A 72,089-nucleotide genomic window follows, 5' to 3' on the forward strand; every position below is an offset into this window, starting at 1 on the left:
CATGGTGCCCAGCACATCCCTAGGCTCACAGACAATGCCCCAGGGATGTTTAGGGAATGATCTTGAAGATGACTAAATGTCATGAGGGCACTGGAAGTCTCCCTTCCCTGGCACCAGGTATTTCTTTTTTTTCCTCATTCTCTCCATATCTTTCTGTACTGTCATTTACATTGCTCCTTTGAATTGGCATTTTTTTCCTAGAAAGTCTCAGTTTAGAGACAAATATGTTACTTCAGAAAATACTCAAATTTACATTGTCTTTCTCCTGTTGTTGACTAACCCAAGGGGCCCCAGTTGCTGGGCTTGGAACACTGGCTGCCTGTTGGAGCTTCTACTGTAGGCCCAGCACTGTCCTAGTGGAGGAGGCACCTCACTGTCTTCCCCCAGCACCTGGCCAAGCTGCAGAGTCTGCTGGTGTCCTGTTATGCTTCCACACTGCTCATCAAACTGGAGATTAAATCCATCTGTGGCTACTTTCACTCACATCACAGATAAAATTTCTTTGAAAATTTAAGAAAAGAACTATTGACCAAAGAATATTCTTTTAACATACAAATGCACTTTTGATAATTTCTTAACTTACCACTGAGCCTAATTTCCCAAGGACCTATTTGAATTTCAACTTGTCTCTCATGCATTCTGATAGGGATTACAAGACTGAAAAACAGTCTAAAAGGATAGAGGAGTGAGAGGGTGTGGCATGTGTGTGTGTTGGAGAGAAAAATTAATATTGGAAATCAGAGACTGTTGTCATCCCTCATCTGTGCACAGATTCTCGGTGTCTTCCACAGTGCACAGCATAGAGCCAGTGCTCAGTGATGAGGGTGAATAAGTGAACAAGCCCTCCATTGACCCAGTTCTATGCCAGACACTTTCAAAAACTGCTTTATTGAGATATAATATATATACAAATAACTGCATATATTTAATGTATACAATGTGATATTAGAACATACGCATACATCATTGATACGATCACCACAATCAAGATAGTAAATGTATCTGTCACTTCAAAAGTTTTTTTGTGAGCCTTTCTTTTTTCTTTTTTGTGATAAGAATGCTTAACATAAGGTCTACTCTGTTAAATTTTTAAATGCACAATACTGTAGAGTTAACTTATAGGCACTTATATTGTATAACTGTAACTTTATGCATATATAAAATATACATTTACAAGGGAATATTAATCAGCCTTAAAGAAGAAAATTCTGACATTTGCAACAACACAGATGGATCTGTAAGACTTTATGCTAAGTGAAACAAGTCGGTCACAGAAGAACAAATGCTGCAATGTGCTATAGCTGGAACCTGAGCAACACCATTTTATACAAGACAAAGCTGTTTCCCAAAAATAAGTTGTAACGGCTGCCCCATTCTCCTCACAATGACTGCTAACCTTGGCTTCTGTAAATAAAACTGCTAGCTTGCTCTGCAAAATGCCCACTATGTAAAGCTGCTTACCTTTTCTTATCAGTAACTGCCAGAATTGCTGGCCTTTGCTTACCAGTAATGACCAGAGTAAGCAGCCCAGGCTAATTCCATCTTGGCCCCAGTGACTTGTAATAAGTAACTAAGATCTGTAATTTCCACCACTACCCAGATGATGTGTAAACTAATGCTTATCTTGACTTCTGTAAACCACTTAGGTAACAATCGAAGTGACAACAAGTCTCCTAGCCCTTGAAATGTCTGGAGACTCTCACCCTCATCACTGCCTGGGAGGTGATTTATGGAATCCCTGGTCCTCAGATTGTCTGAATCCCTTCAGCCCTACCCCTGCTCCACACCCTCACCCCGGAGGTGGTTTAAGGGCATAAAAAGGTCTTGTCACTCTCCTTTTGGGGCTATGGGTTGGAGAGACGTGAGTCCTCCATGGCTGCCGGCTATAAAGACCCTGCAATTTGGCATACTTTTGTCTTGTTGCTAATTTTGTACTCGATCCAATATTTCATCTGGAGGCCCCAGCGAGATATATTCTCTTTTTGTTTATCACCAGACAAAAGCCATCTCAGTCTCACCTGGGCGGCCCCTCCCACCTTGGTGGCCTCTAGGGGAGGTGCCCCCTGAGCTGTCCCAGGGCCCCAGAGTGCCACCATGGAGGATAAGTGACCACCTGGCCAACATTCACCCAAAATTCTTCAGGGTCCTAAAAAGCCTCCAGAGGTAAGTTTGGTCTGTAATCTGGTCTGTAATCTGGGAACTAGTTCAAGAGGGGTCTGAGTCAGGGACTAGATGCAGTCATTGCAACTCTGACCAGGCAAGCCTCACTGAGACATCACTTGAGGCTACTGGTGGCTGATGCAGTGGGTGTCAGCCTTATGGTAGCTGGTACAGTGAGTATCAGCATCTGGTAGCTTGTATAGTGGGTACCAGCATTTGATTGTTTTCCTTAAACTCTGTGTGAATGAGAGAGTGAATGTGTATATATGTAGTCCCACAGCTGGAAAGCTATGGGGCTTGTGTGGGCCTTTACCCGTGGTTCCACAGAAGCGTCATAAGGCATAACGGTGATTCCCCCCAGAGCTGTCCTACTCGGACCTCCATCCTGAGGTGACCAGGCCTGGGGATTATATGGGTACACCTTAGACACCCCTGAAACATTCCTCTGGGAACGTGGCTGTGCAGGCAACAGACTGGTCTCCCATCTGGGGGACACCCACCCTTTTTCTGTCACCCTGGTATGTGGTCCTGTCTTGTCTGTACATTTTTTAGTTTTATTAGACTCCTGCTAGCAGACATGCACTGGCTTAGGCCATCTTCCATTGAGGTAGAGGATATCTTACAGTGGTTGATGAACCACTGGATGCAGGGAGCTTTTATTGATTACACCCCAGCAGAAATTACTCTCTTCTCTTTCTCTCTCATCTTTTTCTTCTATCATTGAGGCCTCTTTCTTCCTTCACCATGTGGCAGATAGTCTTAACTCTAATTGTCTTTATTTTCTTCCTTGAATCTAGAGGTGGCCTGTAGATTCTCCCAGCCACCTCCACTGGAGAAGGAATACTTTTGCCCATGCTGGATTTAACCTCATGTCTGGAAGGAAACTGTGCCCCCAACACCTTGGAGGCAGCTTCTTTGGAGTTGTGGGAAATCAAACTGTAGATCAAAACCTACGGGTATTCCTCCTCAGACTGGGCTGGAAAAACACTAACTGTCTGTTCTGCCAAAAGATTATCCAATGCTGTTATGGGCATTTTTTAGCACAACATCACAGGAAGACATTCTGGCATCACCCTAGTTGCTGGCAGGTAGGATGTCACTGCCCAATTGAAACTGCCTGGCAGTACTTCTGAACACTCTACCATGTGTGGTGGGTCCAAAACACACATCCCGTAGACCTCTTGGTCCACCTGTTTTGTCACTTCCCAACCTTTCTGAAGCAACTGGACATTAAAATTTATAAAAGGGAGGATTATGCCCAAGCAGCGCTAAACCTCCATAGTGCTTACTCTCGCCAGTTGTGGTTTGTGGGGAGAGAGACTGCCACCTTACCCTGGCCCTTACCCCCGTCCCTTTTAATAGGACTAGAGACAGACCCACTAATTCAGTTGTCTGGTCCTTGCAGGATCTGGCTGCAGAGGCCCTGCTAAAACCTGCTTTACAAAGGAAAATATTTGAATTGGAGGCTTTCCAAAATTGGCTATACCACAGAAAGAGAAAGACAAGAGTAGCAAGCAAGAGGCCCAAAAGAAGACAGCGAAAATGGGCTCATCACAGTCCTGACCATGCACCCCCCTCTGATGCATGACGACAAATTTTAGAACAGGGTTTTCTGGGCAGCATGGTGCTAAGCTAACCCCACAGAGGCTTCAGACCCTCTGTGAGTTAGAGTGGCCAACCTTTAGGGTAGGCTGGCCAGATACGGGGACATACAACCCCAAGATAACTCAGGCTGTCTGGAACATCGTGACAGGGTCCCCCGGCCACCCCGATCAACTTCCATACATTGATCAATGGCTGAAACTGTTCCAGCACCCTCCTTCTTGGCTGGAAAAAAGCATAAAATGCATTGAACTTAAGGTTATGCTAGCAGGCCCAAAGAAGAGCCCCTGGGCACCCGCTGCTATTCCAGCCACTGCCAAGGACTGAGTTGCCTCCACTGTATTCTTGGCCCTTGGGGACGGGGTCCAGACACCCCTCTCCAGACAGTACTAATGATCAGCCATTGTCTCCCTTCCATACTTGGAGCGGGGCCCCACACCCACCAAAGCTGCTGCCCCTCCAGGAGGCACCTCCCACAGATGGCAGCAGCCGGGGCTGCCCCTTCTTTGTTCATATCCCTTTCTTCTCTAGTGATTTGTATAACTGGAAGGCTCAACACCCTCCATTTTCCAAAAAGCCCCAGGCACTCACAGGACTCCTGGAGTCAGTTTTACAAACCCATTGTCCAACCTGGGACGATTGTCAGCAGCTACTCCTGGTGTTGTTCACCACAGAGGAGAGGAGTAGAATTAGACAAGAAGCCCATAAAGCAATAATTGGGATGGGAGGAGGATCAGTAGAAGACCACCAGGCACAGATTAATGAAATTTTCCCTTCTACCAGGTTTCAATGGGACCCAAACATCTCAGCGGGCCTGCAGGCTTTGAACAATTTTCACCGGTACTTGTTAGAGGGGGTTAGGGGGGCATCCCAAAAACCTACCAACCTCTCCAAGGTAGGGATCATGACCCAAGGTCCACAGGAGTCCCCAGCCACTTTCCTTGAGTGCCTACAGGATGCCTACTGCACCTACACTCCTATTGACACTGAGGCCCCAGAGAATCAGCGGGCCATCAATCTGGCTTTTGTTTCCCAATCTGCCCCAGACATCAAAAGAAAATTGCAAAAATTAGAGGGATTCCAAAGAATAAATTTAACTCAGTTGTTGGAGATTGCCCAAAAAGTCTTTAACAATTGAGACACCTTAGAGGCCAAGCAAGATAAGAGAGTTACTAAGGCAGTGATAGCAGCACTCCAGGAAACCCAAGTTATCTCATGGGGACCAGGAATCCAGCAGAGAGGCCCAGGGGGACAGAGGCCGAAGTTAGGGCACAACTAATGTGCATTCTGCCAACAAAAGGGACACTGGAAAATCAAATGTCCAGAGAGAAGGAGGCAAGGGGTAACACAGGAGAGATAGCCAAGGGCCATTCTCAGCTTAGAAAGCCAGGACTGACAGAGCCCAGGCTTTTATCAACTAAGCCCCCAGGAGCCCAGGGTCACTTTAAAGGTTGGGGGCACACCTGTCAGTTTTTTGGTTGACACAGGAGAAGCCCACTCAGTCCTTACTCAGCCTCTGGGACCACTATCCAGCAGAAGAACAATTATTCAGGGGGCTACAGGAAGAACCGCAACTAGCTTCTGGACCACCAATCGATTCATTGATCTGGGGAATGGCACTGTCACCCACTCATTCTTAGTCATTCCTGAGTGTCTGTACCCACTCCTAGGATGGGACTTACTTCACAAACTGCAAGCAAATATTTCTTTCAGCGAGGGTCAGGCTTGCCTCTCAATTCCTCCTCCCTTAGCCAAAGGGCCACCTCAGCAGATCCTCATCCCCTGTGCTCTGTCAGAAGAATATCTCTTGCAGGAAGCCCTATCCACAGAGGCAGATCAACCACCAATACCAGTCATCCTCCACCAGTTTCAGGAGAATGCACTGGGAGTATGGGCTGAAACAAGTCTCCCAGGTTTGGCAAGTCACCACACCCCAGTCGTGGTCCAACTATGGGCAACGGCAACTCCAGTCCAGGTAAAATATCCTATGAGCTGGGAAGCCAGACAAGGAATTGCTCCACACATCACCAGGCTCTTGAAGGGAGGAAACTTCACTACCTATAAGTCTTCCTGGAATACCCCACTGCTCCCTGAGCTAAAACCAGGCACACAGGACTATCGGCCTGTACAGGACTTAAGGGAGGTAAATAAATGGTGGAAACTGTTCATCCCACAGTCCCAAACCCGCATACCCTCCTGAGTCTATTGCCTCCGGACCACTTCCACTATACTGTCCTGGACCTGAAAGATGCATTCTTCTGTATACCACTGGCCCCAGTCAGTCAGCCCATATTTGCCTTTGAATGGACTGACCCCGATACAGGGGCCTCTGGACAACTCACTTGGATGAGGCTGCTGTAAGGTTTTAAAAATTCCCCTACTCTGTTTGATGAGGCACTGAGCCAAGATCTCACGGCCTTCTGAGCCAAACACCCAGGGTGTACCCTCCTCCAATATGTGGATGTCTTACTCTTGGCCACAAAAACCCAGGAGGATTGTGAGGAGACCACCTTGTACCTACTAAGGACCCTACAGGCTTTGGGCTACTGGGTCTCAGCCAAGAAGGCCCTAATATGCCAGTCGAGAGTCACTTATCTGGGCTATATCATAGAAAAGGGAAACCGGGCGCTGGCACCCAGCCGAGTCCAAGCTGTACTGCAGATACCCACTCCTACCACCAAACGCCAAGTTCAGGAATTCCTCAGAGCAGTAGGGTACTGTAGGCTATGGATTTTGGGATTTGCTGAAATAGCAAAACCCTTGTACTGGAGGGGGCCAGCCTTTGACGTGGACCACAACAGAACAGCAGGCTTTTGACAGACTAAAAGAAGCCTTGACTACGGCCCTGGCCCTGGCCTTGACTGACATCTCTAAGCCCTTCCAGCTATTCGTACATGCAAGACGGGGGGTTGTTAAGGGGGTACTCACCCAGATTCTGGGTCTATGGTCCTGGCCAGTTGCCTACCTCTCTAAAAGATTTGATCCAGTAGCCTCTGGATGGCCAGCTTGCCTAAGGGTGGTGGCAGCCACAGCCCTATTAGTCAAAGAGGCAGACAAGCTGACTTTGGGGCAGGAGTTAAACTTAGTGGCACCCCACGTGGTAGAGTCACTACTCTGTGGAGCTCCGGGAAAATGGGTGTCTAATGCCTGCATAGTCCAATACCAGGCCTTACTTTTGGACCAGCCCTGCATAAAGTTTTCAAAAACCAGTTTTAAACCTCACCACATTGCTACCTGACAGTGAGCCAGAAGAGCCCATACATGACTGCCCACAGAAAATAGATGTTCTCCACGCTGCGTGACCAGATCTCACTGACGTCCCCCTGCAGAACCCAGAAGAGGTACTGTATACAGATGGCAGCAGTTTCATCGTCAATGGAGTCAGGTACACCGGGGCAGCTGTGGTCACCCTAGAGTGGGTTATCTGGGCCCAGGCTCTTCCACATGGAACCTCAGCCCAAAAGGCAGAACTCATAGCTCTGATAAAGGTCTTGGATTGGGCAGAGGGAAAAACTCAACATCTATACAGATAGCTGATATGCCTTTGCTACGGCCCATGTACATGGAGCCATTTATAAAGAAAGAGGGTTACTTACCTCAGAGGGAAAAATCATCAAAAACAAAGAGGAAATCCTAGCTCTACTAGAAGCTATATGGAAGCCCAAGGCAGTGGCATTAATACATGGCAAAGGACACCAGAAGGGAAATTCACCAGAGGCAATGGGAAATAGGGCAGTTGACCTACAAGCCAGACAGGTAGGGGGTCAGTAAAACCTCTGACTCTTCTTGTGACTCTGCTGGCCCCAACCCTGCCCTCTACCCCTACATACTCACCTGATGAAGAAAGCTTTGCTAAGGAACAGGGGGCACGACAAGATTCCACAGGATGGTGGATTCTACCGGACACAAGGATTGTGCTCCCCGAGGCTCTAGGACGGGCTCTAGTTAAGGATGCACACCAGGCCACTCACTTAGGGCAGACAAAACTAACTGAGCTGCTGAGGGCCAGACACTACATTCCACATTTATATGAGATTGTTAGGGAAACTACTACTCGTTGTGATGTATGTGCCAGGGTAAATCCAGGAGGCAGTAGGACTAGTCAGGCAGGAATAAGACTTAGGGATATTAGCCCAGGAGAACACTGGGAGGTAGATTTTACTGAAATAAAGCCCCCAGAATGTAGCTATAAATACCTCCTCGTGTTTGTAGACACTTTCTCTGGAAGGGTCAAGGCTTTTCCTACTAGGTCAGAAACCACACTGGTAGTAACAAAAAGATTGTTACAGGACCTGGTTCCTTGGTTCAGCTTGCCCCTGACTCGGGGATCAGATAATGGCGCTGCATTTACAGCACAGGTTTCTCAGGGCCTGGCGAAGGCCCTGGGCATATCCTGAAAACTACACTATGCCTATCGACCCCAGAATTCAGGGCAGGTTGAAAGGATGAACTGGACCATAAAGTAGACTTTAACAAAATTCATTCTAGAGACCAGTGAAAACTGGGTCAACTTGCTTCCTTTTGTTCTCCTCCATACCCGATATACTCCCTATAAGAAAGGCTTCACTCCTTTTGAAATTATGTTTGGAAGGCCCCCTACCTTATGCCCCAAACTCGCAGACACCATACCTGCTGAAGTCCATAACCATACACTCCTTAAGTCCTTGCAGGCACTCCAGTCTGTTCAGTCCCAGATGCACCCGCTCATCAGGGGAATTCAACCTACCCCAGTGGACCTCACTGACCAGCCACTACACCTCTTCCAGCCCGGGGACAAAGTCCTGGTAAAGAGATTCACCGCCTCTGGCCTAACTCCTCTCTGGAAAGGACCCTACACCATGATCCTGGTCACCCCCATGGCAATCAAGGTGGAAGGACTGACTGCTTGGGTCCACCACTCACACATCAAAACTGCCCCGCTGGACGCATAATGGAGAGTGACCTCAGCTTCAGCAGATTACCTAAAGCTAAGACTTTTGCGCTCCTTGCAGTAACCTTCCTTGCTCCCCTGATTCCTGGTGTAGCCCCTTGGAGGGGAGCCCCCCTGACACCCACCTATTACCGATGGATCCTTACTGAAGGGGCCACTGGTGGATATGTTAGTTCTAAAACCAGAAGGGGATCCACCCTTGTCAATGTAACCCTGGAATATATTCCCAGAGACCCCATAACCTTTTTTCTGGACCTTTGCACCCTCTTGGGAGTGGCTCTCAACCAGGGGGGAACAGGTGTCAGAAGAAAAAGGGCAGGCTTTGCTTGGGGAGGCAGAGTAATGACTCTAGACATAACTAAACCTCAGTGTAATAATATGCGGGCCAAAAAACAGCTTCAAACTATGGGGCTATATCTATGCCCAGGGTCCACCCCACAAAAGAGGTGGAATTGTGGAAACTTAGAGGAGTTCTTCTGCCCCTACTGGGGCTGTGAGACTATCTCCACTATATCAGGATATGCTGCAAACACAGATTCTTTCATTTCTTTCACCCGAGACTCTCCCCCAAACCCCTGCTACACCGGGTCTTGTAACCCACTCAAAATAACAGTTTTATATCCAGATGGGAGATGGGTCACAGGGCATACCTGGAAACTTCGAGTATATATGAGTGGGTGGGACAAGGGAAACATTTTCACCATCTAGCATATACCATTGCCCAGGCTCGACCGCCCAGTGGGACCCCTAGCTGAGGTTCTAAAACCCCCAAAAACCTTCCCCAAGGTCTGAATAGCCTCCACTCCTAGTTCTGCTACCCCTCCTCCCAACCTGCCCTCCACTCCTAGTACTGCTACCCCTATGCCTTACTTATTCATAGAAGCCAATCCGGATGCAGAAGGCTTAAACCTTCTAAAATTATTGTCTTCCACACACCACCTACTTAACCAGACAAACCCAGACCTAGGTGAAGATTGTTGGCTATGCTTAAATCCACAGCCACCGTTTTACATAGGCCTAGCAGCACAACCCGATATGGTCCCCTTAAGTACCTCATGTATTGAAAGGCAGTTCCACATAACCCTAGGGGACCTCGAGGGAGAAGGCAGATGTTTCCACTCCCCTAACTATAATCTCACCAGTTCCCCATACTGAGGTTATTGTAAAAACACCCTCACTTTGAGTTATAACTGGATGGGTTCTTACTACACTGCACCAGACTCTGCCTGGTTCGCCTGCACTTTTGGCCTCACCAGCTGCATTTCCACCTACCAGTTCAGCAGCTCCTCCAGACCCATTCTTTGTACCCCCGTGTATATACTTCCCTGGGTAAATGTTTATAGTGGGCCCCAAGGTAAAACTCTCATAGCGCCCAATACCAACATATGTTGGAAACAGGCCCCCATAATTAAGCCCCTATTGGTGGGACTTGGAATAGCAGGGTCCACAGCTATGAGAAAATCTGCCCTAGTCACTGGAGACCAAAATTTAAAAACCCTATCACACCAAATAGATGCAGATATTACTCATCTGGAAAACTCCATTTCCCAGTTGACAGACCAGGTGGACTCCTTGGCTGACATGATATTACAAAATAGGAGAGGATTAGACCTGTTGTTAAAGGAAGGAGGGCTGTGCGCTGCACTCGGTGAACAATGTTACTTCTATGCAAACAAATCCGGGCTCATTCAGGACAGCCCTACAATGGTTAGGCAAAACTTAGAAACAAGAAAACACCTCAGGGAGGCCTCAGAAAATTGGTACCAAAAACTGTTCTCTTGGTTCCCCTAGCTAACTTCCCTACTCACTGGATTAGCAGGACCCTTGATCCTAATGGTCCTAGGGCTAATATTTAGACCATCCTTTTAAACATGCTCCTCAGATTTATCCAGGAAAGAATAGATTTGGTAAAGTTAATGGTTCTGAGATCCAACTATGGGCCCCTGTACCAAGAAGAGGAAAACAATTAAAGATTTAATACATGTTAAAAGAACAGGGGGGAATGTGCTATAGCTGGAACCTTAGCAATGCTATTTTATATAAGACAAAGCTGTTTTCCAAAAATAAGTTGTAATGGCTGCCCCATTCTCCTCACAATGACTGCTAATCCTGGCTTCTGTGAATAAAACTGCTAGCTTGCTCTGCAAAATGCCCACTATGTAAAGCTGCTTACCTTTTCTTATCAGTAACTGCCAGAATTGCTGGCCTTTGCATACCAGTAATGACCAGAGCGAGCAGCCCAGGCTAATTCCATCTTGGCCCCGGCAACTTGTAATAAGTAACTAAGATCTGTAATTTCCACCACTACCCAGATGATGTGTAAACTAATGCTTATCTTGACTTCTGTAAACCACTTAGGTAACAATCGAAGTGACAACAAGTCTCCTAGCCCTTGGAATGTCTGGAGACCCTCACCCTCATCTCTGCCTGGGAGGTGATTTATGGAATCCCCTGGTCCTCAGATTGTCTGAATTCCTTCAGCCCCACTCCTGCCCCACACCCTCACCCTGGAGGTGGTTTAAGGGCATAAAAAGGTCTTGTCACCCTCCTTTCGGGGCCACGGGTTGGAGAGACATGAGACCTCTGTGGCCGCCGGCAATAAAGACCCTGCAATTTGGCATACTTTTGTCTTGGTGCTAATTTTATACTCGATCCAATACTTCAGCATGATTCCACTTAGATTAAATATTAAAGGTGGTCAAACTTATAGAAGGTGAAAATTAAATGGCGGTTACCAGGGGATGGAGGTTGGGGGAAGTGGGGAATTGTCCTTCAAGGGTATAAAGTTATAGTTACCTAAGATGAATGAGTTCTAGAGATCAGCCAGGCAGTTTTCATTTTTTATAGTATCTATTTTAATTCTCACAGTGTCACTTCAAAGCTTTTATCATTATCCACATTTTATAGTCAAATGCATCAGGGCTTGGAGAGGTTAAAACAGGTGCTGTGGAACAGCTTTGAATTCAGGGAGGTACCTGTTAGTATCTGAATTCTGCTCTATTCCAGATTGTGACCTTGAGCAAATCACTTAACCACCGTATTGCTATTTTCCTAATTGTCAAATGGGGAAATTAATAGACACTTTGCAGGATAATGGTGAGAATTAGGAATCATAAATGCAAAGGCTCAGCAGATGCTAGATAATAATCGGGACTTTTAAGGCCACTCAACCACCAAGTAAAATATCTGGCATTCAAACCAAGTTCACCTGGCTTCAATGCTGAAAGAAGGGCATGGACCTCAGGGATGCCACAATCTGGTTAACAGAGCATTTAAATGTACTTTATAGGGTTCTAGTGAATGAAAATACTTTGCAGAAATTATGAGAGTTGTGTTCATGTGCTGTTTATCTTAGAAGATACTCTAGGTAGGAGCAACTCTTTGTGTTGTGGGGTGGTCTTATATTTGTTTATATTTTTAGTTATTTAAACTATGTATTTTTTTGTACAAGGCGGTTAATTACTTTAAAAATGTATTGTTTTCTAACATATGCATTAGGGAAATTAACTTCCTGTTGGCTATGTCCTGTGTTTGAGCTCTGTGTTTCCTTGGCTTCTCCATTGAAAACCTAGGGTCAAGTAGGTGCAAAATCAGCTGAATATCTTAATTTGAGATAGTGTAGTAATTTTTAAAATAGCATATACATATAAAATATATATATATAAAATAGGTTAAATGATAGAAGAAATAAAGATAATAGAGATAATATATTTTAAACTGCAATATTCACATTACCTGGGTGTGCTTATTTTGTGGAACACAATCAGCAAAAACTTAAATGGATAAATATATTTTCTGAAACAAAGGAATTTACCTAAGATTGAAATTTATGTAAAATGAGTCTCTGGTTTGTGCAAATAAACCCATTTCCTGATATATAGATGTATGTATACACACATACATGAATGTGTATATATACCTATATGTATATATGTTTATACACATGAGTATATGTGCATGTATGTGTGTATATATGTGTATGTATACACTCATATATACACACATGTACATATATATGTGTGTGTGTATATATATATATATATATATATATATATATATATATATTTGGGAGGGAATAAATGACTTTTACCTTGATAAATATAAACCAGTACTCACTGAGGTCTAAAAGAAATTTTCTAGTTTTGCCAGTGACTAAGGTAATTGTTTCTCAGCAAATTTGATTAATATCTGAAATTGAAACGTTACTATCTGAAAATCTTACTTGGTGACTTGTGAGGCAGATCTTTAAAATTGCATGAAACAATAAAGATTCTGGTGTTCAGACAAAAAGCTTGCCAGAGAACTGCATTTTCACCCAAAGCAATCATAGAGAACATCAACACAAGGCAATTTTTAATTATAAAATTCATATATCACGAAATGGGTTTATTTGCACAAACCAGAGGCTAATTTGATACAAATTTTGATCTGTGTAAATTCCTTTGTTTCAGAAAATTTATTTATCCATTTAAGTTTTTGCTGATTGTGTTTCACAAAATGATCATATCCAGGTAATATTAATACTGCAGTTGAAAATGTACTATTATGCCATTTCTTCTATCCCTTAAACTTTAAAAATGATCTTAATGGATAGAAAACCCTACCAAGTAAAATAGAAAAGATTACCAGTTTGAAATAAATTAATGACCTTTTTAGGTAAGAATCCGACTACCAATGCAAATTGAGGGCTTTTACGTGTAACTCATTGTGTTGAGTACAGTACAATAAGAAATAAACATGTTTTCTTTCCTCATGGACTTTTTTTTTTTGAGATGGAGTCTCCCTCACTCTGTTGCCCAGACCGGAGTGCAGTGGTGAGAGCTCAGCTCACTGCTACCTCCGCCTCCTGGGTTGAAGCGATTCTCATCATTCAGCCTCCTGAGTAGCAGGGATTACAGGCATGTGCCATCACACACAGCTAATTTTTGTATTTTCAGTACAGACAGGGTTTTGCCATGTTGGCCATGCTGGTCTCCAACCCCTGACCTCAGGTGATCTGTCTGCCTCCACTTCCCAAGGTGCTGGGATTACAGACTTGAGCCACTGCATCTGGGCTCCTCATGGACTTTAAATCTAGATGAAGAAAGAAGAATTAAATTTACTAAATAAACATACGGCATGTAAAATCAAGGTATTTTTCAGTGCAAGAAGTCATACATAAATTGGATAAATATGATAGATTGATAAATTGTCATATAATTCGGCAATTATTTGACAGACAAGAGGGATACAGAGTGAGATTTTACTGTGACAAGTGTCTTGAAGAGGAAAAATTTGAATGAAGTCTTGAAATATGCCTAGGTTGTAGATAAACTGAGAGGAAGATATTGTTACATTATTTTTTCCCTTAGACAAAGGCTTTTTTTCCTAGCACAAACATATTCTTAACCTTTTATACATATTTTTCTGACTAAATTTTGGCATTATTCTGTTAACAAATTATAATTTCTCTTAAGTATGATTTAAAAATATTTGCCATATACTTTTTAGTATATTTTTAATCTTACTACAAAAGTGATATGTGCCTACTATACAAAAATAATTGTAAAGAAGAATATAAACACCACCTAACTTCTACCATTTACATTTTGGAACTTTTTCTTCTATTTTTTTTTTTTTTTTTCTGATCATTAAAGTAATATACTGGACATGGTGGTTCACATCTGTAATCCCAGCACTTTGGGAGGCCAAGGTGGGTAGATCATAAGGCCAGGAGTTCAAGACCAGCCTGGCAAACATAGTAAACACTCCATCTCTACTATAAATTAGCTGGGCATTGTGGTGGGTGTCTGTAGTCCCAGCTACTTGGGAGACTGAGGCAGAGAATCACTTGAACCTAGGAGGCAGAAGTTGCAGTGAGCTGAGATGGTGCCACTGCACTCCAGCCTGGGTGACACAGTGAGATTCTGTCTAAAAAAACTAAAACAGTAAGAATATATATATTTGGTATAAAACCAATTATGTATGTAATGCACAGAAAGTAAAGATTTCCTGGGATTCTCTGTGATAACCACATTAATATTCCTAGCCTATTAACAATTTTGGAATAAACCTTTCAGAGCATTCAAACTCAGTGCAGCAGATTATGCAATGATAGGGCATGGTGAGGACTGTGGCTTGCTTTTGAATGCACACTGCATCATGGTGCTGAAATTCAAACCTTACTGAACAATGACCAAACAAAATACAATACTGGGCTGTGTTTGGTCCTGCAGTATTCTGTTTGCAGCACCAATTTAGATAAAATGACATTGACATTTCTTTGTAAATACAATTTTTCTGGCTCCATAATTTCTAAGTTTTTATGTTGTGATTTACTGAAATATTTCCGCAATTATTAGGCATTCCTGATTTTCTAAATCTCACAATATGCACAAATCTTTGCCCACCTGGATATACAACAGAAACCTCAACAGCCCCAAACTGAAGTTACCATCATTTCTACTCAAATCCTTTCTTTGCCAGTGTTTTCTGTTTTAGCGTAATACAGTCTAACAGAATATCTGCAAACCCCAGGCTGTCCTCTGTGCTGAGGTGTTTTTCTACAGAGAAGGGTAAGGGGCGATGGTGTCTGTATTTCTTCTGAATCAACCTATAAAGCTGGCCATTTCTGCTGTGTGGTTCCCCGTTCTTTCTCAGCTGCAATGGCTGCTTCCCACACTCCTACTCCATATTCTTTGTCCATCCATCCAATGCCACTCTACAAAACCATTACCGTGTACAGCAGATTTTAAAACACAATCAACACTTAAATATTTAGACATCTCTGTTTTAATGGGACATGGCCTTCCTGCCACAGGGTATTTTTTACCAGTAGATTTTTTTTTTTAGTCCCCATTCACATCTTGGCTCTCTTCCCTCTTTCCAGAACCTGAAAACACTACTCAACCAGGTTGATATAGTTTGGCTCTGTATCTCCCCTCAAGTCTTATGTTGAATTTTAATCCCCAATGTTGGAGGTGGGTCCTGGTGAATGGTGATTGGAACATGGAGGCAAATTTCTCATGAATGGTTTAGCACCGTCTCTCTTGGTACTGTCCCTGAGATAGTGAGTGACTTCTAGTGAGATCTGGTCATTTAAAAGTGCATGGTACCTCTTCCTTCTCTTTCTTGCTCCTGCTTCTGAGATGCAAGATTTGCCTTCTGCCATGATTGTAAGTTTCCTGAGGCCTCCTAAGAAGCTGAAATCACTATACTTTCTGTACAGCCTGCAGAGCATGAGACAATTAAACTTGTTTTCTTATAAATTACTCAGCCTCAGGTATTTCTTTATAGTATTATGAGCACTGACTAACATCTTAAGCAGTGGAGTTCATTTTTCTTGTTGAGTGAGTTCCTCACTCATTCAGACTCATTAAGTGTAAAGAGTCAGATGCTGTACTAGGCTTGAGGGGGGAATTTAGGTAAGACACCCAGCCTTGACTTTCTGGAGCTTGCACCTACCTCCTTCCTCACTCTTGGCTCTGTCCTAGTTGCCATGGCTTTTTAAGTCATCTTCCTCTTTTGGATACAATTATAGCCTTCTAAGTGGACCCTTGTATCCAATCTTGCTGCTCCTCAGATTTTTGCTTCTCATCCTTTCTGCCTTCACTGCTGCAGGAAGAATGATTTAGATATGCAAACCTACCTGGAATCTCTCTTGGTGGATTCCCAAAGCATGCAGGGTCAACATCCACCAAAATTATGTAAGTGACTTTAGAGTGCTCTAGAATCTGCATCTGTCCACTCACCCAATCTTCTGAATGCAATTCTACACTTGTCTCATGCTAAACTGGTTATCTTTCTTTTTAAAAAGTTCATATGAATTTAAGGGGCACAACTGCAATTTTGTTACGTGAATGTATTACAGAGTGGTGAAGTCTTGGCTTATAGTGTATTCCATCACCTGAATAATGTACACTAGCTATTAAGTAATTTATCATAAACTTTCAACTCCTAAACATGCCCTACTCTCTCCCAACTCTGGACAGTCTACTGTGGTACTAGTTGTCTACATTGCCTTCCACCACATCTTCACCTGGCTCAGACCAGTCCTTCAGAATTGAAGCATAAACTTGACTTCCTCAGGCACCTCTTCTATTCAAGGTTACATTCTTCTCTAGGTGTCCCAATTGAAGTTTATAATTTCAGTTTCATAGCACTCTCCACGCTTAAAATTATTTTCTAAAAATATTTGTAGAATACTTTATAGATTGGGAATTTGCCTGGTTTATGGTTTTAAATACTGTATAGACCCTTGTCAAATGCCATCCAAAGAGGTGACCATCACAATCCTGTCAGGAGTGCTGTATTCTTTTTTTTTAATTGTACTTTAGGTTCTGGGGTATATGTGCAGATCATTCAGGGTTATTGAATAGGTACATACATGGCAAAGTGGTTTGCTGCCTCCATCCCCCCCTCATCTGTATCTGGCATTTCTCCCCAAGTTATCCTTCCCCACCATCCCCAGCCCCTGCTGTTCCTCCCCTAGCCCTCCCCTACTGACCCCAGTGTGTGATGCTTCCCTCCCTGTGTCCCTGTATTCTCATTGTTCAACACTCACCTATGAGTGAGAACATACAGTGTTTGATTTTCTGTTCTTGGGTCTGTTTGCTGAGAATGATGGTTTCCAGATTCATCTATGTGCCTACAAAGGATACGAACTCACTGTTTTTTATGGCTGCATAGTATTCCATGGTGTATATGTGCCACATTTTCCCTGTCCAGTCTGTTATCAATGGGCATTTGGGTTGGTTCCAGGTCTTTGCTATTGTAAACAGTGCCGCACCGAACATACGTGTGCATGTGTCTTCATAACAGAACAATTTATAATCCTTTGGGTATATACCCAGTAATGGGTCAAATGGAATTTCTATTTATAGATACTTGATGAATCACCACACTATCTTCCACAATGGTTGAACTAATTTACACTCCCCCCAAAAGTATAAAAGTGCTTCTATTTCTCCATATTCTTTTTAGCATCTGTTGTCTGCTGATTTTGTTAAAATATATTTTATTGCACTTTAGGTTCTGGGGGATATGTGTAGAACATGCAGGATTGTTGCATAGGTACCTACATGGCAATGTGGTTTGCTGCCTCCATCTCCCTATCACCTATATCTGACATATCTCCCCATCTTATTCCTCCCCAACCTCCCTACCCACCAATGTCCCTCCTCTATTCCCCCACAACAGACCCCAGGGTGTGATGCTCCCCTCCCTGTGTTCATATGTTCTCATTGTTCAACACCCACCTATGAGTGAGAACATGTGGTGTTTGATTTTCTGCTCTTGTGTCAGTTTGCTGAGAATGATGGTTTCCAGATTCATCCATGTCCCTAAAAAGGACACAAACTCATCCTTTTTTATGGCTGCATATCATTCCATGGTGTATATGTGCCACATTTTCCCTGTCTAGTATGTCATTGATGGACATTTGGGTTGGCTCCAGGTCTTTGCTATTGTAAACATGAACATATGTGTGCATGTGTCTTTATAATAGAATGATTTATAATCCTTTGGGTATATACTCAGTAATGGGATTGCTGGATCAAATGGTATTTCTGGTTCTAGATCCTTGAGGAATCGCCACATTATCTTCCACAATGGTTAAACTAATTTACATTCCCACAACAATGTAAAAGTGTTCCTATCTCCACATCCTCTCCAGCATCTGTTGCCTCCAGATTTTTAAATGATTGCCATTCTAACTGGCATGAGATGGTATCTCAATGTGGTTTTGTTTTTCATTTTTCTAATGACCAGTGATGATGAACCTTTTTTCATATGCTTCTTGGCCTTATAAATGTCTTCTTTTGAAAAGTGTCTGTTTATGTCCTTTGCCCACTTTTGAATGGGATTGTTTGTTTGTTTTTTTTTCTTGTAAATCTGTTTTAGTTCTTTGTAGATTCTTGATATTAGCCATTTGTCAGATGGGTAGATAGTAAAAATTGTTTCCCATTCTGTTGGTTGCCAGTTCACTCTAATGACTGTTTCTTTTGCTGTACAGAAGCTCTGGAGTTCAATTAGATCCCATTGGTCTATTTTGGCTTTTGTTGCCAGTGCTTTTGGTGTTTTAGTCATGAAGTACCTGCCTATGCCTATGTCATGAATGCTTTTGCCTAGGTTTTCTTTTAGGGTTTTTTTATGATGTTAGGTCTTATGTTTAAGTCTTTAATCCATCTGGAGTTAATTTTAGTGTAAGGTGTCAGGAAGGGGTCCAGTTTCTGCTTTCTGCACATGGCTAGCTAGTTTTCCCAACACCATTTATTAAATAGGGAATCCTTTCCCCATTGCTTGTTTTTGTAAGGTTTGTCAAAGATCAGATGGTTGTAGATGTGTGGTGTTGCCTCGAAGCCTCTGTTCTGTTCCATTGCTCTATATCTCTGTTTTGGTAGCAGTACCATGGTGTTTTGATTACTGTAGCCTTGTAGTATAGTTTAAAGTCAGGTAGCATGATGCTTCCAGCTTGGTTCTTTTTGCTTAGAACTGTCTTGCCTATGGGGGCTCTCTTTTTGTTCCATATGAAGTTTAAGGTAGTTTTTTCCAGTTCTGTGAAGAGGGTTATAGGTAGCTTGATGGGAACAGCATTGAATCTATAAATTACTTTGGGCAATATGGCCATTTTGACAATATTGATTCTTCCTAACCATGAGCATGGAACATTTTTCCATTTGTTTGTGTTTTCTCTTATGTCCTTGAGCAGTGGTTTATAGTTCTCCTTGAAGAGGTCCTTCATGTCCTTTGTCAGTTGTATTCCTAGGTATTTTATTCTCTTTGTAGCAATTATGAATGGCAGTTCATTCTTGATTTGGCTCTCTTTAAGTCTGTTATTGGTGTATAGGAATGCTTGTGATTTGGGCACATTGATTTTGTATCCTGACACTTTGCTGAAGTTGCTTATCAGTTTAAGAAGATTTTGGGCTGAGACAATGGGGTCTTCTAAATATATAATCATTTCTTCTGCAAATAGAGACAATTTGACTTCCTCCTTTCCTAATTGAGTACCCTTTATTTCTTTTTCTTGCTGATTTCTCTGGCTAGAACTTCCAATACTATATTGAATAGGAGTGCTGAGAGAGGGCATCCTTGTCTAGTGCCAGATTTCAAAGGGAATGCTTGCAGTTTTTGCCCATTCAGTATGATATTGGCTGTGGGTTTGTCATAGATGGCTTTTCTTATTTTGAGATACATTCCTTCGATATCTAGTTTGTTGAGAGTTTTTAGCATAAAGGCTGTTGAATTTTGTTGAAGGCCTTCTCTGTGTCTATTGAGATTATCATGTGGTGTTTGTCTTTGGTTCTGTTTATGTGGTGGATTATGTTTATAGACTTGCATATATTGAACCAGCCTTGAATCCCTGGGATGAAGCCTACATGATGGTGATGGATAAGCCTTTTGATATGCTGTTGCAATTGGTTTGCCAGTATTTTATTGAAGATTTTTGCATCTATGTTCATCATGGATATTGGCCTGAGGTTTTCTTTTTTGTTGAGTCTCTGCCGGGTTTTGGTATCAGGGTGATGTTGGTCTCATAAAATGATCTGGGAAGGATTCCCTCTTTTTGGATTGTTTGGAATAGTTTCAGAAGGAGTGGTACCAGCTCCTCTTTGTGTTTCTGGTAGAATTCGGCTATGAACCCATCTGGACCTGGGCTTTTTTTGGTTGTTGGGCTATTAATTGCTTCCTCAACGTCAGCACTTGTTACTAGTTTATTCAGGGTTTCAACTTCTTCCTGTTTTAGGCTTTAGAGGTTTCAAGTGTCCAGGAATTTATCCATTTTTTCTAGGTTTACTGGTTTATGTGCATAGAGTTGTTTGTAGTAATCTCTGTTAGTTTTTATTTCTGTGGAATCAGTGATGATAGCTCCTTTAACATTTTTTTTTGAAAGAAAGAAAGAGAAAGGTGGAGAGAGAACAGGAGTCTTGTTCTATTGCACTGGCTGGAATGCAATATAAAAATAGGAATTAAAACCTCTTTTATGCCAAAAATTGTGCTTAACAGCAGAGACAGGAAGGAATAAGGGAAGAAAATAACAAACAAAAACAGCCAACCAATATTTCATTTAAGTCTGTGAAATGCTATGCAAATGCTGAAGAGTGATTTACTGCCAATTATGTGGTCACTTTCAAAATAGGTGTAATGTGGTACTGAGAAAAATGTATGTTCTGTAGACCTGGGGTGAAGAATTCTATAAATATTTGCTGATTTAATTGTTCCAGGTCTGAGCTCAAATCATAAATGTTCCTGTTAATTTTCTACCTCGTTGATCCGTTGAATATTAACAATGTGGTGTCAAAATCTCCTGCTATTATTATGCGGGAGTCCAAGTCTCTTTATAAGTCACCTTTATCATTTTTAATTGCATCTTCTCCTTTATAATTTTTAAGTGATTCTTCTCTCTTTTCTTTTTTATCAATCTGGTGAGTGGTCTATTTTGTTGGTCTTTCCAAAAACACCAGCTCCTGGATTTATTGATTTTTTTGAAAGGTTTTTTGTTTCTCTGTCTGCTTCAGTTATGCTTTGATCTTACCTATTTCTTGTCTTCTGCTAGCTTTTGAAGGTTTTTGATCTCGCTCCTCTAGTTCTTTCAATTTTGATGATAGGGTGTTGATTTTAGGTCTTTCCTTGCTTCTCATGTGGGCATTTATTGCTATATATTTTCCTCTAGACATTGCTTTAAATGTGTCCCAGAGATTCTGGTATGTTGTGTCTTCATTTTCATTGATTTTGAATAACATCTTTATTTCTGCCTTCATTTCATTGTTTATCCAGTCAACATTCAAGAGCCAGTTGTTAGTTTCCATGAAGATGTGGGGTTCTGAGTTAGTTTGTTGATCCTGAGTTCTAATTTGATTGCACTGTGGTCTGAGAGACTGTTTGTTATGATTTCCATTCTTTTGCATTTGCTGAAAAGTGATTTACTTCCAATTATGTGGTCAATTTTAGAGTAGGTGTGATGTGGTGCTGAGAAGAATGTATATTCTGTGGATTTGGGGTGGAGAGTTCTGTAGATGTCTATTAGGTTTGCTTGGTCCAGATCTGAGTTCAAGTTCTGGCTATTCTTGTTAATATTCTGTCTTGTTGATCTAATATTGGCAGTGGGGTGTTACAGTCTCCCACTGTTTTGTGTGGGCATCCAAGTCTCTTTGTAGGTTATTAAGAACTTGCTTTATGTATCTGGGTGCTCCTGTATTGGGTGTGTATGTTTAGGATCATTAGCTTTTCTTGTTGCATTGATCCTTTTACTATTATGTAGTGTCCTTCTCTGTCTCTTTTGATCTTTGTTGGTTTAAAGCCTATTTTATCAGAGACTAGGATTGTAACTCCTGCTTTTTTTTTTTGTTCTTCATTTGCTTGGTAAATCTTCATCCATCCCTTTATTTTGAGCCTGTGTGTCCTTGCATGTGAGATATGTTTGCATACAGCACACCGATGGGTTTTGAAATTTTTATCCAATTTGCCAGTCTGTGTCTTTTGATTGGGGCATTTAGCCTATTTATGTTTAAGGTTAATATTGTTATGTGTGAATTCAAACCTGCCATTTTGATGCTAGCTGCTTGCTTTGACCATTAGTTGATGCAGTTCCGTCATTGTGTTGATCCTTTTTACCATTTGGTATGTTTTTGGAGTGGCTGGTACTGGTTGTTCCTTTCTGTGTTTAGTGCTTCTTTCAGGAGGTCTTATAAGGCAGGCCTGGTGGTGATGAAATCTCTGAGCAATTGCTTTTTCATAAAGGATTTTTTTTCTCCTTCACTTATGAAGCTTAGTTTGGCTGGATATGAAATTATAGGTTGAAAGTTCTTTTCTTTAAGGATGTTGAATATTGGCCCTCACTCTCTTTTGGCTTGTAGGGTTTCTGCTGAGAGATCCGCTGTGAGTCTGATGGGCATCTTTTTGTGGGTGACCCAACCTTTCTCTCTGGCTGTGCTTTGCATTTGTTTCTTCATTTCAGGTTAATCTGATGATTATGTACCTTGGGGTTGCTCTTCTTGAGGAATATCTCTGTGGTGGTCTCTGTATTTCCTGGACTTGAATATTGGCCTGCTTTGCTAGGTTGGGGAAATTTCTGGATAATATCCTGAAGAGTGTTTTCCAGCTTGGATTCATTCTCTCCATCACATTCAGAAATACGTATTGAACATAGATTAGGTCTTTTCACATAATCCCATATTTCTTGGAGGCTCTGTTCATTTCTTTTTACTCTTTTTCTCTAATCTTCTCATTTTATTTCATTGAGTTGACCTTCAGTCTCTGTTATCCTTTCTTCTGCTTTGTCAATTGGCTATTGAAACTTGTGTATGCTTTGTGAGTTCTTGTGTTGTGTTTTTCAGCTCTATCAGGGCATTTATATTATTCTTTAAGCTGTTTATTCTCATTAGCATTTTGTGAAACCTGTTTTCAATGTTCTTGGTTTGTTTGCATTGGGTAGAACATGTTCCTTTAGCTCAGAGAAGTTTATTATTACCTACCTTCTGAAGCCTGTTTCTGTCAATTCATCAGACTCATTCTGCATCCAGCTTTGCTCCTTTGCTAATGAGTAGCTGTGATCCCTTTTAGGAGGAGAAGCATTGTAGTTTTTGGTGTTTTCATTTTTTTTGCACTGTTTTCTTCCCATCTTTGTGGATTTATCTACCTATGGTCTTTGTAGTTGGTGCCTTTTTTTATTTTTATTTTTTATTGCATTTTAGGTTTTGGGGTACATGGGCAGAGCATGCAATACAGTTGCATAGGTACACACATGGCAGTGTGTTTTGTTTGCTTTCTCCCCTTCACCCACATTTGGCATTTCTCCCCAGCCTATTCCTCCCCACCTCCCCTTCCCACTGGCCCTCCCCTTTTCCCCCCAATAGACCCCAGTGTTTAGTACTCCCCTCTCTGTGTCCATGTGTTCTCATTTTTCATCACCCGCCTATGAGTGAGAATATACGGTGTTTCATTTTCTGTTCTTGTGTCAGGTTGCTGAGAATGATGTTCTCCAGATTCATCCATGTCCCTATAAACGACACGAACTCATCATTTCTGATTGCTGCATAATATTCCATGGTGCATATGTGCCACATTTTCCCAATCCAGTCTATCATCAATGGGCATTTGGGTTGATTCCAGGTCTTTGCTATTGTAAACAGTGCTGCAATGAACATTCGTGTGCATGTGTCCTTATAGTAGAACGATTTATAGTCCTTTGGATATATACCCAGTAATGGGATTGCTGGGTCAAATGGAATTTCTATTTCTAAGGACTTGAGGAACCACCACACTGTCTTCAACAATGGTTGGACTAATTTACACTCCCACCAACAGTGTAAAAGTGTTCCTTTTTCTCCACATCCTCTCCAGCATCTGTTGTCTCCAGATTTTTTAATGATCGCCATTCTAACTGGCGTGAGATGGTATCTCAATGTGGTTTTGATTTGCATCTCTCTGATGACCAGTGACGATGAGCATTTTTTCATATGATTGTTGGCCTCATATATGTCTTCTTTTGTAAACTGTCTGTTCATATCCTTTGTCCACTTTTGAATGGGCTTGTTTGTTTTTTTCCTGTAAATCTGTTTGAGTTCTTTGTAAATTCTGGATATCAGCCCTTTGTCAGATGGGTAAACTGCAAAAATTTTTTCCCATTCTGTTGGTTGCCAATTTACACTACAGACTGTTTCTTTTGCAGTGCAGAAGCTGTGGAGTTTGATTAGGTCCCATTTGTCTATTTTGGCTTTTGTTGCCAATGCTTTTGGTGTTTTGTTCATGAAGTCCTTGCCTACTCCTATGTCCTGGATAGTTTTGCCTAGATTTCCTTCTAAGGTTTTTATGGTGCCAGGTCTTATGTTTAAGTCTTTAATCCATCTGGAGTTAATTTTGGTGTAAGGTGTCAGGAAGGGGTCCAGTTTCTGCTTTCTGCACATGGCTAGCCAGTTTTCCCAGCACGATTTGTTGAACAGGGAATCCTTTCCCCCTTGCTTGTTTTTGTCAGGTTTATCAAAGATTGTATGGTTGTAGCTATGTTGTGTTGCCTCTGTTGCCTCTGATGCCTCTCTTCTGTTCCATTGGTCTATATCTCTGTTTTGGTACCAGTACCATGCTGTTTTGATTACTGTAGCCTTGTAGTATAGTTTGAAATCCGGTAGTGTGATGCCCCCCGCTGTGTTCTTTTTGCTTAGAATTGACTTTGCTATGCGGGCTCTCTTTTGGTTCCATATGAAGTTCATGGTGGTTTTTTCCAGTTCTGTGAAGAAAGTCATTGGTAGCTTGATGGGTATAGCATTGATTCTGTAAATTACTTTGGGCAATATAGCCATTTTTACAATATTAATTCTTCCTACCCATGAACATGGAATGTTTCTCCATCTGTTTGTGTCCTCTCTGATTTCATTGAGTGGTGGTTTGTAGTTCTCCTTGAAGAGGTCCCTTACGTTCCTTGTGAGTTGTATTCCAAGGTATTTTATTCTTTTTGTAGCAATTGTGAATGGCAGTTTGTTCTTGATTTGGCTCTCTTTACGTCTGTTATTGGTGTAGACGAATGCTTGTGATTTTTGCACATTGATTTCATATCCTGAGACTTTGCTGAAGTTGCTTATCAGTTTCAGGAGTTTTTGGGCTGAGGCGATGGGGTCTTCTAGGTATACTATCATGTCGTCTGCAAATAGAGACAGTTTGGCTTCCACCTTTCCTATTTGAATACTCTTTATTTCTTTTTCTTGCCTGATTGCTGTGGCTAGAACTTCCAGTACTATATTGAATAGGAGTGGTGACAGAGGGCATCCTTGTCTAGTGCCATATTTCAAAGGGAATGCTTCCAGTTTTTGCCCATTCAGTATGATATTGGCTGTTGGTTTGTCATAAATAGCTTTTATTACTTTGAGATACGTTCCATTGATACCGAGTTTATTGAGGGTTTTTAGCATAAAGGGCTGTTGAATTTTGTCCAATGCCTTCTCTGCATCAATTGAGATAATCATGTGGTTTTTGTTTTTGGTTCTGTTTATGTGGTGAATTACGTTGATAGACTTGCGTATGTTGAATCAGCCTTGCATCCCCGGGATGAATCCTACTTGATCATGGTGAATAAGTTTTTTGATTTGCTGTTGCATTCGGCTTGCCAATATTTTATTGAAGATTTTTGCATCTATGTTCATCATGGATATTGGCCTGAAGTTTTCTTTTCTTGTTGGGTCTCTGCCGGGTTTTGGTATCAGGATGATATTGGTCTCATAGAATGATTTGGGAAGGATTCCTTCTTTTTGGATTATTTGGAATAGTTTCAGAAGAAATGGTACCATCTCCTCTTTGTGTGTCTGGTAGAATTCGGCTGTGAACCCGTCTGGACCTGGGCTTTTTTTGTGTGGTAGGCTCTTAATTGCTGCCTCGACTTCTGACCTTGTTATTGGTCTATTCATAGTTTCAGCTTCCTCCTGGTTTAGGCTTGGGAGGACAAAGGAGTCCAGGAATTTATCCATTTCTTCCAGGTTTACTAGTTTATGTGCATAGAGTTGTTTGTAATATTCTCTGATGATGGTTTGAATTTCTGTGGAATCTGTGGTGATTTTCCCTTTATCATTTTTTATTGTATCTATTTGGTTGTTCTCTTTTTTCTTTTTAATCAGACTGGCTAGAGGTCTGTCTATTTTGTTGATCTTTTCAAAAAACCAGCTCTTGGATTTATTGATTTTTTTGGAGAGTTTTTTGTGTCTCAATCTCCTTCAATTCAGCTCTGATCTTAGTTATTTCTTGTCTTCTGCTGGGTTTTGAGTTTTTTTGATCTTGCTCCTCTAGCTTTTTCAATTTTGACAATAGGGTGTCAATTTTAGATCTCTCCATTCTCCTCATATGGGCACTTATTGCTATATACTTTCCTCTAGAGACTGCCTTAAATGTGTCCCAGAGATTCTGGCATGTTGTGTCTTCATTCTTATTGGTTTTGAAGAACTTCTTTATTTCTACCTTCATTTCATTGTTTATCCAGTCAACATTCAAGAGCCAGTTGTTCAGTTTCCATGAAGCTGTGTGGTTCTGGGTTGGTTTCTGAATTCTGAGTTCTAACTTGATTGCACTATAGTCTGAGAGGCTTTTTATTATGATTTCAGTTGTTTTGCATTTGCTGAGCAGTGCTTTACTTCCAATTATGTGGTCAATTTTAGAGTAGGTGTGATGTGGTGCTGAGAAGAATGTATATTCTGTGGATTTGGGGTGGAGAGTTCTGTAAATGTCTATCAGGTTTGCTTGCTCCAGGTCTGAGTTCAAGCCCTGGATATCCTTGTTGATTTTCTGTCTGGTTGATCTGTCTAATATTGACAGTGGAGTGTTAAAGTCTCCCACTATTATTGTGTTGGAGTCTAAGTCTCTTTGTAAGTAATTAAGAGCTTGCCTTATGTATCTGGGTGCTCCTGTATTGGGTCCATATATGTTTAGGATCGTTAGCTCTTCTTGTTGTATCGATCCTTTTACCATTACGTAATGGCCTTCTTTGTCTCTTTTGATCTTTTTTGCTTTAAAGTCTATTTTATCAGAGATGAGAATTGCAACTCCTGCTTTTTTTTGCTCTCCATTTGCTTGGTAAATCTTCCTCCATCCCTTTATTTTGAGCCTTTGTGTATCCTTGCATGTGAGATGGGTTTCCTGGATACAGCACACTGATGGGTTTTGGCTTTTTATTCAATTTGCCAGTCTGTTTCTTTTGATTGGTGCATTTAGTCCATTTACATTTAGGGTTAATATTGTTATGTGTGAATTCGATACTGCCATTTTGATGCTAGCTGGCTGTTTTTCCCGTTAGTTGTTGTAGATTCTTCATTATGTTGATGCTCTTTAGCATTTAGTGTGATTTTGGAATGGCTGGTACTGGTTGTTCCTTTCTATGTGTAGTGACTCTTTCAGGAGCTCTTGTAAAGCAGGCCTGGTGGTGACAAAATCTCTGAGTACTTGCTTGTTCGCAAAGGATTTTATTTTTCCTTCACTTCTGAAGCTCAGTTTGGCTGTATATGAAATTCTGGGTTGAAAGTTCTTTTCTTTAAGGATGTTGAATATTTCCCCCCACTCTCTTCTGGCTTGTAGAGTTTCTGCCAAGAGATCTGCTGTGAGTCTGATGGGCTTCCCTTTGTGGGTGACCCAACCTTTCTCCCTGGCTGCCCTTAGTATTTATTTCTTTATTTCAACCTTGTTGAATTGACAATTATGTGCCTTGGGGTTGCTCTTCTTATGGAAGATCTTTGTGGTGTTCTTTGTATTTTCTTCAATTGAGTGTTGGCCTGTCTTGCTACATGGGGGAAATTTTCCTGGATAATGTCCTGAAGAATGTTTTCCAGCTGGGATTCATTCTCTTCATCACATTCTGGTACGCCTATCAAACGTAGGTTAGGTCTCTTCACATAGTCCCACATTTCTTGGAGACTTTGTTCATTCCTTTTTGTGCTTTTTTCTCTGATCTTGGTTTCTCGTTTTATTTCATTGAGTTGATCTTCGACTTCTGATATTCTTTCTTCAGCTTGGTCAATTCTGCTATTGAAACTTTTGCATGCTTTGCAAAGTTCTCGTATTGTGTTTTTCAGCTCCTTTAATTCATTCATATTCCTCTCTAAGGTATCCATTCTTGTTATCATTTCCTCAAATCTTTTTTCAAGGTTCTTAATTTCTTTGCATTGATTTAAAACATGTTCTTTTAGCTCACAAAAGTTTCTCATTATCCACCTTCTGAGTCTAATTCTGTCATTTCGCCACATTCATTCTCCATCCAGCTTTGTTCCCTTGCTGGTGAGAAGTTTTGGTCCTTTCTAGGAGGTGAGGTGTTCTGGTTTTGGGTGTTTTCCTCCTTTTTGCGCTGGTTTCTTCTCATCTTTGTGGATTTATCCACCTGTTGTCTGTGTAGTTGCTGACTTTTCAATTGGGTCTCTGAGTGGATACCCAGATTGATGATGAAGTATTTCTGTTACTTGGTTTTCCTTCTACCAGTCTAGCCTTTCCGCTGTATGACTGCTGAAGTCCACTCCAGGCCCTGCTTGTCTGGGGTGCACCTATAGCAGCTACGGAACAGTGAGGGATGCTACCAGTTTCTTTTTCTGCTATCTTTGTCCCAGAATGATGCCTGCCAAATGTCAGTGTTTTGTATATAGAGGGGTCAGGGAGCTGCTTGAAGAGACAGTCTGTACTTTGTAGGAGCTCAAGTGCTGAGCTGTGAGCTCTGTTGTTCATTCAGGGCTGTTAGGCTGCTATGTTTAATTCTGCTGCAACATAACTCATAAAAAAACACATTTTTCTCAGATGCTCTGTTTGGAGGGGGGGTTTGGGGCTTTTCTTTTGAGTGTCCGCCTCGCTGTCCTGCCCAGCTAGGAGGCAGTCTAGTCACTATTTGCCTGCCGAGGCTCCGCCCTGCTGGTGTGAGGTTTGCCCTGTTGCTGCAGGCTCTGCCCTTCTGCTGTGGTCTCTGCCCTGTTGCCATGGGCTACGCCTTGTGGTGGAGTCTCTCTGTTGTACCGGGTTGCCTCGGCAACGGCAGGCTGTGTCAGCAATGGGCGTGTACCTCAGTAGGGGCTGATTGCCTCGGTTATGGCGGACGCCCCTCCCCCATGGAGCTGCGCTTTAAGAAAACCTCCTCACCGGGAGCGTTTGGAATTGCTGTTTTGTTTGTCGCACTGCGCTACCCCAAACGCTGTGTCCCTGGGATTTCCTGGGCCCGGCTCACTGCCCAAGTCCCATTCAGTCTCAAGTTCAGCCCTCTCAGGTCTCAGTTTGCTGGTTCAGCAGGGCACCCGTAACAGTGCGCTTTTGTATGGAGTGCTGTGGAGCACCTCTGCACTCCAGCATGGGCCGGAGCCGCACCGGCTGCCGACTACACCAGCGAAGACCTCTGCCTGGTGTCCTGCGTCTCTTTTATACCTGGGAATTTCTCCGTTCTGTGGGCAACTAAGATCCGTCTGGAAATGCGTCCCCAACTCACCCTCTCCGTGCATCCAGCAAGAGCTTCAATCCTGGGTTGTTCTCACAGTGCCAGCTTGAGTCCTCTAGTTGGTGACTTTCAGATGGAGTCTCTGAGCATACATCCTTTTTGTTGATGATGAAGTTATTTCTTTCTGTTTTTTAGTTTTCCTTCCAACAGTCAGGCCCCTCTGCTGTAGGACTGCTGGAGGTCTACTCCAGACTCTTCTTGCCTGAGGATCACCTGTGGCAGCTGCTGAACAGTAAGGGTTGCTGCCAGTTTCTTCTTCTGTTATATTAGTTCCAGAAGGATACCTGCCAGATGTCAGCCTGAGGTTTCCTTTATTAGGTGTCTTTTTTGATATATGGGGGTCAGAGAATTGCTTGAGGAGATAGTTTGACCCATATAGGAGCTCAGGTGCTGAGCTGTGAGCTCCATTGTTCCATTCAGAGCTGCTGGGCAGGTACATTTAAGTCTGCTGCAGCGGAACTCATGATCACCTTTTTCCCCAGGTGCTCTGTTCTGGGAAGATGGGGCTTTATTTATAAGTTCCTGACATGCTGCTGCCTTTCTTCAGAGATACCCTGCCCAGGTAGGAGGTAGCCTAGTGACAGTCTGCCAGCAGAGGTGTTGTTGAGCTGCAGTGGGCTCTGCTGAGCTGCAGTGGGCTCTGCCCAGCTGCTGTGCAAACTTCCTTGTGGTTTTGTTTATAGAGATATAGTTAGAACTACCTGGGTAACTGCATTCTGCCTCAGTAATGGCAGTCTGCCTCTGTAGTGGCGGACTGCCTCAGAAGTGGCGGACTCCCTTGGTAGTAGCAGAGTGCCTAGGTAGTGGTGGAGTGCCTCCATAGTGGCAGACTGCCTCGGTAATGGCAGATGCCCTTTCCCCCACTGAGCTGGACTGTCCAGGGTTCACCTGTGCTTGCTGTGAAACTCTCAATCCAGAGGGTTTCAGATTGCCGGTCTCTGTATGGGTGGGACCTGCCGAGCCAGAACACCTGGCTCCCTGTTTCAGCCATCTTTTTTTTAGTTGAATGGGTGGCTCTGTTTCCCAGGCATTCCAGGCACCAGTTGAAATGGCCGCTCAGATTTGTGTGAGTTTTCGTGCGGAGACCTACTGTGCTGGCTGAAACAGCTGTGCCGGAAACTCATGGTGCTTTTCTATCTGGGAAACTCCTGGTCTGTGGGTAATAATAACTCATTTGGAAATATGGTGATCACTCACCCTCTGAGTTGTTCTTCCTGGGAACTGCACTTCAGAGCTGTTCCTATTTGGCCATCTTGGATCCAGCTCTGTCTCCTGATTTTTTTAATGATCGCCATTCTACTCGGCATGAGATGATATCTGACTGTGGCTTTGATTTGCATTTCTCTAATGACCTTGATGAGCATTTTTTGATATGTTTATTGGCTTCAAAAATGTCTTCTTTTGAAAAGTGTCTGTTCATATCCTTCACCCACTTTTGAATGGGTTTGTTTGTTTTCTTTCTGGTAAATCTGTTTTAGTTCTTTGGATTCTGGATATTAGCCCTTTGTCAGATGGGTAGATTGCAAAAATTGTTTCCCATTCTGTTGTCAGTTCACTTTAATGATTGTTTCTTTCTTTCTTTTTTTTTTTGATAGCAGAGGACATAATTTTATTTTATTTATTTATTTTTAAATTTTTTATTTTTTACTGCATTTTAGGTTTTGGGGTACATGTGCAGAACATGTAAGATAGTTGTATAGGTACACACATGGCAGTGTGTTTTGCTGCCTTCCGCCCCCTCACCCACATTTGGCATTTCTCCCCAAGCTATCCCTCCCCAGCTCCCCCCGCCGCTGTCCCTCCCCTATTCCCCCCAATAGACCCCAGTGTGTAGTACTCCCTTCCTGTGTCCATGTGTTCTCAATGACTGTTTCTTTTGCTGTAAAGAAGCTCTGAAGTTTAATTAGATCCCATTCATCTATTTTGGCTTTTGTTGCCAATGCTTTTGGTGTTTTAGTCATGAAGTCACTGCCTGTGCCTATGTTCTGAATGGTTTTACCTAGGTTTTCTTCTAAGGTTTTTATGATGTTAGGTCTTATGTTTAAATCTTTAATCCATCTGGAGTTAATTTTAGTGTAAGGTGTCAGGAATGGGTCAAGTTTCTGCTTTCTGCATATTGCTGGACAGTTTCCCAACACCATTTATTAAACAAGGAATCCTTTGCTCATTGCTTGTTTTTGTCAGGTTTGTCAAAGATCAGATGATTGTAGACTGGAATGATAAATTCTTAGGAGGATTTTTAAAAACTTACATTTGGGCTCAAGATATCCCTAGATAATCTGTCTCTTGATTTATATTAAAAGCTCTTCTTCTTGCCACATTTGATGTGTATGAGAAGATTTAATATATAGATGTGTTTTATAATATGTTTTTAGAAAGGCAGTTTTTTTCTCTGAAGGAAGCTATGGCTTGTCAGTATAGCAAGTCAAAATGAAGCATACGTTTTATTTAACACACATCATGTTTGTTAAAAATCTTTGAAGTTATTTTTTAACAGATATAATTTGTTCTTCATAATCATTGTAAAAATAGCATTTAATAGCTTTTTTCTATAACATTTTATGGTGCTATTCTGCTTCCATAAATATAATCATCAAAGACTGCTTAATGTAACTTTATTACACTATTGCTGAATGTTTAGTTTTTTATTATATGTGATGCTGAGATAAACATCTTCATGAATATAGATATTGACAAATTTATATTCTTGATTTCCTAAAAGTGAGATTGAGAGTTTAAAGTCCATAGCTATTTTCATTTCTCTTGAGTTATTTTGTCAAATGACTTTCCTAAAAGAAGTGATATAGCATCATTGTGGCTAAAAGCTTGGACCAATAAATGAGATAGTGCAGGTCTAAACCCTGCTCCATCAACTTTTTACCCATATGTCCCTAGGCAAGTTACTGACCTTGTCTCACTTTCCTTACCTGTAGGATGAGAAGATCAAGATAACTGAAAAAAAAAGTTTTGGAGGATAAAGTCTTGGTATGTGAAAAGTACTTAGAAAATTCTTAGCATGGCACTACTAATGTACAGGAATGTGAATTTTATTGATTTTGTACTAAATTCAATTTTATTTGAAACAACTTTTTTTTTTTTTGAGATGGAGTTTTGCTCTGTTGCCCATGCTGGAGTGCAGTGGTGCAAACTCAGCTCACTGCAACCTCTGCCTCCTGGGTTCAAGCAATTCTCCTGCCTCAGCCTCCTGAGTAGCTGGGAGTACAGGCATGCATCTCCACACCCAGCTAATTTTTGTATCTTTAGTTGAGACAGGGTTTCACCATGTTGGCCAGGCTGGTCTCAAACTCCTGACCTCTTGATCAATCTACCTTGACTTTCTGAAGTCCTGGGATTATAGGTGTGAGCCACCATGCCCTGCCAAAAAAACTTTTTAAATAGAAAATAATAATACCTCTTTTGATTTATGTTTTTCTAAATTATTTTTTCCTCTCAAAGTTTTTCTGAACCTTACTTGTATGAAGATCAGTTTCTCAACAGGGAGTAGAGAGTGCAGAATTTCTAAAACCCTATTTGCAAGTAAGTTGAAAGCAAATCGTACCTTTCTAGCCAACTGTTTGTGGAGTAATGTCTAGGGAAACTGTTGGTAGCTTAGACTTCAATGTCTTCTAGATCAAAGAGAGATCTTGGAAACAATATGAGAAAATTAAGAAATGAATGTTGCTTTATTTTGGTTTTCATATCTGCTCTTCTCTCATGGATTTGCACTTTTACTGTATTGTCATTTTTGTGTGCATTTAGCTTTTTTTTTCCACAAGATAATTCAAAATTAAAGATCCTATAGGGTAGCAATAGAATCACAGTATTTGGTAGTGGAATGTGATAGCTGTTTCAGAATAGTCTGAACTAATGGGCTATCATGAGATAGAGTCAGAAGAAGAATGGGTGAGATCAGAGGTCAGTGAAGGGTGAGGAGATGCGGGACAATTTTTGCTACAAGAGCTCCTCTGGTCATCAGTAAATAGGGAAAAATGATGTTATGTCTTAGTTCATTTGTGTTGCTCTAACAAACTACCTGACATTGGGTAATTTTTAAAGAACAAAATTTATTTCCTCACAGTTCTAGAGGCTGGGAAGTCCAAGATCAAGATGGCAGCAGGTTTGGTGCCTGGTGGGAGCCTGTTCTATGCTTCTAAGATGATACCATTTTTACTGTGTTCTCAAATGGCAGAAGGGCAAAAGGGAAAAAAGGGCCTTGCTACTTCCCTCCACTTCTTTTTAAGTCCCTTTTTCCATCCATAATGGGGGAAAATCTCATGACCTAATCATCCTCTAAAGGCGCCATGTCTTAATGCTGTTGCCTTGGGGATTACATTTCAACATAAATTTTGGAAGGACACAAACATTCAAACCATAGCATGTTACCACTGAAAGGTTTTCAGAAGTTGAAAGCAGTCTATAAGGTGATTGTCATAGAAAAGGACTCAAATAAGAACCAAAAAAAGCCCGATACATCCAAGATAAAGATAAAGAATGAATAGTGTATCATAGATTTACATTAATAGAATGGCAGTGTTATGAGTTAGTTTCAAATTGTTGTTCAAAGTCTTGTGTAAATTTTATATGAAATGCTCTGATCTGTACCTTATGAAACATACCAATCTGGAAACAACTTATGAGGCAGTTTGCAAGTTTTATGTTACAAAATATTTATTAAGGTAATCTAGATAAATTTTATCTTCTATGGCATAAATAACAAAGATTTCTAAAGGAGAGATGTTTCAGGTTTCCTGAGGTTAAATGGAAAATTAGCTCTGTTATTGAAAACTTAAAGTTTTCACTGCCAAACCAAGATGTTTGCAGAGCTGTTCTTTTCTTTTTAATCTTCTGTCATATCAAAGAAAAAGCAAGAGTTGCTAGGAGCCGGTAACCAGTGGATGCTAGACAGAAAACCAAAGTTAATGTGGGAGCTTAGAACAGAGGGGCAAGTTAGGAATCAGAGCAGAAAGGCATGTATTTGGTAGAAGACATGCTTTAAGGGTCACAGCAGATAGTAGGGCAGTGATGAAAGAGATTACACATTATCAACTGTTGTCCATCACAACACAATAGATGACAAATTCAGGGCAGGCAAGCCAGTTACAAAAGGAATCAATGGTTCAGTTGTCACAGGACATCCTGATCCTACGTCTAGTTTCTGATCAGCTGAAGGGTCTTACACACTTTCTGCTGATCCTAGGGAAAGCTCAAGTGCAGATAGACCTTTTCTCGGGATATAATTTGAACATTGTGAGATGGTTATTGAAACAGGGGAGCCTTCTCCTAAAGTCAGTGTTGCGGCAGATGACCTAGCAGGGGCATTTTGAAAAGGAATAGTGTAAGTCCTTGAGTTGAAAAGCTGGGACCAAGGCCTGCAACTGCCATGCACCAGCTGTGTGACTTGGAGATCAATTGTTTTGAGTCTCAGTTGCCCAGTTTACAAAATTGGGATAATATATACACACGTGGTATTTTTGAGGGTAGTATAGGCTGAAATGTTTTATACTAATGTGTTGTAAATAGTTGCTTACAATGCCCGAACTCTGGATTTTAGTGAACAGAGGCTTAAGTTATTTGATGTTAGGTTTTATTCAAGCTATATGTAATCACTAATTCATCAGGTTTAAATGAAGAAAATAAGGTACAGTGAGGGAAAGCTGCCACATATAAGAACAATGTCCAGAGGTTTGTAATGAAAGATTGAGATTCAAGTTCTGACTGTCACTTACTAGATTAAGACGTGTGGACTTAAACCAGTTCCTTAATCTGTGAGACTCAACTTTTCATCTGCAAATAAGGATAAATATAAATGCTTTAAACATGTGTTGATGGGCTTTACCAAGGATGGATTTACCAAGGAGTTATGATGACCCATCTGTCTTAAGCAGAATGATGCTGTATGTGAATTTCTACAAACGTAGGTGAGTGATAAATTGCGAGTAGATTAACTAGTTCGCAAGTGTGTAGGTCTTCATCAGCACCAGAAATATTTGAATATTTAGCTACAAAGAGCAGATGGTACACTTAACTCTTTCTTGGCTGGGAGTATAATCCATTCAGCTCTATCCTCTGGGATATTATTCTGCTGCAAGAAACCCCATAAGTCCTGCAATGAAGTGTGATTTTGATAAACTACTAATTTTTACTATGTTAAAAATCAAACCCCTATATGCTGAGTCATGCCTCTTAACATATCATAGAGGGGAATTTCTGAAGACTACATATTTGCTAGGGTCAACCTAGGATTTGCCCTGCTCTTGATTTAAATAAATGAGAAGGAGAGCTGATATCACAACAGGCAGCAGGAGACTTTTTGCTTCTGTGGAGTTTAGAGTATGCAGTTCCAATCTATTTTTTCATTCTTTATTTATTTCCCTTATTCAGTTTCCTGGTGGGATTCATAGGTTTGTTCTTGCTCATTCCCTGAGGGTTTACATTCTTTTGGTTGAGAGCATTTTTATTTCTTTAGGAGCATCTCTTTTGTTTTATATAACCTCAAATGATATTTCCACCTCTCTTCTGATCTGTTGCATTTTTAAAGGAAGGAAATGTTGTGCTAAAGCTAAAGAGACTTTGAAGCAGCAGGGCATTTATAATTTATGCTGAGGAGGGGTTGACAAGGCCTTCTCTGGGACCAATAGATTTTAATGCTTTTGAAAAGCTCAGATTTTCAGAAGGGAATTGCATAAATGTTCTTTCAGATTTGTAAGCTAGATCAATTTGCTTAGATATTTTTAGATAGTAGCACTTTATAAATATCTTTCATTTCTAACATCAAAATAAAATTGAAAGTGGGAGCATGTCACTTTGACTTCTTTTCCTCTATTAGTGGAAATCAGAGAGGCAACTGCAGTGTAGACAGGGCTGGTTGCAACTCCTGGCAGAGTCGGTGCCAAACCCCATGTCTATCCATGCCTGTTTAAGGGCTCTTAGCAGAGAAAGGCAGCACAGGTTTCACATTCCTGGATCTCTGGCCACAGGAGAAAGGACCAAGAGCAGTGCTTAGGAGGATTATTTAGGAATTCTACATAAATACAAATTGAACTGTAGCTGAGTAGGAGTGTGTGTGTACTTGTGTGTATGAACTGGGTGGGGAGCTAAACATTTGCTTTCAGAGGTCATTTGCACTGAAAATGAAAAGGCACAATGGGCAAGGAACAATTGTTGAGCACCCACTGAAAGGAGACCACAGTGTTTTATATGCACAATTTCATTTAGTCCTCAGTAGTACCTGAGAAGGTGATACTTTGATGCTGAGGGAGCTGAAGTCCAAAGCGTTTGAGTAACTTGCTCATAGTCACACAGTGAGTAAATGGCAGCACTGGATTCTGACTTCTAAATCTTTCAGGGGCATTACATCAGGGAAATTTAAGAACAATCCTTCTCTAACCTTGTGATTGACAAAGGTCAAGTTTAAAGATAGGAACAGGATCTCTTCTCGGGCAAGGGAATGGTCCTCCACTGAAGACTGTCAGTGTATCGATGCCAAATATTATCTCTCTGATAATAGAGCAGGCACTTCGTGAATGGATTCAAATTGCCATGAGTTGATTGCTACAAACTTGTCCTTCCTCCTTCTTGTTCTGCCTTCTGGCTTTGTCCCTCAGCAACTCTATTGGTCTCCTTTGTCACAGACCATCCTGGCACTCTTCCATAATTACTTGCTTATTTTCCCACATCCACTGCTAGCTCTCTGGAGGAAGAATAACACTTTTGATCACTGTTGCAGTCCCAGAAGCTAGAACAGTGCATGGCACACAGCAGGCATTCAAGGTATCTGAATTCAGGCACAGCAGTTTCAAGGGCTTCTGAGAAGAATGGGTTAGAACACCACTGTGATCCCAACCATCCCAAATAATCACAAGATCCACGTATAAACTGTGTCCTCACTATGTGAACACTGCTTCAAGACAAGTCCCCTATTTCTCATTCCCACCAGGGAGTTGCCCTCAGCTCAATACATATTGAATGACACTGTAGTGTCACTTGAGTAGCTGTTTAGATGTACAAAGAGACAAAAGTATAGACTTTACAAATGAAAATGCCTGTATTCCTTCCTTTCCCATCCCTTCTCATTTCTTTCTCTTAAAGAGATAGGAAAAAATTATTGTCCTAGGTGTGTGATTTATGAATTATAACTTAGAGATTATTTTAAAAGACGAAGACAATGGGAAAAATCAATATTAATTCCTACATCCTAAAATGGAAAAAATACACTTGTATTTCATGTAAATGACAGCTTCTGTTGAACAGGAATAATTATTAATATCACATATGTATTTTCCCCACACTGGGCATTGAATACCAGTAATGCTAACAAAATAATTATTAAGAATTTAATTCTTTGTGTATTAGAGCAAGAGCTTGAGCTCTGGTTCTATCTGATTCTTAGAGCAACAGCTTGAGCTCTGGTTCTATCTGATTCTTAGAGCAACAGCTTGAGCTCTGGTTCTGTCTGATTCCAGTTATATGGTTTAGATTCTGGGCACAATTAGGATTCCTGGTCTTGTTGGAGGTAACAACAAGGAGTTATTATGATGGCTCATGTAACAGCCTTGTTTCCTATATACAAATAATCATTTACATAACAGAGCATCTCTTCAGTGAAGAACACTTAATGTCTGTGCCACCCAATTCCCCTAACTACCCGAGTCAACTGGTTTTCTGTTTTTATGTATCTGCAATACTATCTTTCTGTCTTCAATTTTAAACTTGCGAGAAGATCCTTGTTTTTTCTTGGCTCAGAGAAAGATAGTTTACCTTCTGACAGTAACAAAAGTGTAGGAGTTAGTATATGAAAGAAACAAAAGGAATAGGAGGACCTAGAAACATGGTCTTGGCATAAGATGCTGCCATCCTTGAGTAACAGTTGAATTGCTGGGAAAGTCAAAGCCTTAGAAGAATGAAGGGCTCTGAATGGATTTTATAAAAATTGCCAATTCATTGGTCTTTGAATAAATTGAGGATTAGGGGTGTGGAATATTTGCACATAACTTTTGACTCCCCAGAAACTTAACTATTAAAAGCTTACTGATAACACAGTTAACACATTATTTTGTATTTTATATGTATTACATACCATATTCTTAAAATGAGGCAAATTAAAGAAAAAAATGCTATTATGAAACCTGTAGCCTGGGCGCAGTGGCTCACAAGTGTAATCCCAGCACTTTGGAAGGCTGAGGCAGGTGGATCACCTGAAATCGAGAGTTTGAGATCAGCCTGACCAACATGGAGAAACCCATCTCTACTAAAAATACAAAATTAGCTGGGCGTGGTGGCACATGCCTGTAATCTCAGCTACTCAGGAGACTGAGGCAGGAGAATTGCTTGAACTTGGGAGGCAGAGATTGTGGTGAGCCAAGATCAAGCCATTGCAATCCATCCTGGGCGGCAAGAGAAAGAATCCATCTCAAAAAAGAAAGGAAACCATAAGGAAGAGAAAATAGATGCACTCTGCATTAAGTGGAAGTGGATCATCATGGTCTTCATCCTCATCATCTTCATGTTGAGTAGGCTGAGGAGGAGGAGGAGGAAGAGGATGAGTTGGTCTTGCTGTCTTTTGAGTAGAAAAGGAGGAAGAAAATCTGTGTATAAGTGGACTCAGGCAGTTCGAACCTGTGTTGTTCAGGAGTCAACTGTTCTTCCAATCACCGTTCACAGTTTTACAGTGCAGCTATAGGGTCATTTAAAATTATTATTCTTTGCCAGGCATGGTGGCTCACACCTGTAATTCTAGCACTTTGGGAGGCCGAGGTAGGCAGATCACCTGAGGTCAGGAGTTTGAGACCAGCGTGGCTAATATAATGAAACGCTGTCTCTACTAAAAACATAAAAATTAGTTGAGTGTGGTTGGCAAGTACCTATAGTCCCAGCTACTCAGGAGGCTGAGGTAGGAGAATCACGGGAAAATCACTTGAATCTGGGAGGCAGAGGTTGCAGTGAGCTGAGATTGTGCCACTGCACTCCAGGCTGGGCGACAGCACGGGGTTTTGAAATCTCAAAGATTCTCTCATCCAGATGCTGAATTGGAGGGCATCCTTGCTCTTTTGATGGCACCTCCAAGAGCGAGGGGAATGCTAGGCAGAGGTGAATCTGACCATCAATACTGGTATTGTGGAGTGAGGGAAGCATTAAGGGGTAGCTGCTCCTGGGGGCCAGAGAAGGGTCTTAATGAGCCATAAAACTATGAATTATGAATTTTCATTTTTTTTTTGAGGTTTCAGTGGGATGGGAGAATCACAAGGAATCAGGTGTTCAGAGGAATGTATTGAGTAGAGGTGAGGAAATAGGATGTTGAAAAGTAAAAGGAGAGAAGGAGAGGAAGAAAGAGGAAGAAAAAGAGGGAGAGAGAACAGGAATATTGCTTCATTCTAAAAATGGGTATTAATAATGGCCGATCAATATTTTGTGTATTTAAAATGGAGAACTCTATAAATATTTATTGAGTTTACTTGTTCTGGATCTGAATTGAAGTCCTGGATATCCTTATTAATTTTCTGTCTCATTAAGTCTAAATCTCGTTATGGGTCTTGTGTATCTGGGTATTAAGATCTCTTATTGTTGCATTGATCCTTTTACCACTGTATCTTTGTTGCTTTGAAATCTATTTTATCAAATGTGAGAATTGCAACTCCTGCTTTTTGTTTATTTATTTTTGCTCTCCATTTGGTTGGTAAATTTTTCTCCAACCCTTTGTTTTGAGTCTTTGTGTATCTTTGGATATACCATTAGGTTTTGGCTGTATCTTTTGATTGGGGGATTTAGTCGATTTAAATTTAGAGTTACTGCCATTTGATGTTACTGGCTATTTTATCCATTCATTGATGTAAATTCTTCTTTATGTTGATGCTGTTTACTTTTTGGTATATTTTTAGAAAGGCTCATACTGGTTGTTCCTTTCTATGTATAATGCTTCTTTCAGAAGTTCTTGTAAAGCAGGCCTGATGGTAATAAAATCTCTGAGTACTTGCTTGTTCATAAAAGATTTTATTTTTCCTTCAATTCTGAAGCTTAGTTTGGCAGGATATGAGCTTCTAGGCTGAAAGTTCTGTTCTTTTTTTTTTTTTTTTTTTTAGTTAAGAAAATTGTTTTATTTGATGCCCCCCACCACATCAAAACTGAGAAAAGATAATTATTATTATCTTTCAGTAGCAGATTACACCATCTCAGTCCAAGAACACCACCATGAGAGAGAAATCATTTGAAAGCAGTGTCCTTCACTGTGTTACAGAATCCTCCATGGCTCTTCTGCTTCATTCTGTTGTTTCTTGATGGGTGTGGTATTAAGCTATTTGACAAGAACCATATTAGGCACAGAAGGTACAGACGTGAGAAGCCCATAGTCTAGAGTGCTGCTCAACAAAAATATGTAAATATAGGCTCTCTGCTCCTCCTGTTCGACAGATAGCCACATCTTGTCTCCCATCGCCAGCCACATCCCTGAGATACCGTGGGGAAGGTCGAAAGTTCTGTTCTTTAAGTATGTTGAATATTGGCCCCCACTCTCTTCTGGCTTGTAGGGTTTCCGCTGAGAGATTTGCTGTAAGTCTAATAGGCTTCCCTTTATGGGTAACCTGGCCTTTCTCTCTGGCTGCCCTTAGTATTTTCTCCTTTGTTTCGATCATGGTGAATCTAACAATTATGTGCCTTGGGGTTGCTCTTCTTGAGGAATATCTTTGTGGTGTTCTCTGTATTACCTGGGGTTGAATTTTCAAATGGAAGAATCTACCTTAGATTCAGAAGAGAATGATATTATGTCGATTGTTGATTAGGAAATGAACACCCACCATATTCCCAAAGATGTGGAGAAATGACATGAAATTTTGCATGCCACTTGGAAACTTAGATTTGAGCACCTCAAGACTTCCCCCTTGGCACGCAACAATCTTTCAAAATATAGTTTCCTTTCATTGATTTTGGTCAACATATTGGTTTAAATTTGTCAGGTAAAAGCTTTCAAACTGCAGAACAGGGCCTTTGTTCCTTTTACTTCATGCTGCCTTTCATTTTTCTGATACAGCATTCTCTCTAAATGATGCACCTGAAGATTCATTCAAAATGCTACTGCTGAGAGATGGCATTCTCCCAGTCTGACTTGGTGCAGCACAGCCGAGCACTCTATAAAAACTGAGAAGTCAGAGCTCTCCTAATTCTCTGCTAAAAGTTGGATACCTATTGAGGAGTCTGGCTGCTGCTTAGCAGCTACAGTGTGTGGTTGGGAACTGGTGTTCAGGGTTGATGGATGGGTTTCCTCTGCCGTCTGCCTGGATGGGCTATGTGCTGGTCTCTGGGACTGGTCAGCAGAGGCTGGGTTTCCCTGTGTAAGGTGATACAATTTAGGGGCTTACAACATCCAAGCCTTATTTTCTACTCTCATTTCATGTTCCTTAAGGGTTGGCTTTGCTGCACAAGTCCCATTCCAGGAGACAGGATGATAGCCCCTACCTGGGCCATGCCAGGGCTGTGGCAGGGGGACAGAGGCTGGAATAACTCATGAGGGCTTTCAAAGAATCTACTCTGAAGGGGCTCGTGCCACCTCCACTCACATTTGATAGGCCCAAATGGTCTTCGTCAATGTGGGAAGAATGCTAATCTTCCTGTACAGAGGGGCTGATAGGACAACAAATGTTGGACAGTAAAACAAATGACCACAGTCTTTCTCCCACCTCATTTCCCACCTCACTCTCCTGTACCCAGGACCTTAGGCCCATGGTGCCAGTCATCCTTCACCAGAGCCCTGTGTCCTTATGACTTTTCATTTGCCTTCCACTGCCTAGAATGCCCCCACCTGGAGACCTTATTCTCCTTCATGTGCCACCTCTCTAGGGATGCTGCTGCTTTTTTTTCTCATTTTTTATTTTATTTTATTTTTAGAGACAGGATCTCACTCTGTCACCTAGGCTGAAGTGCAGTGGCATAGTCCTAACTCATTGCAGCCTCCAACTCCTGGGCTCAAGCAATCCTCCCTCCTCAGCCTCCCAAGCAGCTGGAACTAAAGGGATGTACCAGCATGCCCACCTAATTAATTTTTTTTTTGGTAGAGATAGAGTCTCACTATGTTGGCCAGGGTGGTCTTGAGCTCCTGGCCTCAAGTAATCCTTTCACCTTGGCCTCCCAAAGTGTTGGGATTACAGGCTTGAGCCACCGCACCAGGTTAGGGAATTCTCTTCCAATGCTTCCAAGGAGTGTGTGGTTCTTTTCCCCCTCTGTACCAAAGCTCCTGGTACACGATTCTGCCCTGCTGTTTTGTAACCATAGAGTATCTACCTGGTTTCCTTAAAAGACTATGACATTTTTGATTACAGTGTATATGTTTTGTTCACCCTTGGTCCTAGCTCCTAGAGCAGAGCCTGCTGTGCATTTGGCACACAGCATTTTATTATTAAATAAATGCAGTCATGCCAAAACAGATGGAGAAAGCTATTTTAAACCCCAGTCCTTGTTTAGACTAGTGCTGCTCAAAATCTGTGATGCAGGACCACATCTGTAAAATTTCTAATTTGATGCAAACTGATACTTTTGTAGAACACAGTAAAAATTAAGTTCTGGGGAAAAGATCAAGCACATGTCAAATTATTATCAAAGTTGGTAAAGGCTTTCTCTTGATTTCTATATTTGTTTCATTGCAGACCAGTAACAAACACTCTGTGGTCAGCAGACCATGCTTTGGATAGTGCTATGTTAGATCCACTTATTCATTCAAAGACATTTACTGAGTTCCTTTGTGTGCCAGGGAATGTTTGAGGGGCAGGGGATTCAGCTATGAGCAAGAGGGACAAATTCCCTGCTCTCAAAAGGCCTACTTGCTAGTGGGACAAGTGGAAAATAAGTGACAGACAAATCAATAACTCATGTGACTTTGAATAATGATTAGTGCTAACAGGGAGGGAAAAGCAGCTATTGAGGTAGAGTCGTCAGGGAAGCTCTCTCTAAGAAGGGGACATTTTAGCAGAAATCTGAGCATTTGAGGCCAAGAAAGCAGAATATGAAGTCCTGAAGAAGAAACAAGCTTGGGGCAATTAACCGAGAGGAGGCCAGTGGGACAGGTGTTTCATAATCATGGATTATCCTGGCAGAGGTGGACTCTGAGAGTCACGCCAAGGCCAGACCATACAGGACTTTGTGGGTCATGGTCAGGGCTTTGATTTTATTAAAAATGAAGTGGAAGCCATTGAAAGATTCTAACCGAAGATGTATCATGGTCTGGTTTACATCTAAAGCAAATTACTCTGCTAGTCTATGTGGCAAACAGGTTGTATGGAGAAAAACTGATCCATACGATGGATTGTATGGAGGTTATTTCAGAAGTTCACATGAGAGATGGGGAAAGCCTCACTCAACAGTAGGTGTGCAGATGGGTGGAAGTCAAAAGATTGAGGATGCATTCTGGAGAGAGGGCTGCCGAGACCCACTGGCAGGCTAGATATTAGATGTGAGGGGAAAAATAAAAATAAAAAATGACTGCTAATGGAGCCAGGTGTGGTGACACACCTGTAGTCCCAGCTACTTGGGAGGCTGAGGTGGGAGGACCAGCCTGGGCCACATAGCAAGACCTCATCTCTTAAAAATAAAAAGCAAATGATTATTGCTAGAGTTTCAACTTGGCACTTGGTGTTCAGTTGGTTAATATGTTGTTAACTGAGATGGAAAGGATGGGAAAGGAGATATAATTGAGGTGATAGGAGGGACTGTGCCTGGAACATATATTTTCAGTCAGTTTTTATAATATCTCTATCAAATTACAGAAGTTTCTTTCATTTTATTTCTCTGAGTAATATTTTAAAAATTGTAAATAGATGCTGAAATTTATTGGATGTTCCTTATAAGCTTTTTAAACAGCTTATTTTAAGTTTTATATTATCTTGAATGCCTTTCTAATATTGAACCAAAGTTTGCATTCTATGATAAAATCTATTGGTCATAAAACATAATAGTGCACTATACAGATAATTGGAGGATACACATTTATGTAAACACACACACATTAATTATGAAAATTGGCCTTGTTTTTGGTCATAATCTAATATTCATTTTATAATGAAATGCAGTTGAATTAGAAGTAAATAACAACACGATAAAAAGTTACACCTATATTTGAAAACTAAGAAGTGCTTACAACCAGTTTAAGTGAAAATTAGAAAATACTTAGAACAGAAATGATCATACTACATGTCAACATTTGTGTGATGTGGCACAGCCTTAAATATTTTTACTACAATTATTGGCTTGAAAATTTTAGGGCAAGTAAATATCAAGATTCTGAGCTAAAGCACACAAAGGGTCTATCGTTTGCCATAGATTCTAAGAGAAAACCTTTAAAAATTTTATTCATTTCTGTTTTAAACACCCCATAGGCAGTTAGACCTAGGTAGAGAATTTTCCTCGCTGTTTTTCTCTGGGCTTTATTTCATCTTATTATTTTCACATCTCAAGTTTTCTTTGAATCCTAGCTCTTTCTGGTGTGGTCTCTAAGCAGGGTTTGGGCCTGCCCAAGACCAAAGGGGCTGGTTAAACCACACAAATAAATCTGGGGTTCACATAGGTGACTCCCCCCAGGCACTGAAACTAGAGGTCACTGGGGGCATATGTTTACATATATACACTCAACTCAGCCAATGGTGTCAGTGTTTATTTACTTTTCTGGACTGATGTTCTGGTTTTGTACCAGGACTAATTTTTTTTCCCTATCTTTTCTTCCCAGCTCATCCATTTATTTAAAAAGTTACTTATTTCCAATATTTTCTTCTAAGTGCTTAAGTGTTACATAGCAACAAAGTTTCAGTACTTCTCATCTTTTGTACTACCAGAAACTTCAATCCGTCCCACTATTTTTGACATATACTGCCTTTTAGTTCTAAATATTTTATTTCCATTATGATTCTTTCATTATATTTCCAGGTGCAACTGCATTTGCAGTATGTGGGGATTGCCCCTCTTTAATGAGTTTCATTTTTATTACGTGGTGGCGACATAATTTGGTTTGTATCAAATGGTCCCTTTGATATTCATGGAAACTGTTTAAAGGGAGTGTGTGATCAATTTTTATAAATATTCAGTTTTTCACTTAAAAATAGGCACTCTCCAATTTCGTGGTATAGGGTTATATTCATGTAAAGCTTGTTAATCATGTAATGAAAATTATTTTCATCTGTACTAGTTTTTGCATTCTTGATCTATCAACTGCATAGAGAGGTGTATATCAGTATTTCCCAGCATGACTGTGGACATGTCAATTTCTTATTATTCTGCCACATTTTCATTCATATATTTGAAGTTCTCTTTTTGGATCTTCGACTGGAGTTGTTTGATAATTTTACTTCAAGGCAGTGGTATCATGAACTCACTCACTCACCTCTGGCGTTCCATTTTCTCTCCACTTCTGTCATTCTTTATCTCCTCAAGCTTCAGTTCATACATTTAAAATTATTTTTACGCATTCTATCTAGTATTTCTAAAGGCTTGAAATGGGAGAGTTGTCATACTGCCACAGCCTGAAGTTTACAGATTTCATTTCATCTATAAAATGGGATGAGATCACCTAGGGAGAGAATATAAAATGAAGTGTAGTGAGGAATGATCCCCAGGAAACTCCAATATTTAGAAGATGAATGAAATGAGATCAACTGGAGTATGGTCTCCCTTTATACTAGAATTTTTGCAAGCTCCCTTCCTGTTAGAGGGTTCATAAATTCTCAACTATGTCAAAAAACAAATGAAACATAGGTAATCAAACAGAGGCCAGTTTTCTACAAACACTCATCAATATCTTAACCAAATATAAAATGTGATAATAAGAGCATTGGCAAATATTATGTCTTTGGTGTATGAAGGCAGCTTGTTTTTTCTTGTACATAGAAATATATCAAAATCGCTCTTCCTTTTATTGAGTGTTAAAAGGAAGGAGAGCTTCTATTGCTGGCGTATTATAAAAGTAATTTGAACCCTCTGGCAAAGCATAGTCATTGCTTCTTGTCAATCTTCAGATAGGGAAGAGAAAATGCGGAAAAATTTTGAACTGGTATTCTCTGAAACAAAAATTAATAGAATGGCAAAAACAGATAAAAGACGAGCAGATATACAGCCTTGGTATAGTTTGGCTCTGTGTCTCCACCAAAATCTCATCTCAAATTGTAATCTCCACATGTCCAGGGAGGGCCTTGACAGGAGGTGATTGAATCATGGGAGTAGTTTCTCCCATGCTGTTCTCATGGTAGTGAGGGAGTTCTCAGAGCTGATGGTTTTAAGTGTGGCACTTCCTTGCTCTTTCTCTTTCTCTCTCCTACTGCCATCTAAGACATGCCTTACTTCCCCTTCACCTTCCACCATGATTGTAAGTTTCCTGAGGCCACCCTGCCATGCGGAACTGTGAGTTAATTAAACACATTTTTTTTTTTTTTGTAAATTACCCAGTCTCAGGTAATATCTCTATAGCAGTGTGAGAATGGACTAATACAAACCTCAACTATACTTTAAGGATGAGAAAACATGAAAAGACCCACAGTACAATGAGATTAGTGTAAATCCTGAAAGTTCTGAAAGATTTCAGAGATCTATGAAATTTCTTGGGCCAAAAAAAAAATCACCCAGAAATGTTATGAAACAATTTCACTCACAACATCTAGAATGCCTCTGCAGTTCTCAAGGTTAATAATCACATTATGCAGAGACAGAATTAAAAATAAAAAAGTACCTAAGGATATAGAATGAATGTGCTCATTAATAAGTATTTGAACTTGGGAAAGTAATAAGGGAGGTATAATGCTGTGACTGATACTATTTCTAATGGAAAAATACCAACAAGTTGTTCAAAAAGTGAAGTAAACTTCTTTGCAATGACTGAGTTTTCAGATGTACATATCAGTTCTCCAACATTCTTAAATATATTAAACCCAATTTGCATGTGATTGTATTCAATCAAATTACTGAATAATACTTAAAATATTTAATTTGGAATTTATGCAAAAAAATCAAGGCTGAAACCCAAAAAGTGTATAAAAGGATGAGTTCATGTTGTTTGCAGGGACATGGATGAAGCTGGAAACCGTCATTCTCAGCAAACTAACACAGGAACAGAAAACCAGACACCACATGTTCTCACTCATAAGTGGGAGCTGAATAATGAGAACACACGGATACGGGGAGGGGAACATCACGCACTGGGGCCTGTCAGGGCATGAGGGACTGGAAAGGGTTAGCATTAGGAGAAATACCTAATGTAGATGATGGGTTGATGGGTACAGCAAATCACCATGGCACGTATATACCTATGTAACAAACCTGCACATTCTGCACAGGTATCCCAGAACTTAAAGTATTAAAAAAAATTCTATTCCATTATTACAATTTATTACAAGTATTCTCTAACAGAAAAGCAGTATTTTTTTTTCAAATTTACTTCTTTAAATTAACATACAACATTGTATGTATTTCTTGTGTACAACATAATGTTTTGAAGTATATATACATTGTGGAATTGCTGAATATAGCTAATTAATAAATGTATTACCTCACTGAGTTAAAATTTTTGTGGTGAGAATATATCTAGTCTCAGCATTTTTAAAGAATATATCATCATTAACTACAGTCAACATGCTGAACAAGAGATCTCTTGAAACAATTTATCCTATTTAACTGTAAATATGTATTATTTGACCAACATCTCTCCAACCATTCCTCTGCCACCACCCCAGCCTCTGGTGAACATCATTCTGTTCTCTACATTTCTGAGACCAACTTTTTAAGATTTCACACATGTGTGAAATCATGTGAGATGTGTCTTTCTGTGCCTGACTCATTTCACCTAACATAATGGCCTCCAGGTTCATGCATGTTGTCACAAATGATGGGATGTTTTTCTTTTATGGCCAAATACTATTCCACTGTGTATGCCGTGTTTTCTTTACTCATCTGTTGATGGGCTCTGGGTTCATTCCATATCTTGGTTATTGTGAAAGGTGCTGCAACAAACATGGGGTTGCATGGGATTGCAACAAACATGGGATTTCTGTGGCATACTGATTTCCTTTCCTTTAAATATATATCCATTAGTGGGATTGCTGCATATAGTTCAACAAATTTATGGGGGAATTAGCATTAAGTGATTCTTGCAGCCTGGGAGTGGGGCTTTTACTAACATCTGATATTTTCCTCCTGCTCCTGCCTGAGTAGTTGAATACTCCCACTCTCTGGTTCTGAGCTCCTTGGATTTGAGCAATATTTTCACACTTACTCCCTTGATATTGTGATAACTTGTCCTTAGAGAGGACCTTCTGCTGTCATCTGCAGTTGGGCCTACTTCCCCAGACCCTGTCCCAGTCTTGGGGATATATCTATTTCTAGGCTGTAGACATTCCATTCTGCCTCATCCCACCATCAACAGTACTGTGCCAGATCATGCTTTTAGATCCAAAATGTTAGTACATCCTGATCTCTCTGCTAGAATGCTTTTCTAGCCTCCTCTACTGCTCTGACCAACTATTCCTTTGGATCTAAGCTCTAATTTCTCTTTCCCAGATACTTCACTTCAGAACAGGCTTGGTTCATTCCTATTCTATAACAGCAGCCTGTACCTTTCCTTTCCTTCATCGATTTTGCCTCTATTTTTAATATACATTCCTTGCATTACTTGATGAATGCTTCTCTCCATCAGTAGACTGTGGGGTCCATAAATCCAGTGTCTAATGCTGTCATATATCCAATGGTTAGCAACAAAGCTGGCACATAGTAGGTATTAATAAACATAAATGGAATGAAATATGACACTTAATATTGAATGAAATATGACTCTATGTATCCTTACAGCTTAGCTCCCACTTATGAGTGAGACCATATGATTTTTGGCTTTCCATTCCTGAGTTACTTCACTTAGAATAATCTCTAATTTCATCTAGGTTGCTGCAAATACCATTAATTCATTCCTCTTTATGGTTGAGTAGTATTTCATCATATGTATGTAATATATATGTGTGTATGTGTGTATGTGTGTGTGTGTGTGTATCAGAGTTTCTTTATTCACTCATTGATTGATGGGCATTTGTGTTGATTACACATTTTTGTAATTGCGAATGTGCTGCTATAAACATGTGTGTGCAAGTATCTTTCTGGTATAATGACTTCTTTTCCTTTGGGAGGATACCCAGAAGTGGGAAATGGTGGTTCTACTTTTACTTCTTTAAGGAATCTGCACCCTGTTTTCTATATTGGTTGTACTAGCTAACATTCCTACCAGCAGTGTAGAAGTGTTTCCTGCATCCATACCAGCATCTATTATTTTTTTATTTTTTGATGATTGCCATTTTTGTAGGAGTGAGGTGGTATCACATATTTGCATTTCCCTAATTACTAGTGAGGTGGAGCATTTTATAAATGTTGGCCATTTATATATCTTTTTTTTGGAATTGTTTATTCATGTCCTTAGCCAAGAGTTTCATGGGATTTTTTTTTCTTGCTAATATGTTTGATTTCATTGTCAATTTTGGATATTAGCCCTTTGTCAGATGTATAGACTGTGAAGATTTTCTCCCACTCCATGGGTTGTCTGTTTACTCTGTTGTTCCTTTTGTCATGCAAAAGCTCTTTAGTTTAATTAAGTCTCTGCTATTTATCTTTGTTTTTATTGCATTTGCTTTTGGGTCTTGGTCATGAAATTCTTGCCTAAACTGATGTGTAGGAGGGTTTTTCAGATGTTATTTTCTGGAAGTTTTACAGTTGCAGGTCTTAGATTTAAGTCCTCAATCCATTGTGAGTTGATTTTTGTATAAGATGAGAGATCAAGATCCAGTTTCATTCTCCTACATGTGGCTCACCAATTATCCCAGAACTATTTGTTGAATAGGGTGTCCTTTCCTCACTTTATGTTTTTGTTTGCTTTGTTGAAGATCAGTTGGCTGTAAGCATTTGGGTTTATTTTTGGGTTCTTTATTCTGTTCATTTGGCCTATGTGTCTATTTTGATTCTAGTACCATGCTGTTTTGGTGAGTATCACATTATAGTATAGTTTGAAATCAGGTAATATGATGCCTCCATACTTGTTCTTCTGGATTAGTCTTGCTTTAGCTATGCAGCCTCTTTTTTGGTTCCATATGAATTTTAGAATTGTTTTCCCTCGTTTTGTGAAGAATGATGGTGGCGTTTTGATGGGAATTCCATTGAATTTATAGATTGCTTTTGGTAGTATGGTCATTTTCATAATATTGTTTCTACCTATCCACGAGCATGTGTTGTATTTCCATTTATCTGTGTTACCTGTAATTTCAGCAGTGTTTTGTAGTTTTTCTTGTAGAGGTATTTTACCTTCTTGATTAGGTATATTCCTAAGTATTTTATTTTTTGTTACAGCTACTGTAAAAGGGGTTAAGTTCTCAATTTGATTCCAACTTGATTGCTGTTGGCATATAGGAGAGCTACTAATTTGTGTAGATTAATTTTGTATCTGATAACTTTGCTGAATTTTTATATCAGTTCTAGAAGCTTTCTGAAGGAGTCTTTAGGGTTTTCTAGGTATACAATCTTATCATCAGCAAACAGTGACAGTTTGACTTCCTCTTTACTGATTTGGATGCCCTTGATTTCTTTCTCTTGTCTAGTTGCTCTGGTTAGGACTTCTAGTACTATGTTGAAAAGAAGTGGCGAGAGTGGGCATCCTTGTCTTATTCCAGATCTCAGGGGAAAAGCTTTCAACTTTTCCCCATTCATCATTATGTTGGCTGTGGGTTTGTCACAGATGGCTTTTATTACATTGAGGTATGTGTCTTGTATGCTGACTTTGATGGGTGTTTTAATCATAAAGGGATGCTGGATTTTGTCAAATGCCTTTTCTATGTCTATTGAGATAATCATGTGATTTTTGTTTTAAATTCTGTTTTTGTGGTGTATCACATTCGTTGATTTACATATGTTAAATCATCCCTGCATCCTTGGTGTAAAACCCACTCTATCATGGTGGATTTTTTTTTGATAATTGTTGTATTGGGTTAGCAAGTATATTGTTAAGGATTTTTACATCTATGTTCATCAAGAATATTAGTCTATAGTTTTTTTTTGTTGTTGTTATTATGTCCTTTTCTGGTTTTGGTATTAGAGTGATGCTGGCTTCATAGAATGATTTAGGGAAGATTCCCTCTATATTGGTACCAATTCTTCTGTGAATGTCTGGTAGAATTCAGCCATAAATATGTTTGGTCCTGGACTTTTTTTTTAATTGGCAGCTTTTAAATTATCCTTTCAATTTTGCTGCTTGTTATTGCCCTAATCAGAGTATCTAATTTTTCCTGATTCAGTCTAAGAGCATTATATCTTTCCAGAAATTTATCCATCTCCTCTAGGTGTTCTAGTTTGTGCACATGAAGGTGTTCATAGTAGCCCTGAATGATCTTTTATTTCTGGGGTGTTATAATACCTTCCATTTCATTTTTCATCGAGTTTATTTGGATTTTCTTTCTTTTCTTGATTATTATTGCTAATTGGCTATCAAATTTATCTTTTCAAGGAACCAGCTTTTTGTTTTACTTCTCTTTCATATTTTTAAATTTCAGTTTCAGTTAGTTCTGCTCTGATCTTGGTTATTTCCTGTCTTCTGCTGGGTTTGGATTTTTTTCTTGTTTCTTTGGTTCCTTGAGGTGTGACCTTAGGTCGTCTGTCTGTGCTCTTTCAGACTTTTTTTTTTTATGTAGACATTTAGGGCTGTAAGCTTTCCTCTTAACACCACCTTTGCTGTGTACTAGAGGTTTTGATGGGTTGGGTCACTATTGTTGTTCAGTTTGAAGAACTTTTTAATATCCATCTTGATTTCATTGTTGACTCAATGATCATTCAGAATCAGGTTATTTAATTTCCATGTATTTGCCTTTAAAACAAAGGTTCCTTTTAAATTTGATTTCCAGTTTTATTGCATTGTGGTTCAAGAAGGTGCTTGATATAATTTCAATTTTCTTAAATTTACTGAGGCTTGTTTTGTGGCCTATCACATGATCTATCTTGGAGAAATTTCCATGCACTGATGAATAGAATATATATTCAATGATTGTTGGGTAGACTGTTTTGTAAATACTTGTTAAGTCCATTTGTTCCATGGCATAGTTTAAATCCATTTTTTCTTTGTTGGCTTTGTCTTAATGACCTGTCTAGTGCTGTCAGTGGAGTATTAAAGTCCCCCACTATTATTGTGTTGTCTGTCTCATTTCTTAGGTCCACTAGTAATTGTTTTATAAATTTTGGAGCTCTGGTGTTATGTGCATATACATTTAGGATTGTGATATTTTCCTATTGGACAAGGCCTTTTGTCATTATATAATGTCCCTCTTTGTCTTTTTAAACTGCTGTTGCTTTAAGGTTTATTTTGTCTGATACAAGAATTTGTATTTGCATGAAATATCTTTTGCCACTTCTTTTCTTAAGTTTATGTGAGTTCTTATGTGTTAGGTGAGTCTCTGGAAGGCAGCAGATAGATGGTTGGTGAATTCTTATCCATTTTGCAATTCTGTATCTTTTAAGTGGAGCATTTAGGCTGTTTATATATAACATTAGTATTGAGATGTGAGGTAGTAGTCCATCATTCTATTTATTGCCTATATACCTTATTTTTGCATTTTTTAAAATTTGTAGTTTTGTTTTTTAGGTCTTGTAAGATTCATGCATTAAAGAGGTTCTGTTTTGATGTGTTTCCAGGATTTCTTTCAAGATTTAGAGCTCCTTTTAGCAGTTCTTATAGTGCTGGCTTGGTAGTGGCAAATTGTCTCAGCATTTGTCTGAGAAAGATTGTGTCTTTCCTTCATATATGATGTGTAGTTTCAGTGGGTACAAAGTTCTTGGCTGATAATTGTTTTGTTTGAGGGAGGTGAGGATAAGGCCCCAATTACCTCTAGCTTGTAAGGTTTCTGCTGAGAAATCTGTTAATCTGACACATTTTCCTTTATTCATTACCTGGTGCTTTTGTCTCACAGCTCTTTTTTTTTTTTTAATTTTTTATTGGATTTTAGGTTTTGGGGTACATGAGCAGAGCATGCAAGACAGTTGCGTAGGAACACACATGGCAGTGTCCTTTTCTTTCCTTCTCCCCTTCACCCACATTTGGCATTTCTCCCCAGGCTATCCCTCCCCACCTCCCCCTCCCACTGACCCTCCCCTTTTCCCCCCAATAGACCCCAGTGTTTAGTACTCCCCTTTCTGTGTCCATGTGTTCTCATTTTTCATCACCCGCCTATGAGTGAGAATATGCGGTGTTTCATTTTCTGTTCTTGTGTCAGTTTACTGAGGATGACGTTCTCCAGATTCATCCATGTCCCTACAAACGACACGAACTCATCATTTCTGATTGCTGCATAATATTCCATGGTGCATATGTGCCACATTTTCCCAATCCAGTCTATCATCAATGGGCATTTGGGTTGATTCCAGGTCTTTGCTATTGTAAACAGTGCTGCAATGAACATTCGTGTGCATGTGTCCTTATAGTAGAACGATTTATAGTCCTTTGGATATATACCCAGTAATGGGATTGCTGGGTCAAATGGAATTTCTATTTCTAAGACCTTGAGGAATCGCCACACTGTCTTCCACAATGGTTGGACTAATTTCCACTCCCACAAACAGTGTAAAAGTGTTCCTTTTTCTCCACATCCTCTCCAGCATCTGTTGTCTCCAGATTTTTTAATGATCGCCATTCTAACTGGCGTGAGATGGTATCTCAATGTGGTTTTGATTTGCATCTCTCTGATGACCAGTGACGATGAGCATTTTTTCATATGATTGTTGGCCTCATATATGTCTTCTTTTGTAAACTGTCTGTTCATATCCTTTGTCCACTTTTGAATGGGCTTGTTTGTTTTTTTCCTGTAAATCTGTTTGAGTTCTTTGTAAATTCTGGATATCAGCCCTTTGTCAGATGGGTAAACTGCAAAAACTTTTTCCCATTCTGTTGGTTGCCGATCCACTCTAGTGACTGTTTCTTTTGCCGTGCAGAAGCTGTGGAGTTTCATTAGGTCCTATTTGTCTATTTTGGCTTTTGTCGCCAATGCTTTTGGTGTTTTGTTCATGAAGTCCTTGCCTACTCCTATGTCCTGGATAGTTTTGCCTAGATTTTCTTCTAGGGTTTTTATCATGCCAGGTCTTATGTTTAAGTCTTTAATCCATCTGGAGTTAATTTTAGTGTAAGGTGTCAGGAAGGGGTCCAGTTTCTGCTTTCTGCACATGGCTAGCCAGTTTTCCCAACACCATTTGTTAAACAGGGAATCCTTTCCCCCTTGCTTGTTTTTGTCAGGTTTATCAAAGACTGTATAGTTGTAGATATGTTGTGTTGCCTCCGGTGCCTCTGTTCTGTTCCATTGGTCTATATCTCTGTTTTGGTACCAGTACCATGCTGTTTTGATTACTGTAGCCTTGTAGTATAGTTTGAAATCCGGTAGTGTGATGCCCCCTGCTGTGTTCTTTTTGCTTAGAATTGACTTCACTATGTGGGCTCTCTTTTGGTTCCATATGAAGTTCATGGTGGTTTTTTCCAGTTCTGTGAAGAAAGTCAATGGTAGCTTGAAGGGGATAGCGTTGATTCTGTAAATTACTTTGGGCAGTATAGCCATTTTCACGATGTTAATTCTTCCTAACCATGAACATGGAATGTTTCTCCATCTGTTTGTGTCCTCTCTGATTTCGTTGAGCAGTGGTTTGTAGTTCTCCTTGAAGAGGTCCTTTACGTTCCTTGTGAGTTGTATTCCAAGGTATTTTATTCTTTTTGTAGCAATTGTGAATGGCAGTTCGTTCTTGATTTGGCTTTCTTTAAGTCTGTTATTGGTGTAGACGAATGCTTGTGATTTTTGCACATTGATTTTATATCCTGAGACTTTGCTGAAGTTGCTTATCAGTTTCAGGAGTTTTTGGGCTGAGGTGATGGGGTCTTCTAGGTATACTATCATGTCGTCTGCAAATAGAGACAATTTGGCTTCCACCTTTCCTATTTGAATACCCTTTATTTCTTTTTCTTGCCTGATTGCTGTGGCTAGAACTTCCAGAACTATATTGAACAGGAGTCGTGAAAGAGGGCATCCTTGTCTAGTGCCAGATTTCAAAGGGAATGCTTCCAGTTTTTGCCCATTCAGTATGATATTGGCTGTTGGTTTGTCATAAATAGCTTTTATTACTTTGAGATACGTTCCATCAATACCGAGTTTATTGAGGGTTTTTAGCATAAAGGGCTGTTGAATTTTGTCAAATGCCTTCTCTGCGTCGATTGAGATAATCATGTGGTTTTTGTTTTTGGTTCTGTTTATGTGGTGAATTACGTTGATAGACTTGCGTATGTTGAACCAGCCTTGCTTCCCCGGGATGAATCCTACTTGATCATGGTGAATAAGTTTTTGGATTTGCTGTTGCATTCAGCTTGCCAATATTTTATTGAAGATTTTTGCATCTATGTTCATCATGGATATTGGCCTGAAGTTTTCTTTTCTTGTTGGGTCTCTGCCGGGTTTTGGTATCAGAATGATGTTGGTCTCGTAAAATGATTTGGGAAGGATTCCCTCTTTTTGGATTGTTTGAAATAGTTTTAGAAGGAATGGTACCAGCTCCTCTTTGTGTGTCTGGTAGAATTCGGCTGTGAACCCGTCTGGACCTGGGCTTTTTTTGTGTGGTAGGCTCTTAATTGCTGCCTCGACTTCTGACCTTGTTATTGGTCTATTCATAGTTTCAGCTTCCTCCTGGTTTAGGCTTGGGAGGATGCAGGGGTCCAGGAATTTATCCATTTCTTCCAGGTTTACTAGTTTATGTGCATAGAGTTGTTTGTAATATTCTCTGATGATGGTTTGAATTTCTGTGGAATCTGTGGTGATTTCCCCTTTATCATTTTTTATTGCATCTATTTGGTTGTTCTCTCTTTTCTTTTTAATCAATCTGGCTAGTGGTCTGTCTATTTTGTTGATCTTTTCAAAAAACCAGCTCTTGGATTTATTGATTTTTTGAAGGGTTTTTCGTGTCTCAATCTCCTTCAGTTCAGCTCTGATCTTAGTTATTTCTTGTCTTCTGCTGGGTTTTGAGTTTTTTTGATCTTGCTCCTCTAGCTCTTTCAATTTTGACGATAGGGTGTCAATTTTGGATCTCTCCATTCTCCTCATATGGGCACTTATTGCTATATACTTTCCTCTAGAGACTGCTTTAAATGTGTCCCAGAGGTTCTGGCATGTTGTGTCTTCGTTCTCATTGGTTTCGAAGAACTTCTTTATTTCTGACTTCATTTCATTGTTTACCCAATCTACATTCAAGAGCCAGTTATTCAGTTTCCATGAAGCTGTGCAGTTCTGGGTCGGTTTCTGAATTATGAGTTCTAACTTGATTGCACTATGGTCTGAGAGGCTGTTTGTTATGATTTCAGTTGTTTTGCATTTGTTGAGCAATGCTTTACTTCCAATTATGTGGTCAATTTTGGAGTAGGTGTGATGTGGTGCTGAGAAGAATGTATATTCTGTGGATTTGGGGTGGAGAGTTCTGTAAATGTCTATCAGGTTGCTTGCTCCAGGTCTGAGTTCAAGCCCTGGATATCCTTGTTGATTTTCTGTCTGGTTGATCTGTCTAATATTGACAGTGGAGTGTTAAAGTCTCCCACTATTATTGTGTGGGAGTCTAAGTCTCTTTGTAAGTCGTTAAGAACTTGCCTTATGTATCTGGGTGCTCCTGCATTGGGTCCATATATGTTTAGGATCGTTAGCTCTTCTTGTTGTATCGATCCTTTTACCATTATGTAATGGCCTTCTTTGTCTCTTTTGATCTTTGTTGCTTTAAAGTCTATTTTATCAGAGATGAGAATTGCTACTCCTGCTTTTTTTTTGCTCTCCATTTGCTTGGTAAATCTTCCTCCATCCCTTTATTTTGAGCCTTTGTGTATCCTTGCATGTGAGATGGGTTTCCTGGATACAGCACACTGATGGGTTTTGGATTTTTGTCCAATTTGCCAGTCTGTGTCTTTTGATTGGTGCATTTAGTCCATTTACATTTAGGGTTAATATTGTTATGTGTGAATTTGATACTGCCATTTTGATGCTAAGTGGCTGTTTTGCCTGTTAGTTGTTGTAGATTCTTCATTATGTTGATGCTCTTTAGCATTTAGTGTGATTTTGGAATGGCTGGTACTAGTTGTTCCTTTCTATGTGTAGTGCCTCTTTTAGGAGCTCTTGTAAAGTAGGCCTGGTGGTGACAAAATCTCTGAGTACTTGCTTGTTCGCAAAGGATTTTATTTTTCCTTCACTTCTGAAGCTCAGTTTGGCTGGATATGAAATTCTGGGTTGAAAGTTCTTTTCTTTAAGGATGTTGAATATTGGCCCCCCCCTCTTCTGGCTTATAGTGTTTCTGCCGAGAGATCTGCTGTGAGTCTGATGGGCTTCCCTTTGTGGGTAACTCGACCTTTCTCTCTGGCTGCCCTTAGTATTTTCTCCTTTATTTCAACCTTGTTGAATCTGACGATTATGTGCCTTGGGGTTGCTCTTCTTGCAGAATATCTTTGTGGTGTTCTCTGTATTTCCTGTAATTGAGTGTTGGCCTGTCTTGCTAGGTGGGGGAAGTTTTCCTGGATGATGTCCTGAAGAGTATTTTCCAGCTTGGATTCATTCTCTTTGTCCCTTCTGGTACACCTAACAAACGTAGGTTAGGTCTTTTCACATAGTCCCACATTTCTTGGAGACTTTGTTCATTCCTTTTTGTGCTTTTTTCTCTAATCTTGGTTTCTCATTTAATTTCATTGAGTTGGTCTTCGACTTCAGATATTCTTTCTTCTGCTTGGTCAATTTGGCTATTGAAACTTGTGCATGCTTTGCGAAGTTCTCGTATTATGTTTTTCAGCTCCTTTAATTCATTCATATTCCACTCTAAGTTATCCATTCTTGTTATCATTTCCTCATATCTTTTTTTAAGTTCCTTAGTTTCTTTGCAATGATTTAATACATGATCTTTTAGCTCACAAAAGTTTCTCATTATCCACCTTCTGAAGTCTAATTCCGTCATTTCGTCACAGTCATTCTCCATCCAGCTTTGTTCCCTTGCTGGTGAGGAGTTTTGGTCTTAAGATTCTTCTCTTTGTCGTAATTTCAGATAACCTGATGACTATGAGCCTAAGTGACCTTTTTGTCATGAATTTCCCAGGTATTCTGTGTGCCTCTTGTATTTGCATGTCTTGGTCTCTGGCAAGCCTGAAGAAGTTTTCCTTGAATATTCTCCCAAATATGTTTTCCAGACTTTTAGCTTCCTTTTTCCTCAGCAATGCTTATTACTCTTAAGATTTTGTTGTTTAACATAATTCCAGACTTCTTGGCAGCTTTGTTTATATTTTCTTATTCTTTTTTCTTTGTCTTTGTTGGATGGAGTAAAATTGAAAATCTTGTCTCCAAGCTCTGAAGTTCTTTATTCTGCTTATTCAAGTCTATTGCTGAGACTTTCTAGAGCATTTTGCATTTCTTTAAGCGTGTCCATTATTTCCTGAAGTTTTGTTTTTCACTTGTTACCTATTTCACTGTTTACATATTTCACTGAAGGTTTCTCCCCTCATTTCTTGTATCATTCTTTTGATTTCCTTAAATTGGGCTTTGCTTTTCTCTTGTGTCTCCTTGATTAACTTAATAACTGATCTTCTAAATTCTTTTTCAGGTAAATCAGAGATTTCTTCTTGGTTTGGATCCGTTGCTGCTGAGCTAGTGTGATTTTTTGGGGGGATGTTAAAGAATCTTGTTTTGTCATATTACCCGAGTTGGTTTTCTGGTTCCTTCTCAGTTTGGGTAGGCTCTGTCAGAGGGAAGTTCTAGAGCTTAACGCTATTGTTCAGATTTGCTTGTCCCACAGGGTGTTCCCTCGTTGTAGTACTCTCTCCCTTTTCCTATGGATGTTGCTTCCTGTGAGCTGAACTGCAGTGATTGTTATCTCTCTTCTGGATCTAGCCACCAGGCTATGGGCTGGTACTGGGGGTTTTCTGCACAGAGTCCTGTGGTGTGAACCAACTGTGGGTCTCTCAGCCATGGATACCAGCACCTGTTCCAGTGGAGGTGACAGGGAGCATGAAATGGACTCTGTGAGGTTCCTTAGTTTTGGTTGATTAATGCACTATTTTTGTACTAGTTGGTCTTCAGCTGGGAGGTGGTGCTTTTCAGGTTTGTAATTCTAATCTCTTATTTTTTCTTGGATATCCCTAACTCATCCTCTTTCCCCCTTTTTGCTGGTTTGTCAACTCACTGTGCGACATCTCCCTAGGTCAGCCACTACGCTACATCCTGATTGAAATATTTATAAATTTGTTCTCAAAAGATGACCCATAATTTTCTACTGGAAGTTTTTACTTAGGTTGTTAACATTCATTTATTCTCTTAGGGCTCTAGAGTACTTTTCCCCATAGAGGGGCTTCATGAGGAAATCTTATTAGATTTGATTTTGTGAGAGAAAACAGTTCTGTTTGGTTTGTGAGGAAGTCAGTAGACTCAGGTTGATTAAATGCACCCCTCCTTGTTTTCTTTGCAAAATGCAGTAGCAAAAATAGAAAATGTAATAAAGCTGAAATCAGAGACATAACTTTACTTTTTTATCACTATAATTTCCCTCCTGGAGTTTGCTTCATTGAAGTTTAATCTACTTTGTATAAGGACTGATTTAGGCCGGGATGGCTGACATATTCCACAACTCAGCAGAGCAGGAGCAGGTTATTGATGGAGCGAGACCATCCCACTTCACTCTGTTACATAGGCACAGTGACTAATGGGCTGTGCACCATGTTGACAGTGAAGGCTGTGGGCACTGCTGAGGCAATTAGTTTCTTGGCTGACCGTAAGCTACTAGCAAAACTTTCATTTTTCTCTTTGTACATGGCAGAACAATTTGGTTACCTAAGCATCCCTGTCTGTTGTGAGGAGTGACTATGGCAGCAGAATAATGGTCTCCCAAAGGCGTACGTATCCTAATCTCTGTAACCTGTGGATGGTACTATCATGGCAAAAAACTTTTTGTAGGTGTTATTAAGTTAAAGTCTTGCTGCAGGGAGATTGTCCTGGATCATTGGAGTGAGTGAAGTGGGATTACAACAGTCCTTTTATAAGGTACAGGGAACACCAGGAGGCAGAAGGATCTGTGTCCCAATGTGAAGTGAGAAAAGAAAGATACAATGAGTCACTGCAGGCTTTGAAGATGGAAGAGGGAATTGCAAGCCAAAGAATGCCTCTAGAAGCAGGAGAAGGCATGAAACAGATTCTTCCCTAGGGGCTCCAGAAAGGAGCACAGCCTTGCCAGCACTTTGATGTTACCTATTTTTAAGGTATAAATTTCTCTCCTATATGCCATTGGCATGGTGAAAAGTAGGCTATTTTTCTTTATTGACAATCTGTAGATTTGTGGGCCAGAATTCCTGTGGTCTTGGAGTATTCAGTTCTAGGCAGAAAGATGTTCTCTGATTCCACGGCCCTGTTTTTGTCAAAGACTCGAGGTGCTGGAAGATTAGAGAATTGGATTGGGATGTGGAGGTGTGCAGGGAAGCCTAGATTTGGAACTGTGAAGATGTAATGGGCACATTTGTTGGAAAGCTGAGCCCAAGATACTCATCTGTCATGTACATGAGTATGTGTGTGTGATGGAGCTTTCTTCTAGGACATATTTTTGATGCCCAGGCTGGATTGAATGCCCTTTTTGTGTACTAAGAGCATATTTCAACCAGCCATTTACAGGTCTGAACCTGCCTCTAGACTTCGAGCTTCTTGAGGGTAGAGGCTGTGTTCTCTTCCTCTCTGTGGGTGACCAGTATTCAGCCCAACCATGACGTCCCTAAATGCTAGTTGAACTGAACTGCTGAAGTGGCTAAGTGGCTTCGGGAAAGCCTCTGGTTGTCTATACTAATTGTAGAAACCAGACAACTAACAAGGGAATGAAATACTCTGAAAAACTGGCTCAGCAGTGTTTTCTCACTTGTGCTGAATTTTTGTTTAGCAATTTAGTAAAATATTAGAAATAAGGTAAATGTTAAATATGCTATGGTGCACCCATTCAGTAGAATCTGATGTAATGATTTTACCATTTTTGTCATGTTTAGTATACACAAGTAATAAGAAAAAAAGAAACAGTAATATCAATTTAACTGAATGCTATGCCTACATAAAAATATAATAACACAAATCTTAGAACTACTTTTCCAAATTACCTAAATGTGTTATTACTATTTCATAACTAAGAAAAGGTAGATCCTGAAAATCATTCTTATGCAGCATGATTATGATCATAGATTTTGTGTTAATTTTACTCTTTTATTTCATTATAACATGAAAAAATGTATTTTTTTTTCAGTCCTTGCTGGTGTGCACATAGCATGGTATCTACTCATAATTGAAAAGCATGGAAGTTACTGATGGATGGATTAATATTTATTTCGGACATGCTTCAGGAGATTAGCTACTGACATCAATCTGAATGGTTTTGGCTTCATTGTGAGTTGTGCAGGACACCTCCTTGTGATATAGTGGCATTGCACATTAAGTGATTAGGCTCTGGAATTAAACAAACCTGGGCTTATATCCTATATTGCCACTTATGAGCTATGTGACCTTGGGAAACTTCACTTTTCTAAGCCTGTTTTTAAAAAACTTTGTAAAATGGGGCTGGGCATGGTGGCTGGCTCATGCCTTTATTCACAGCAGTTTGGGAGACCAAGGCAGGTGGATCACCTGAGTTCAGGAGTTTGAGACCAGCCTAGCCAACATGGTGAAACCTCGTGTCTATTAAAAATGCAAAAATTAGCCCAACATAGTGGTGCACAGCATGGTAGTTCCAGCATGGTAATTCCAGCTACTCAAGAGGCTGAGGTGGGAGAATTGCTTGAACACAGGAGGCGGAGGTTGCAGTGAGCCAAGATTGTGCCACTGCACTCCATCCTGGGTGACAGAATGAGACATTATCTTAAAAAAAAAATAAATTATAAAATGGAGTTAATAATAGTACCAGCATTGGCTGGGTGTGGTGGCTTATGACTATAATCCCAGCACTTTGGGAGGCCAAGGCAGGCGGATCACAAGGTCAAGAGATCAAGACCGGTCTGACCAACATGGTGAAACCTCGCCTCTACCAAAAATACAAAAATTAGCCGGCATGGAGGCGTGCTCCTGTTGAGACAGGAGAATTGATTGAATCCGGGAGGTGGAGGTTTCAGTGAGCCGAGATTATGCCAGTGCACTCCAGCCTGGGTGTCAGAGTGAGACTCTGTCTCAAAAAAAAAAACAAAACAAAAAACAAATAGTACCAGCATTGTGGTTTTATTAGAAAGATTAAAGGAAACAATGCATTTAAAGACTGTAATATGGAGAAAAAAGTACACGTCATTGATGATGATGGGTGAAGATGATTGCATAGACAACGCTTGGTTACCTAAAATATTTCGAGAAGCACATGGCAGGAAATACTACATGCCTTCCAATATCCATGCCTCCCTTTTAGGTAAATGAGCTCTGGTTTTTAGCTGACACTTTGCTGTTAAGCATCTCCCTAACTGCTTTGCACAGAAGATAGTATAGTCTCATTAAATGATGTTTATTTTCTTACTGAAGCTGATTTGAAACATGTATGTGCTGGGCATGCCAATGAGCCACTCATTTAACGAGGAGAGGTAGAAACACTCTGAGAGGCTGAGGCAGGCAGATTGCTTGAGGAAAGGTGTTCTTGATCAGCCTGGGCAACATGGCAAAACCCCATCTCTACAAAAAATACAAAAATTAGCCGGATGTGCTGATGCACACCTGTAGTCCTAGCTACTCAGGGGCTGGGGTGGAAAAATCTCTCCAGCTCTGGAGTTGGATGTTGTAGTGAGCCAAGACTGTACTGCTACACTCCAGCCTGGGTGACAGATACTGCAATCCTAGAGAATGAACATCTAGATTATTTAAGTTTTTGTTAGTGTGTTTTTTCTTATGTGTATCTGAACTAAATCACAGAACATTATTACTCTTTAAATTAAAAAAGTGGGTTTTTATTCCTCCAAGACTTTTATGAAAGGTCCAGAAACATCTTTGTTTTAGACACAAAGATCAACTACAAGGGAAGGTCTAAAATCGGGGTGTAAAGAATAGGTGAGTCAGCTGGAAACAACGTTTTCCGGGAAGGTAAATTCAACTCTAAGGATGCGTTGGTGGAATCTCTCTGTGAGCAACCCTGAGGAGAGGAGAAGGGAAGGAAATACCATGTAGGAATCCTGGAGAGTAAGGAGGTAGCCTCAGATAGGGTGCACTGTAGAGCATATGTTTGGGTAAGGGCATAAGTGAGACCACATGCATTCGTTTTCTTCCTACCATGGTTTGTTTGCCTTTATTTCTGGGGCTTAAGCAAAAGACTAGTGTGTATGTATTATTAGACTTTGATAAAATAGATGGCTTCTGTTTATTTTTCTTGCTGTTTATAGACTTGTGACAGCAGCAGATTATGGTATTGACAAAGGGCACATTTCTGTTTTTTCAAGTGTGTTTAAGGAATCAGTGGATAAGCCGTAGGCAACGTAATGAAGGCAGTGCTGCTAAACAAGAATGGGCTGCCAAATCTAGTCTGGTTATTACAGAAATCAATTCCATTGAAAGATCAGAAAAGCTTTAAAATTGAGAGACAATTGGAGGATCACTGTTACAAAATACTGAGTTTGATTTGATTAGAAATGGTACATAGGGAATGAGGGATGGGAAAAGCAGACCGGCTCTCACTTCTTTTCTTTTTTTGCTCTGTGTGTGTGTATTTTAAATAAATAGGCCTAGAATTTAAACAAAACAAGAGGGAAAACTAATTGCAATAGTGGTTTTCTGTCCTTCCTTCACCACAGGCAAATCTGTCTACCACAGCTGCAATGGCTGAGTCAGAGTTTGGGTTTTCTTTGTAGCTATTTTGTAGATGAATAATCAGGGTAATTTCCTGCTTCCAGGAAACAATATATACAGTAAAAACAGGCCCATGTGGTTTTTAGATTTTCCCCTCCAGCCCTCCTGTCTCTGCCCTGGAAAGGCATCCTGTTCATGTAGAAATGATATCTCTTCCTGTTACAATCGCACAGACTTGAGGTCCCCTATCTGTGCTTTCTTTCAGGAGTGACTCTCCAAGGGAGCCAAAATCCATGTATTTGCACATACACTTGAATAATATTGATAGAGAAATTTAAGCGAGAACACAAGGGTATGTAATTTTACAAGCTCTCAATGACTGTATGACTATATACCTCATTCAAGTTTGTTTTTTAAACCCAAGAGCCAGTTTTTTTTTTTTCTAAATGTCCTTTTGTTTTGAGATTCCCCCAGAAAATGCCTTTTATGGTTTCAAGTTTCTCATTTTTAATTAACTCTGCTAAGTTTTTTATATAATTCCAGGATGTTCTGTCAGCATGAACATATCTTAGAATCCTTGAATTCCTTTCCTTTCTTACAAATGGAAGTTTCATTTGGGGAAAACAAATCTTTTCATGCAGATATTGCACATCTGGTTCTTTTGATGCTTTGAAGAACTGTTCCTTGGGAAATTGGCTCAGGATGCATCATCATTTTTGGGGGTGCGGGGAAGTTCCATTTGGAACCATGAGTTAATGAACAAGGGAACCCACCAGCTTTAGGGAAGTCGTCCTAGCTGCTATTTTGTGTGAGGATTGCGATAGTGCTTTTATCATCAGTGCCTTGCAAAGTCTACAACAATCAATATTTTTAAACATCTTTACAGAAAATGAAACTGTGAACTCCTCTACTGCGTCTGAGAGCTGACATGGCATTTTATAAATAGGCATATGATGTCTAAATTACCTGTAATACAAACTAAGAGCAAACTCAGCATTTATGATGGTTGCATATGATCCAGAATTGTAATGATGAACTGAGTGTCATTGTTCTCCGTGATTGCCCACTTTGTTATGCAGGGAGGGAGTTCCACTACCACGTCTCAGGTTTGAATTATACAGTTTCTTTTAGTAGCAGCTTCCCCAGAATTGTGTAAGCTCACTGGAAATATTCATAGAAATCCTTTGTCTCTGTGCTTCATGGAGATGCAATCTCAGAACTTTCTTCAAGGACTGGCTCCTCAAGTATAATTTAACATGTCTTATAGATCTGGATTGCTTGTTTTGCATGGAGAGAACTTGTCAAAGCACACATCCTTGTATCCTTGATACATTTGAACAAATAAGAATATTTTACTCTTTATTTAGATAACAATATTGAATTTTTGTAAAAATAAGATAAAGCATATAAAAGCACCAGGTAGACTATATGTGTCACTCAAACATGAGACGTACAATGTTTTAGTTTTTCATGTCCCCCACAAAACCTGTGTCCCCCTCAGTCTTAACTAGGTTCAGGGCAGGGATTTGTTGCAGGGATCCTGTAAGAAGCAGCTCGACTTTGGAGCCACAGGCTAGGTTAGGGGGTGAGCAACAGGCAGGATGGCTTAAAGCAAAGTGCTTTATAGTTCTTCTTTACTGTGACTGAATGGGCTCTAGCATCTGGACCAGGGCTATCATAGAGTTAGAATAAGATAGCTCCTGCCCTGGAGGCTGAGGAAACCCAGCCAGGAAAGCAGGTAGTTGGTGGGGTGATGGTAGTGGTGGTGAATAAATGGCCTTTCCTCCACCCCCACCCAAAGTTTGCACTAATTGGGAAATAGATGCAGGGATCAGGTGGATGTAAATCAAAGCATCTACTTTATTACCGAAAACATCTGAGTTGAAGAAACTGGCTTATATTTGCAGACAAAGGAGATTGTCAATGCTTCCTCACATTAGATTTGAGATGGATTGGATACAGAAAGTGAGGGGAAAAGAGAAAGCAAGGATAATTCCTAGATTTTTGGCTTGGGTAGTCTGATAGATGACAGAGCAGGAGCATCACCATCTTGGACAAACACCGCAATTTTAAGTTCCCCTTGAGTAAAAACTCCCTAAATCCAGCCCCAAAAACATCAGCATAATGGCTAATGTCAGCATGATCATAAACCACAAGTGACACTCTGGCCACAAATATTCCAACTCTGAGATAAACCCTCTCTGACCAGACACATGCCAGCCCTGAGACAACCTCCCCACTAACCAGAAACATTCCAACCCTGCAATAAAACTCTCCTCCACACAGAAACATTCTGAGCCTATGATAAGTTCTCTTTCAAAACCCATATATATTCTTTTATAAAAGAGAATGCTCCTGACCAACATTGACCAGAAGCCCCTCTCATGTTTATTCTCCAAAGTAAACCTGTCTTTGACTGTTAAGCCACTTTTTGTGTTTGTTTCTTCTCTTAGACTAAATACTGGTGGTATATTAAGATGGGAAGGAATGGTTTTTGGAGGTTTTGGAGGAATCAAAAATTGTTTTGGCTATGATAAACTTTGAGGTGCTCATAACACCTTTATGTGGAAATGTCAAGCAGAAAGTCTTTGATCTGGTAGTGCCTGCTAGTTTTTTATGGTGTAGGGAATTTACAAGATTCAAAGAGTAACTGAATTTCAGAAATTGAAAACATATTAAAAGGCATAGAGTTCATTTTATATAGATTCAGATTGGTGTAGGCATCATTGAGCACAGCCAGTATTGTTAAGATTATAAACTGGGTTGTCTGATTTCTAAACCCTGGTGTAGAATTTCCTATTTTTTTTAGTAATGAATTTTTAATAACATTTTCCTCCCCACCTACCAAATTATCTCCTAATAAGCCATTCCAGTCATTACTGGAAGTCACAGCAAGTAAGCAGTGATTTTGGTATAAGAGATAGTGTAATAAGACAATAGGAAGAAGCAGACATTTTAAATTCTTATTTCTATCTTTTCTTGCAATTAGAAGTAAGGAAAAAGAAAACAAGAATATGTGACATTTCCCTTATTTTTTAAACTACATGTTTATTGTTACATGTTGAGTCTGCCTGGTGAAACTTTGTATTGGAATAATTCCTTTTTATACAATTAATTAGCCTAGTGTTTGCTTGATATTTGCTGTTTGCAAAATATTAGACCAAATGTCTAATAGGCATGCACTAAAGTGCTCTAAAGACATGCTCTAAGAGCATTCTGACTTTGGTCAGTTGCCTAAATAAAATTTGAAGACTAAGGAGAGAGAATGAGTATGAATCAGCTGTAAATTGAGGTGTTTTTGATGGACCCAGCTACAGCTGGGAAGACATTTGCCCCAAGTGGACCTGAATATTCCCTAAACCCCTACCCCCTCTGGTGCAGCCTATTTTATAGACAAAAGTCAGGAGAGCTAGTTGAACAGCAAAAAGGAGAGAACATTTCTTCTGCAGTAAAGGGAAAATTTTGAGACATTTTAGTGTCAGAATGATGACTGAATTAGAGAGGAACAATTTGAATGCTTTCCCTCATAAATCTCACTCAGAAGGGAAATATAAGACAGATAGTTTCACTTAGAGACAAGACTAGAGCAATCCTAAGAGACAGGACATATTGATATCAATATGACAAATGCAATTTTAGTTACAAGAATGCTCTGTCATCTGCCAACTGAGCCAATGACTTGGCTAAAATGTGAGAAAGAGTTAAGAATTGAAATGAAAGCATTAGCAGAAAAATAAAAGGTTTGCCAAACAGAATCTGATGTCAACTCAGGCAATAACGTCTTGGACTAGTGGTTTCTCTCTCAATTGCTTCTAACTTTGGTATTGCATCTTGCGTTTTATACTGACTTGTTAAATAGTTATTTTCAGGGTAGATTAAGAAATTAAAAAATGGATGGAAAAATATAGAAACCTGTTGAAAAGTTATATTTATTGCTTCTTCCCAGGAATAATGCATGACATTTAATCTATACTAGTTCAAGGTCACTGTGGGTCATTTATATCTGTCTTTATCAACAATACCTGTGTTAGGTTGAAAACTACCCGCTAGAGATTTCGCCTACTGCCATATTGTAAAGCAGACATACAGTCCTTTTGGTGTGTGTGTATATATATATATAGCCATTTTTTCTTTATTCTCTTTTAGTTATCAAGTGCCTCATTCATTCATTTATTCATTCACTCATAAAACTTTAATGGATTATGTGCAAGGTGCAAGGTACTGTGTTGATTGTTAGGGGAGATGCAAATTGAGTGAGGTAAATGTGTGATAGAAGCATACAGCAATGCAGGAAAGCAGGAAGGAGGAAGAAACGGACTTGCCTGTGATTCTCACAAAATTGGTTTTTATTTACACTTTGGTGTAATTCCATTCACTTATCCCACGAATTGACATAAAAGCAGCCTCACAAAATGAGATACAATGTAAATTGTTGGGGATGCTGCTAATTGCCTTTCTCATTGTATTTTTTAATGAGAATCTCCAGAAGGTAGTTCCATCTGCTCCTAATACCAAGACAGTTCTTCTGTGTAATTGGTAAGATTTTATCTTATGGATAATGTAAACTAGGACTGACAATGCTTCTTTTTCTATTCAGAAAAACCAAGCACAGTGTATAAGTAATTTTTATATCTGTCTGTATACCTAGCATCTGTCAATCCCATCATCAGTCTATATCTATCTCAGTCTTGGTTTGCTCAATACCTTCACATTTGTGTGTCTGTTATTTTCATTTAAAGTATAAGATACACATAGAAGAGTATAAAATTATAGGAGTGAAGCTCAATAAATTTTCACAAAGTGGTTTTCATACCTGTGTAACCACTGGAAACCATACCTGTGTTTCCAGATCAGGAAACAACATTACGGAGCACAGAAGTCTCCCTTGTTCTACCTCATGGTCATGATCCAGCCCCTCCCCAAAGTTAGCCACTATCTTGACTAGTATTGCCTTTCTGATGAATATAGATCGGTATCTAATTGTGATTGGAATTTGTAATTGCTTGGTAACAAATGATGTTTAGCACTTTATATTGTCCAGCGTATGTATTGAAAACAGCTTTTCATCACCATGTGCCTTGCCTTTTCACTCTTTTAATAATGTCTTTTGATGATCAGGAACTTATAGATTTTATTTGGCCTTTTCAAGAACTCAAATTTTTGCTTTGATACTATTTTCTGCTCTCTGCTTCCTATTTTATTCTTTTCAGTTGTTATGTTGTTTATTTTCTTCCTCCTGTTTTCTTTGGGTAGTTTGCTGCTATTTAAAATTTTTTCTTGAGATGAATATTAGAACACTAGTTCTTCAGTATTATTTCTTATGTATTTATTAAAATTTACTTGTAAGTTTCAGCAGAATTCTTCCAGTTTTGGTAGTATTTTTACTATCATTCACTTTAAATCTTTTTAAAATTTTAAATGAAATTCCTTTGACTTATGGGTTTTCAAGAAGTGCCTAATTTCCAATATCTAAACATTTTCTGGTTAACTTTTATTGTTGATTTTTAGTTTAAATTTATTGAAGTCAGAGAAAATATATGATTTCAAATTTATGAAATTTATTGAGATTATTTTAATAATATTATATGGTCAATTTTGACCAATAGTCTTTATGCACTATATTCTATTTCAAGAATATTATATGGTTAAGAATACTATTTGGTCAATTTTGACAACTAGTCTTTATGCACTACATTCCACTGTATTCTTTAGTTATTAGAAACAATATTTTGTATATCTCAGGTTAAGAAACAATGTTTTGTATATCTCAGGTTAATTTTTAAATCATATTACTAAGTCCTCTCTATCCTCTTTGTCTGCTTTTTCTATTAGATACTCATAGTGTTGTGTTAAAATGTCCTATAGTGATTGTAAATTTGTCTGTTTGTCCTTTACTTTGATCAGTTTTGGTTTAATAATTTTGAGGATATGTTAGGTATACATAGTTTATAATTTTGCCAATGGATTGAAACTCTTGTGTTTAAGAAATGATACTCTTTAATTTTTTTTTTTTGATTAGGGGAAACCAACTAGTCTAGTTAAACTGTTGTATACAGTTTATATAAATGGAAGGTAAAGAAAAAGTTTGGAAGAATAAAAAAGCTATTGGGTATTTTGGTGAGAGCAGTCATATGAGCAGAGATGAGTTTTAAGAATCTTAATGTGACTGGCTGTATCATGCGGAGTGGATTTTGTAGCAGAGAAATGGAAGGAGACTGATGGAGCCTATTGTTGTAGTTCCAGACCGTACTTCCCAGCAGTGGTTAATTAATCAATAGGGGAAATCATTCTAAAGCAGGCACTGGAACTATTTACACACATCAATTAAGAAACTCATTACTTGAATTTTTTTTTTGGGGGGTCAGATTGAAAGGCTTCTAATTTCTATCAACTGAACACATGAGGGAATTAGTGGAGATCACATGAACATGTTACTATCTGTTACTCTGAAGATTTAGCATTCAGTTTTGTTCTTAATCATATGTTGTTTAATTCATACCCCAAATTGACCATTGGTTAAAGCCAGCAAATAAAAAATGTTGACATTGAAATATAACAGTTCAGTGGAACACATACAATTATGATATGCAAATTTACCACCAGATGATTTTTCACAAATCTCTGATTTGGCAGGCATCTGATCAAAGTTTCTACCTAGAATATCAAAATCTTACCAGCATTTCAATAAGCAGTGTTAAAAGAAGAAATATAGTGATGATTTTATTTCAGTTATCATGTCATTATCATTGATTAGGAATAATGATCTTTCAATGCCGTAACATCTTATTTGTGGAGAGTGCTTACAAAAAGGATGCTGAAACTTTGTTTCTTATCTTGCTACATAGAAACAGCTACACTGGGCCACTCTGCCTACTCCACCCTACTCTGTGGAGCAGCCAAAAAACAAACAAAAAACACAAAAAAGAAACAAAATACAAATTAAAATGAACTAGCTGATTATTTAAAATGCAAGATTTACAAATGTGAATTCAGAAAGTATTTAAAAACCTCTCATTGATATTGTACCACATGGTAAATTTCAGTGCACAATTTAATATGGAATTCATTCTCAAACAAAACATGGCATATGAAGGATTGACTCTAAACTGAATTAAAGACCCTGTTACCAGTTTTCTTTGTGAACTCAATTCAGTGGAATGAGAACAAAGGTCTGGGAATTATGCTGTTCATAAATGTTCTTGGACCAGGATTTGTTGGCCTACGGACAGCTGAATTGTATTGGGTTGTATTTTATTCTCCAGGGCTTGGAAATTATATGCATTATATTTGTAATACAGAGGCTGATGAGATGTCCATGACCCTGATCAATGGCCCCTGACACATAACTAGTTAGCCCACAGGAATTGTTCTTTTTTAAGTCTCCTTTTCCCTATAGGGGTTAGTTAACCTTTCAAAAAGTCTCTATGATTCTCATTTACTCAAATGTTGTCATCTACAACAACTTCTCCCATAAGAATTCTGACTTAAGGTATAGTACTGATCTCTCTGCTGTGTCTGGAAACATCTTTATTTTGCCTTTACTTTTTAGGGTATGTAATTGTAGGTTGTCAGTTACATTCTTCCAGTACTTTAAATACATTCTTTCATTGTGTACTTCCATCATTTCTCTTCATAGTCAGATGTCAGTTATATTTTTGCTCTTTTTTTTTTTTAAGAAATAGCGTCTCACTAT

Source organism: Callithrix jacchus, chromosome 13 (assembly GCF_049354715.1).
Source record: "Callithrix jacchus isolate 240 chromosome 13, calJac240_pri, whole genome shotgun sequence".
Taxonomy (NCBI): Eukaryota; Metazoa; Chordata; class Mammalia; order Primates; family Cebidae; genus Callithrix; species Callithrix jacchus.